This window comes from Juglans microcarpa x Juglans regia, chromosome 1D, assembly GCF_004785595.1.
Source record: "Juglans microcarpa x Juglans regia isolate MS1-56 chromosome 1D, Jm3101_v1.0, whole genome shotgun sequence".
In the NCBI taxonomy this organism is placed as follows: domain Eukaryota; kingdom Viridiplantae; phylum Streptophyta; class Magnoliopsida; order Fagales; family Juglandaceae; genus Juglans; species Juglans microcarpa x Juglans regia.
Window position 1 is genome coordinate 8,982,777 of NC_054594.1, and position 72,089 is coordinate 9,054,865.

Genomic DNA, 72,089 nt, shown 5'->3' on the forward strand with positions numbered 1-72,089 from the left:
TTGTAAAAGAGTACTCATTCTATGATTAACACCTTTTAATACATATATAAATGATTTCCCTTTGCTTTCACTAGTAGTTGCAAAGTTTTTGGCGGATAGCGAAACTAATTTCAATCTGTTTGGTATTTTTATTTGTTATCTTGTAGAATGTGAAATTTAATAAAATAATTATGCTTTAGAACATATTTTTTTTCCTAAAACTTTATAATATACTTTTATTCCTTGTCTTATTGAAGTAGTACATAAATAATTCTTAATTAGAACATAATTTCAATTTGAAAAAAAAAATATTTAATAGATTTGAATTTTTTGAATTTCTATGGCCAATTTTTAAAATCTATATTAAAAATTCTAATATATATATATATATATATATGAAATATAACTTAAATAATTGAGGTGGGGTAAGCGTGACACAAGGCCACGTGTGATATTCACTCTCGTATGATTCGCGTGGAAAAGGATGATGCTTCACTGCTTGATCATGTTCCCAACAAGGTTGAGATGGACTATATACACCCTCTGGTTTCCCTCCTTCAACCTTCATACATTACATACATCCTCTCTCTCTCTCTCTCTCTCTCTCTCTCTAGCTTTACATTCTCTCTCCTATTCTGCAATTCTTGTTTGATTCGGAATTTTCTGGTATCGTGGTACCAGTCTGCCGGCCCAAACCTCTCTCCTTTATCTTTTGATTTCATGGAAGCATTATTACTCGATTTGATCTTGGCTTGATCCTCTCCCCCCCATCTTTTCCATACCTCAGCCATTTGCTGCCTCTCCCATCTGTTTCAAACGTTCTGTTTTTTTTATCTGCATATTACTGAAAAACAGGATATACGAATATATATCATGAAGGTCTGATGATTCCCCAACTAACTTTTTGAATTTTCCTTCATTTTCTGATCCTCCTCCTTCATGACCTGAACAACTTGGCTTTTTCCTTTTTTGGGTTCTCTTTCTTCTTTAGAGAGAATCTAAGGCATGTTTGTTAATTGTTCATGGGTTATATATGCTAATTAACTATTCTCTATTTTTAATGATATTTCCTCCTAGGAACAAGTTCTCAGATGGGTCCTGAGTGCTTTAATTACTTATAGATTGATACTGCATGCTGAGATTTTACAAAAAGATCTTTAATGGTTTCTGAAACATTTTTGTTTGTTCAGATTTAGGATATATGCTATGTCTGATTGATCTTCAGTCTTCCAAAAAAAAAAAAAAAAAACTGGTTTGAATCTAATTATCAAACAAGATCGATCTGCTGGGTTGAGATACTGATTTCATTGTTCTTGCAGAAGGTTGTAATATTGAAGCTGGATTTACACGATGACAAAGCCAAGCAGAAGGCGATGAGGACGGTCTCTACTCTTTCGGGTACCAAATCGTTGTTTACGTTTCGTTTAAAGTTGTCCCTATCTAGCTAGTTCCTTGATCTCAAAGAAAACAAGTAGCTGAAGTATTTTTCAGGAAAAAAATAATTTATTTTTATTATTTAACATATTATATAAATTTATTTTTATAAAATATTTTTACGTTAAAAGAAACATGTCTTCGCGTAAACTTTACGCATATTTTTGTGTTTTCTTTTCCCTGCAGCCTGCACTTTCACGTTTTTTGTGCATCATCATCCAATCGATTGACTGCCGCAACAAACAATTGAATAAATTTTTGCTAGTTTATAAATTGGGATTTTATTAGAAATAAATGACGCTAGATCTGTTTTAAATATCAATAAAGCTAGTCTGCTGTCCAACTATACCGCTTCAATGTAACTGCTTGTAAAAAAAAAAAAATTTATTTAGTAAATAAGAAAAGTATATTGATGTATTTTTTTATTTTTTTAAAATATTTAAAAATAATAAAATAATATGAATAAAAAACACTAATTTTAGACTAACGGTGACTTACAACGATAAACTGCAAACGGAACTAGTGCTATTCTTTGAATATTAAGGTAATTAAGGAACTAACGTCTTTTCCCTTCGGGTACGAGTCCTCATCAGTACGTGACAGATCGTCAGCCAGTACATTTCGTCATATTTATCTTTATGTGCACTCCAAATAATGACTATTCGAACTTGGTAGACTTTAGGGGCTATTTTGAAAATAAGGAAAATCAGTAATTATTTATTCATACATCTTATATATAATATTTTTATAAAATGTGTAAATATTTTTCATAAAATAAGAGAGTATTTTTTATAAAATGTGATGTGTAGAATAATAAATAGTGACTGATAAAAAATATTTTTCTTTATGAATATACAAAGTACAAACGTTGGTTATTAGAAAATTATTTAGATTATTAATTTATTTAAATTTGTTTTTTTAAACTTCTTTGTTTGATTTTTAATATAACATGTAGGGATTGATTCCATCTCAATGGACATGAAGGACAAGAAACTAACGGTGATAGGGACGGTGGATCCGGTAAATGTGGTGAGCAAATTGCGCAAATATTGGCCATTGACAACTATGATCTCAGTAGGGCCTGTAAAAGCACCTGAAAAGAAAGAGGAGCCAAAGAAGGAAGAACCCAAGGCAGCAGAGGAGCCAAAGAAAGAGGAAGCAAAGAAGGAGGAAGCAAAGAAGGAGGAACCAAAGAAAGAAGAGGAGAAGAAAGAAGAACCCAAGAAAGAGGAAGACAAGAAGGAAGAAGAGAAGAAGAAAGAGGCGCCGCCGCCGCCAGACCCTGTCTTGGAGCTGGTTAGGGCTTACAAAGCTTACAATCCGCACCTTACCTCATATTACTATGTGCAAAGCATGGAAGAGAACCCAAATGCCTGTGTTATTTTATAAAATGGGCTACCAAATTTAAACTTAGTGTGAGAGATCATGAATCTTTCCTCAGGTTTTGTTAAATGGGATTGGAGTTTTGTCAAATAGTATAGGAGGAGGCAGGCATTCATATGCAGGCAACTCTGGTCCAAGACTCAAGAAGACAGGAGCTCTTGTATATAAGACGGGGGTAATGCTTCATCGGTCGTTCTAAAGCGCAATGATCTGTAAAATGCAGAGATCAGGGAATAAATAAGTCTTTGAATTCGGTTTGAACACTATAATTTATGTATCTCTATGTAATGCTTTTTTTTATTTTTGGGCACAAGTTCTTATATATAGTTAGCTGATCAAGAACCTTTTTCTTTCTCTTCGTTTTAACATCTCATTTAATATGTTAAAACAAAGAGATAATTCATCTAAAAAAGATCTTATAAAAATAATTTTACAAATTAAAAAATTTTGAGACCTTGATATCGTCGCATATCTAAATTCTATTTTTTTAACTATTAAATAGATTTGACGTCTCATATCGTAATGTCAATTCATAAACTTTTTTTTCGTAAAATTTCTCTTTAAATCCATCGCTCTACAAGGAAAAATAAATCTCTTCCTCTTTTCTCGAGTGGTTTAAATTCATGGTTGTGGGACGAGGAAGGTGCATAGCTAGCTAGAGTACGTACGCTCACGGGTTGGAGAGTTTGTGAAGTGGGTCATCTTGAAGCTGTATTTTTCCTTTCCGTATGAAAAACAAAAAGAAAAGAACACCGAAAGAGAAGAAAAGTGATGGATTTGTGGGTCTCATTGATCTGTCTCTCTCCTACATGAACTCAAAGGTTATGGCCCCCTTGGAGTGATTGGTCGAGATGATCAGTTGTGTTTAAATGTTAAATTAAGTTAAATTAAATTGAATTGAAATAATAAAATATTGTTAAAATATTATTTTTTAATATTATTATTATTTTAAAATTTAAAAAATTTAAATTATTTATTATATTTTACGTTAAAATTTAAAAAAATTATAATAATAAAATAAAATAGTCTACTTTCCAAACCAAATCTTCTTCTCATGGGGCTATTGGGCGTGGCAGAAGATAATTTGCTAGCTAGCTTACGGAGCTTTCTGCCTAAAAGAATCATGTTTTGATTAAAAAAGCTGTACCCTACCCACCATTCTTTTCTACCTTTTTATCACTGGTACACGATTAGAGTTGATGTATATCTCTAAAACCCCATATCCCATATCCCAATACATTTATATTTATATATATATATATTAATGTTTCCTTTAGAAATACAAACCAAACACTACATTATAAAAGTAGTAATTTAATTAGCTGCTCTATTAATTCTTAATTGATGCAATTAGACAAGCTTCCAACCTTAATCTGTACTGATCCACATGGATACATTTGCTGTTTTTTTGTATGCTTTCAGAATAATTAAACTGTAAATTAATGCATGTGGCTAACCGTGGCAAGTGTACTGCATAATTATAATTTACTTATAACATGATAGCTAGATCTGTGCATGCATGATCTTGTCCATACTGTAAAGCCATGTTGTAATTATTCTGTTGACAGATTATATATATATATATATATATATATATATTTAATCCATGCAACCAAACAAACAAGGTTGTATAAGTTAAAACAAGAATAGTAATCTCCTTGATTCTAATCCATGTCATTCCCAATCACTTTTTTTATAATTTATATTTGAGGATGTGACATATTTCAAGTGGATGCCATTTAAGCGGCTGATATAAAGATTACTTAAAATATAACATATCGACATGCGTGATTGAGAATGATAATGTGCCTTTATAAATTATCGAGATTCTAATTATTATTTCAAGTTAGCTAACATTAATGGGAAATTAACCTTGAAAGATAATAAACTTGGAATTGCATTAATGATGGATATATTTTGGCTTTTGACGTTTTTTTTTTCCGAGTATTTTCGGTACAAATGAGAAATGATTTAATTGTATAGTTTTAGGGTATATATTAAGCCCGACATACTCAATTTGAAAAAATGATAAATACGAGATTTACATAAAAAAAAAAAATCTAAACTTTTTATTAATACATGAATTATAAACTTTTAAGATTATATATAGTATTACTTAGATGTGTATGCATGTGTATATATATTTTTGCTAAAATCTGTGAGTTTAAGAAGGAATTAATAGTACTGAAAATAATTTTAACTAAAAAAAAAACAAATTAAGGAATTAACTTAAGAAGTGTCTGAATCAATCAAACCTGGCAGCTAGCCGTCTCTCTTTTCAAGTACTTTCTAGATCAAAGACTTTATGCTAACTTGATAATACTGATATCCAGAAAGTATACTATCCGTCCACGTCATGACATAGTCAGTGGGCACTGAGTACAATATTATGACATGGCAAAAGCCAATGGTGGTTAAACGATGCCTACTCTTCATCAAACTTATGTTATCAAGTCAGTTTCACATAATTAAAGTACCCCTTTAAATTCTTTTAATTAATTGATGTTAGCCACTAGCTAGATAGCTTATATACTTGGAAAACATTTAAACATGAATATGAATAAATACAATTAATATTGGGTATAAGTTTCTAAAACAAAGAATATTATTCTCTTAATTCGTTGTTGAGAAACATTTCCTTTCATCTTATAATTTGTTATTTTTATTCAAATAGATGATAAGATCTCTCTGTTTTGACCAAAGTATATATGGTTGTCTACCTGTTTTTTTATAAAGTTTTTTAGTCGAGATCAATTTAAGTTATTTAACTTAATTTTTAGAACAGAAAATAGTTCAACAATTAGAGCAGAAGTGTCATGTTATGGTGGAAAATTTCAATCACAGATGTCACCATTTGAATATAAGTTATTTCATATTATAGACCATCGATTGCTTGTCCACAAAGGATATATAATCGAAAATAATTATAAAAAAATTGTTTATTTGCTGCTAGTTATTTCTTATCAAAATGATTATTTTTTATTAAAATAAGTCTATTTTTGCTATAAATAAACATTTTCATTATAAATAATTCATCATAAATATTCATATTTTTCAAATACAAGGTTAAATTTTAAAATGTAGAAATCCTTTCCATTGCGAATTTTCTCATTATAAACGGGTGCATGCGTTTGGAGAACTCCAAGAATCAGGAAGTGCTTCCATTTAATTTTTTTATTTTTAAAAGTTGTTTAAATGCATGCTTTTTTGTAAACCTCAACAGGTGTTTAAGTGGTCTGTACGGCATACTAGGAAAGCTTGCAACTCCAGAGCTGATGTTTTAAGTCGTAACGCTCTAAGCATAAGTACGTAATAGCATTGTCTCTATTTGATGATATTCCCACTTGTATCCAGAATAATACAATACAGTTAACTATTTAAAAAAAAAACACAGGTTTTCAATCTTTAAGACGACGTGAATATTGCATGAACTGTGACCCATCTTTACCTACCCTCCGTGGCTATTTTGTGTGTACTCCGCTCAGTGTATGTATCACGGTTCTAGCTTCCAACCAATGTCTCTAACAAGTTTCGACATTTGATTTCGTGCAAGGTAAAAATATAATCGTCAATAAATGATACTTAATGGTATTGAGAAGTGTTATAATTATAAAAATAATTTCATAAAAATAATTTCACAAATTAACGTAATTTTGTGTGATTCGTTAGATTTATTTTATAATAAAATCGATTTTATAATCTAACGTAGCACATCAAATTATGTCAGTTTGATTTAAGTATTTTTACTTGATGTACTAATCAATGTTTTTGTACTTGGTCACTTTAGTTCAGTTCTAACTAGACTTAGTTCTAACTTGTATTTTGTATGTAACCAAATGTAAATATTTTTTATGAGTTGTAAACATTATATATTATATATATATATATATATATATATATATATATATACCCTTGTATTGCTGTTGAGGTAATAATATCAGAAAATATTTTTTCTCCCCATTGTTCTCTTAATATGGTATCAAATTTCTAAAGAGCGGTTCTACTCTGCCGCGAGAATAACACTGCTAGGTGTTACCGCTAGTTGTAAAAGTATTTTTTTTTATTTTTCTATTCACATTTTTTTAATGTATTTAAATATTTTTAAAAAATAAAAAAAGATACATTAATATATTTAAAATCACTTTCTTCATCATTCGGTTAAAAAATAAAAAAAAAATACCGAGCGATCAAACCGAACAGTATGTTTTGGGCGGCATAGTAGACTTCTCCATTTCTAAAACCTTTTACACATTTCTATTCTTTCCCATGGCGTCGATGCACTCTTCTCCTTCGATGGAAGAATTTGTTAGTCTTTTCTTTCTTCATCTAGGCGATAGTCCTGACATTATTCTCGTCACCCAGCCTCTCATTGGTGACAACTACCATACTTGGTCTTGATCTATGACCATGGCTTTGTCTACTAAAAACAAACTAGGGTTTATTGATGGAACTATCCTCAAGCTTTCAAATTCAACCAATCCTCTGCTTACTTTAAGGATGCGCTGCAATAGTATGGTAATTTCTTGGATCCTCAACTTTGTTTCATCAGAAATTTCTGCTAGCATCCTTTACATCAACACAGTCTATGAGATTTGGAACGATTCTCCCAAAAGAATGTCCTCGTATTTTTCAGTTACAGAAGTTGATTTCTGTTCTTTGTTAAGAACAACTCTCTATTAGTGCCTATTTTACACGTTTGAAGGCTCTCTAGTATGAATTGGTTAACTATAAGTCGATTCCACGTTGCTCTTGTGGTGGTGATCATACTCTCAATGCATATCTTCAACACGAACATATTATTCAATTTCTTGTTAGCCTCAATGATTCATTCTCCTCTATTAGGGCTCCAATTCTTTTAATGGATTCTTTATCTCCCCTTAAAGAGGTTTTTAGCCTTGTTTTACAAGAAGAGCAACAACATGAGATCTTGATTCTCCCTATTTCATCATCTGAAAATCATGCTTTTATTGTCAAAGCCGATAATGGTTGTCCTGCCAGATCCATGTCCAAGAAAGAACGTCCAATTTGCAAACATTGTGGAGCCACTGGTCATATTGTAGAGAAGTGCTTTAAGCTCCATGGGTTTCCATCGGGGTATAAATCCAAGCTAAGGCAATAGTCCATGGCAAATCAAGTAGTTTCTGACAACACTTGCTCGACTGTCCTATTTCTTTGACTGAGTCTCAATATCAACAATTATTGGCTATGCTTCAACTATCGACCTCTGTTTCTTCATCTAATGTTCCACAACACACTGTTAATGTAGTTGCATCTAGTATAATCTCATTTCCTCATAAATTGAATCACCATATTCCTTCAGTCATTTCCTCTAATACATTGAATATTTCTAATATTGACTCTCTTTATTAGATTCTTGATTTGAGAGCCACATATCATATGGTCCTCTCTACATCATATTTTTCTTTTTTTCACTTCAGTTATAAACATACAGTCAAACTCCCAAATGGCCACTGAGTTTCTGTCACACACATTGGCACTATCCAGATCTATGACACTCTAATTCTTAGATATGTCCTTTGTGTTCCAACCTTTTCCTTCAACTTAATTTATGTTAGCAAGTTAACTTCATCTCTAACTTGCTGTTTATTTTTTCTTTCTGACATTGTTTTCATCTAGGACCTGATTCACTGGTAGTGAATTGGAGTGAGTAGACAAAAAGGAGGACTCTACATACTGCAACAATCAGGCTCTCTCCTCAATGATTCTCATGCCTCTAAACCTTTATATGTATTTTCTTCAAATTTAACTAAACAATTGACTATTTGTTCGAAGTCATCAAAATGTACACTGTTTGAACTTTAGCATCATAGATTAGGTCATCCCTAAGTTTCAAAGGTGAAATTTCTCAATAAACTTGTTCCTTGCATGTTATTTTCTTGTTTTCCATGTTCTGTTTGTCCTTCGGCCAAACAAAAGAAATTACCCTTTTCTAATAATCCTCATTTTTTTTAAATTTCCTTTTGATCTAATTCACTATGATGTTTGGGGGACATTCTCCACTCTCATTATTGAAGGCCACAAATATTTCTTAACTGTTGTTGATGATTGTACGTGAGCCATATGGGTATATCTTTTAAGATGAACTGGAGTTTCAGATATTATTCCTAACTTCTTCAAATTAATAAAAACCCAACTCAATACCAAAATCAAGAAAATTTGTACTAATCATGGTACTAAATTTTTGTTGTCCTTTTTCTCAATTCTAAAGGCATCTTACGTCAGTTTAGTTGTATTAAAACTCCTCAACAGAATTCTGTTGTAGAGCGCAAACACCAACATTTTCTAAATACAGCTAGAGCTCTAATGCTTCAATCTCATTTACCTCTTTCTTTTTGGAATGATTCTATATTGACAGCCACTCATATCATAAATAGATTTCCAACACCTATGTTGGATCATAAATCTCCTTCTGAGTTGCTTTTCCATTCCCCTCTCAGTTATGATCACCTTAGAATTTTTGGGTGTCTCTGTTTTGCCTCTTCTTTAACTAGAAGTCGGTCCAAATTTGGCCCTAGAGCATGACAATGTGTCCTTCCTAGTTACCCCTTTGGTATAAAGGTTTACAAGCTCCTAGACCTTGCTTTAAAAAAAACTTTTATTTCTAGACATATTGTTTTTCATGAGCATGTCTTTTCTTATAAAGTTTCTATTTCCCTACCCTTTGTTTCTCCTTCTAAATCTACTTTAGTGCAGTCACCTATTATTCCACTACCATTCCCAAGTCAATCATCAACATCTAAATTTTTTACTGTGCCTTCAACATTCACCTTACCCTCTCACCCTATAAATGGAGATATTCCTTATACAATCTCAAATACAGATATAGATCCAAACTCAACCTCAAATACAAATCTAGATTCTTTACCCATAAATTCACATATAGCTTCTTTACCAGTTCGTAAATTATCTCAAATCTAAGGAGCTCCTAGTTATCTGCAGAATTATTATTGTAACTCTTTTACTACACACCCTGTATCAAATTCTAGCACTTCCACAAGTTCTGTTTCTATTTCAACAAGGAGTCAATATGACCTTACTAATTTTCTTTCTCATCATTGTTTATCTCCTAAACATAGATCTTTTGCGTTAGCAATTACTGCTGATAGTTAGTTTGAGTTCTACCATCCAACAATCCAACACTCTCATTGGAGAGATGCCATGGTTGTTGAGATTGTAGCCCTAGAAATCAAATATAGAGTTGATGGTTCTATTGAACGTTATTAAGGTGCGATTGGTTGTTAAGGGTTATGCCCAACGCGAAGGTTTAGAGTATTCTAAAACCTTCTCACCTGTGACTAAAATGGTCATTGTTAGAACATTACTTACCATAGCTGCCGTCCATAACTGCATGGTTTTTGGTACAACTTGATGTGAATAACGCTTTTTTACATGGTGATTTTCTGGAAGAAGTTTACATGAAATTGCCTTTTGGTTTTCATACTAAGGGGGAATCTAAAGTTTACAAGTTAAACAAGTCTCTTTATGGTTTGAAGTAGGCCTCACACCAATGGTTTTTGAAGTTTTCCACCGCTCCTCATGAGCTGAGTTTTATTCAGTCAAGGGTTGATTATTCTCTTTTTACTCGGACTAAAGGTAATTCTTTTATTGCTTTTCTTATGTATGTTGGTAACATTTTGATTGCTAGCAACGATTTATATTTTGTTGATCAATTGAAACTTTTGTTGCAAACAAAATTCACACTAAAGGATCTTGGATAGCTTAAATACTTCCTTGGTTTGGAAGTTGCTCAATCTCATCAAGGCATTTCTTTATGCCAATGAAAATATGCTCTTGAGATGATTCAAGATGTTGGTTTCCTTGGTGCTAAACCAACATCTTTTCCCATGGAGCAGAATATGAAAATTAACTAAGATGATGGTGAATTATTGGAGGATTCTATAGTTTTTTGAAGACTCATTTGTAGACTTCTATATCTCACAATTACAAGACCTGACCTTACTTTTTCTGTACAGTCAATATATGGATAAGCCTCAGCAACCACATTTGCAAACAACTCATGGTTTGTTTTTTGCAGCTAACAATCTTCTTTAGGTTAAAGATTTTACAGATTCTGACTAGAGTTCATGTCCTGACACTCGACGATCCACTAGTGAGTATTGTATTTTTCTAGGAGATTCATTGATTTCTTGAAAATCCAAGAAATTAACAACAAATTATTTTAAGTTCTTCAATGAAGACTGAATACCATTTTATGGTATCCACTACTTGTGAAATTGTTTGGCTTCTAACTTTACTCTCAAATTTTCTTGTTCCTTATATTGATAGTTCTCATTTTTTTGTGTCAATACAATTGTTGTACACTTTGCTGCTAATTATGTACATCATGAGTGCACAAAATACATTGAGCTTGATTGCCTTTTTATAAGAGACAAGCTTCAAGTCGGAGTTATAAAGACATTTTACATTGCTTCTCAACATCTCGCTGATGTTCTTACTAAAGCCCTAGGCAGTCATTAGTTTACTACTTTGAAAAACAAGATGAGAGTTTACTTTATTTATTCTCCATCTTGTGGGGTATTAAATAGCAATTACTTTTGGTAGATAAGACTTTTGAAAGAGGAGTTTATGAGTTTTTTTCACATTTTTTCTTTTCAAATTTTAAATAAACTCTGTTCATATAAAACAATTCTGTTGCCATTCTTAGCTTTAAAACTTGGTCAATTTCAGTTGTTAATAAAGTTAGAAAGAGTTTATGATATTACAAAAAAAAAAAAGTTAGGAAGAGTTTAGTTGAAAATTAGACGAACTAAAAATGCAAAAATAAGGAGTTCGCTAGAAACATGCGAGACCCACATATTTGAGGGAATTCTCTATAGGTCACACCCAGTCAATCACGTTATACATATATTTCGCACGAAATAACTCGCGCCAGATTCTTGCTCTCACAAGAATTGCAGTATTGATTTTGCGAGGAGGAATATTATATATAGTTTTGAAAAATAATAAAATTTATTGTTAAAAAATTTAATTTTTATATAAATTTTATATTAAAAAAATTATACGATGTTTGTACAATTCACACAGAAAATATTCTCTCTCTTTTACGAGACAGTTCCCGAATCGTTAGCCGTTCTGGAGCGTACGCACCATGGAATATTTTGGGAGACCAGAACTAATTAAACCTCTGGCTCGAGCGAATGTGTCTAGGTTCAAGTCCTAAGAGGGTTTTGATCAAAGCCTATAACCTTAGTACTTCGTGTGATGATTGTACTGTCCTTCCAACACAAAAGTTTATCTTTTTATTCATAAGTCACTGTTCTTATCATGTTATTTTAACTTTCCTTTGATTGGGCTTTTGCTGTAGTTCCATGTAATTATATATTAACAGGCGTGCTTGTTCGAGAATCATTATATATATATATATATATATATATATCTAAAGGACGCTGCTATGTCCACTAAGGTTTTTTAACCGATAGTGTATTTTGTACTTTGTTTTTTTATTTGCTTTCTACCAAATATTTTAAAAAATTCTTGTGACTAGTTCATTAAAAAGTACGTTCTTAATTATTAAATAAAAAAACAAACAAATACAGTCCGATAACAATTCTCAGTACATATCTTGATGGCTTTATCATTTTTCATATCTATAGTGGTTTTAATTGAATTATTTTTTAATAGAAAGCACTATATAGCTAGCTAGGTCGCTCCAGGACAAAAAAATAGCACTTGAATTCCCCACAACCTCAAAAACCAGACGAAGCCTGCACAGCCCTGTGACCTAATTGCTTTTTCTGCAATATATATATATATATATATATATATATGAAGATAATCAATTGAATGAAGAGTAATATTATATATATTCGTGTAATATATAAATATTATATATTTATTTTAAAAGAATTAAAATTTATTATTATATAATTAATTTTTTTTTATAAATTTTATATTTATTTATTATTTTAAAATAATTATAAATATTATATATTTATTTTAAAAGAATTAAAATTTATTATTATATAATTAATTTTTTTTTATAAATTTTATATTTATTTATTATTTTAAAATAATTATACAGTACTTATGACTGTAATTATTTAACAGATCACATCATATTAATGACTGCAATTCCGATAGAAGTTAAAACATGTCAATTTCTGCAGAGCAAAGGGACAGGAGGTTTTGATTGTCTTTCTATGCATGCCAACAACAGAAGGATATATAGGTCTTTAAACAACAAACAAAGGTCGGTTTGTTTGCTGAGAAAAATTGGAGGAAATGATATCCATGCATGCAGGTGGGTCAGGTATGATCTGTCATTCCTTGGCTTAGCTGGATTTTAGCGCAGACACGCACGCACGCACGCACGCACGCACATATATAGAACCATCTCATAAAGAAACAACCATGCATGCATCAGTCATCACGCCAAGTATCGCCAACTGCATGCATGATCACGCAGCTGTATACTCGCCTAGCTCCCACATCAATTTGGTGACCACTTTGACAATGATATATATGGCATTTTTCTTGCGCATGACATTCAATTGCAAGACCGAAAACAAAAATAAAATAAGTAATGCAACTATTCACTCTAATTTATACCATTCATTTTACTCTCTTGATGTGTTAAGAGGATTATTAAAAAAATTAAATTTCTTTTAAAACTATATATTAAAAATTAAATGTCGTTTGAAAATATAAAAAAATAAAGACTAAAATAATAGATTTTTTCGACCTTTTATGTTTGTATTTATAATTTTCTTAATAAATCATGTGGCACGTCACATCAAAGAGTAGAATCATGAGTGATATAGATTATAGGACATATATAGTAGCATTACTTAAGGAAAATTAGGGATTTAGCATGAGATGAATAATAATACCGCTAGAACTCATTTACAACCCGTTTCATAATCAACCAATATAAACATGCCACTTCATTAAATAATTACATGATCAGCAACGTAGTCCAAATACATATAGTGCATGAGAAGTGCTAGGTTCAAACAGATTTCATAATATAAAGCTTAAATTGATGTGGTTAGTGTTGACGTTGTATTTCGCGGGCCTGGGCAAATCCACTTAGGTAGTGCCACGATGAGAATTATTTAGAGCCCCCGACAGTGTTTTGATGCGGTTGTACGATGACGTTTTGTACATTCATAACGGTGAATGAAAAATATGTATTTTGAAAATAAAAAGAGATGACACCAAAATTTACGTGGTTTGTCAATATGCCTACGTCAACGGAAGTTTGGAGAGAGAAGTCTTAGATATAATATATCTGTTTACAATCACTTAGGGACCCACATATCTCACTGTATAGAGAATGTTGTAGCTCTTCTTGTGGAGGGCATTGTCTTCCTTGAGAGGTTGCTTGAAGAAGAAGATCTGATTAAGGGAGAGCTCGGTCCCTCCGAGAAGTAGTTTATTAGTCTATATCCTTTCATCTGGCTGTATGCTTTATATATGTACCCATTTGTTGCGTGCGTCAGCTTCCTTCCTTGGCATACTTTCTTTCTGGCATGCTCTGAAGCTCCATGCCATGATATGACTTGCTCCCTTGGCGTGTCTGACTTGCTCTCTTTGATCTATTCTTATCTCTTCCTTATTCCCCTTTGTCTTTAGTGATGGTTTGGTGGGTTGGCCCCAATTTATGGGCTATGGGTATTTTTCACCTTCACAGAACCCCGCTTATATTTAGCACCATTTGGGGACTGGAAATTATAAAGAAAATTTAATGTGTTCCTACTTCCTCAGCTTTTCTTTCTGCTCCTATTTTATTAGTTTCTTTTCGTTCCTATTTTCTCAATTTCTCTTCTCTCATATTTCCTCAATCTCTCTTCGCTCCTATTTCCTCAGTCTTTGTTTCTATTCCTATTTATTGGGTTGGGCCCAATAATGCCTCACAAGCGCGGAGCTCGAATGTGGTGCAGGAGATAGACTCGACTGCGTAAAGCGCGAACACGGAGCTTGAATGGTGAGGGTGGTGGACTCGATAGTGTAAAGCGTGAGCGCGGAGCTTGAATGGTGCGCGAGGTGGACACAATCGTGTAAGCGCGAGTGCTGAGTTCGAATGGTGCGGGAGGTGGACTCGACCGCATAAGTGCGAGCGCTGAGCTCGAATGGTGCGAGAGGTGGACTCGACCTTTTAAACTCGACCTTTTAAAGTGTGAGAGCGGAGCTCGAATGGTGCGGGAGGAGGACTCGACCGTGTAAAGCGCGAGCGGGGAGCTCGAATGGTGTGAGAGGTGGACTCGACCTCGTAAAGCATGAGCGCGGAGCTCCAATGGTGCAGGAGGTGGACTTCTGCTTGAATGGTGCGGAAGGTGGACTCGACCGCATAAGCGCGAGCGCGGAGCTCGAAAGGTGCGGGAGGGGAACTCGATCGCGTAAAGCGCGAGGGTGGAGCTCGAAAGGTGCTGGAGGTGGACTTGATTGCGTAAAGTCCACCTCCAGCAGGTAGTAATGTAACACCCCGTATTTTAGTATATTTTTACTGAAGGAATTATTTTTATGGATTCAAAATTTATTCTCTTATTTTAAAATTGGTTGGATTTTTAGTGAGTTTATTTTTATGATTTTAATTTGGTGAAAATTATTTTTATGTGCTTTCTTAATATTTATTTATTGTTATGCATTTAAATTTCTTTTCATATTTAATTAATTACTGTGAGATTTAATTATTTTAATTTCATTTTACCATTACGTTTAAATTATTTTATTTAACTTGTGATTTTGAAATCGTTTCCATTGGATCATTTTTGTGACCCAAGTTATGAGGATTGGACCTCATTTCTTCCCTACATTTTTTTTCTTTTTTCTTTTTTCTTTTCTCCTTTTTCTTTTTTTTTTCCTTTTTCTTTCTTTTCTTTTTCTTTTTTTTTCTTCCACTCCTGGCCATCTCCCGCGCGCGATACTCTCTCTCTCTCTCTCTCTCTCTCTCGCCGTGCATTCGTCTCTCCCCCAGCCCGCCGCCATGCGCCGGCGGTGGTCGACACCGCCCGGCTCCTCCGCTCTCCCTGCCGCCGGCGATCACCCCCCTCCATTTCCAGCTCCTCCATCGCCGCCGTTAACCACCACGAACCCATTGAAGCCGCGGCGTTCCACGCACCACTACGCCGCCGTCGCGCCACCTCCGGCCGCCATCTTCCTACCACTTCATCCTCGACTTCTTGGCAACCCATTGGACCCAACCCCAGCTTCGATCCGCCACCGGTGAAGCTCCACCATCTACATTTCTGATTTGGGTATTTTGGTCTTCTACCGCCCATTGCGTCGTCACCCACGGCCAACCTTCACTACCACTAGCTTCACCGACCTCCTTAGGCCCTACCCTATCAATCTTGAGTCTTCGTTTGCACCCGTTGAAAATTTGGATATTGTGACCCACGGCCACAGTGTATTTTACACTGTGGTGTTGCTCAGACGTCACCTTTTTCAGCTTCGTGATCCTTCGGAAATTGCTATATAGCGCTGTAAGTATTTTTCAAGGAATTCTTGTGAATTTAATGTATTTTTGCACTAACGCATTCATTGTATTTGAATTGTTAGTTGGTTTTGTCGGACTGAATCCGAGGAGTACGGGGGTCGGATGGATTGGTGATTAGAGTTGTTTGATTGGATTTGATTAGATTGGTAATTGTTGGTTTGGATATTATGTTGGTTCATGTACATTGCATTTGGCATGCATGATCATGTTTGTAAAGGAAAATTGGGTTTTTGTGCATTGCATTCATGTTCATGTGTTTATGAAAACTGGATTTTCATGTGAGTATGAAATTTGGGTGCGTGTGTATCACGACCCCAAGCCGAGATGGGGCATTATCTCAGTGGAGCTCCTCTGGTTACTCGGGAGCGGAATAAACTGAGTAACGTCCCCTGGATTGTCGCCGAGCGATAATGGGATCGGACGAGAGATTCGTGCCGACTCCATGGTCCTTCTGCTGGCGGGGACTAGAGGATGTCTGGCCACGTACGCGCTGGGCGCGGAACTGGGCATCGCTCGTTGCGTAGTGTGGGTGCTTGGCCATGTACGCGCCGGGCGCGGAACTGAGCACCGCTACGAAGCCAGGACGTGCGGATGGTCCCTAGGGGAGGCCATGGTGCATAGGGTAATAACGGATTAATTGGCTATTTTCTGGGAAAATAGTGTGTGCTGGATTTTGTGTAAATCATTTTCTGGGAAAATGTTTTACGGATTATTTTTGGGCCAAATGGGATTTTGGCATGTGTTGGAAAATTATCATTTTCGGGAAAAATGATGTTTTGAGGGAAAATGCATATTTCATCATATGCATGCATGTTGGTTGCATTAAATGCATTTTATTCTTGAGAATTATTTGGGTTATACTTACCTGCGATACCATTTTGTGGTAACGCAGATTTTGATGCAGATGAGGAGGAGGAGGGCGAGCCTGAGGAGACGGCTCCGCCTGAGGAGTGATCTGGGATCACTCGTTTGTTTATTTGAAAACTATTGTATTATATTTTTATGGATGACTGTATAACTGCTATTTAAATTTTTACTGATGTTTGATTGTAAATAAATTCTGGTACTTAGTTGATTATCTGCTGCGTTATTTTATTTGTACACTGTTACATGTACACACACTGTCACTTCGTTGGGATGTGTGACCGTGTTGTCACCATCCTGGCGTCTCGATCCCTGTGTATTTATGTAAGGGAGATTGGGGGCGCCACAAGTAACTTTGCACGAAACTCGTGAGAGTCTAGCGACTATGTTAGGTTTGATGGAGATTCCGTTTGATGGAGATTTTGTTTGATGGAGATTTTGTTTGATGGAGATTCTATCACTGCCAATGCATAGCAGGTAGTAACTTTGTACGAAACTCGACAAGTCATTTAGACTGCGTTGAGAATAGCTGTTAGTAGGTCAGAGTTCATGGCTCTGTTATTGTGTTTTATACTTCGTGGATTGGCCCTTATAAGTTGGTAGAACCCGAGGGCTCTGCTCCCTCACCAACGCATCGTTTCGCATTCTTGCACGAAACTCGACAAGTCATTTTGACTGCATTGATAATAGTTGTTAGTAGGCCAGAGCTTATGGCTCAGTTCTTGTGCTTATATTTCGTTGATTGGCCTTTATAGGTTGGCAGAGCCTGAGGGCTCTGCTCCCTCACCAACACATCGTTTCGCATCCTTGCATGAAACTAGACAAGTCATTTAGACTGCGTTGAGAATAGCTGTTAGCAGGTCAGAGCTCAAGACTCGGTTCCTGTGCTTTATACTTCTTGGCTTGACATTTATAGGTTGGTAGAGTTTGAGGGCCTTGCTCCCTCACCAATGCATCTCATATTGCACGAAACTCGACAAGTCATTTAGACTGCGTTGATAATAGCTGTTAGCAGGTCAGAGCTCATAGCTCTGTTCTTGTGTTTTATACTTCGTGGATTGGCCCTTATAGGTTAGTAGAACCCGAGGGCTCTACTTCCTCACCAACGCATCGTTTCGCATTCTTGCACGAAACTCGGCAAGTCATTTTGACTGCATTAAGAATAGCTGTTAGTAGGTCAGAGCTTATGGCTCGGTTCTTGTGTTTTATATTTCGTTGATTGGCCCTTATAAGTTGGCAGAGCCTGAGGGCCCTGATTCCTCACCAAAGCATCGTTTAGCATCCTTGCACGAAACTAGACAAGTCATTTAGATTGTGTTGAGAATAACTGTTAGCAGGTCAGAGCTCATGACTCAGTTCCTGTGTTTTATACTTCGTGACTTGACACTTATAGGTTGGTAGAGCTTGAGGGCCCTGCTCCCTCACCAACGCATCTCATATTGCACGAAGCTCGGCAAGTCATTTAGATTGCGTTGAGAATAACTATTAGTAGGTCAGAGACTTAGAGCTCATGACTCGGTTCCTGTGCTTTATACTTCGTAAATTGGCACTTATAGGTCGGTAGAGCTCGAGGGCCCTGCTCCCTCAGTAATGCATCTCATATTGCACGAAACTCAACAAGTTATTTAGATTTGAGAATAATTGTTAGCAAGTCAGAGCTCATGGATGGTTCCTGTGCTTTATACTTTGGGGCCGATCTAGAGATCGAGCTTGTTTTTGGTAGGTCGGGCGGTTCTTGACCTTCTGCACCCGGTAGCTCGTTTAAAAAATGGAAATAACTTTGTTAGTAGAAATATAATTTCACATGAATTTTTTGAGTAACGAACATGGAATTGTTGATTAGTCAAGGAGTGTCCGTGCTTGCCTGCGTAGTAGTGCAGAGTAGAATAGCGCAGTAGGGCAGAGTCGAGCCGAGTAGAAAAGCCGAGCTGAGCAGAAATAACTATCCGAGTAGGAAAACCAATCCGAGCAGAACATTTGAGCCGAGCAGGAAAACAAATAAGAGCAGGAAAATCCGAGCCAAGCAGGAAAATTTGAGCCAAGTAGGAAAACCGATTTGAGTCGAGCCGAAAAACTGATCCGTGCAGGAAAATTCGAGCCAAGTAGGAAAACCGATCTGAGTAGAACATTCGAGCTGAGAAGGAAAACCCAAGCCAAGCTGGAAAACCGATCCGAGAAGAACATTCGAGTGAAGCAAAACAAAAGTGTCATGCAAGTTGTGCAATTTTATCAATTTTTGTCTGTACGACTTGTTTGGTCTGTCAGGGGCTTCCTTGTTAGGGACCTCGGTCTTGTCCCTAACACTAAGGTCCACGAGCTTGTCTTGGTGAAGATGATGACCGAGTGATCTTGCTATCTTGCTTGGCTTTCACCAAAGGAATGGTGTTTAAGTAATGGAATGATGAAGATGATACACTTGGGTAGGCTAAATGTTTAGGCTAAGGCAAATCAATGTGGGTGGCTAGAATTGTTCTTGAGTGAGGTGCCAAGATGATGGAGGCTAGCGTTGAATGGAAGAGATGAGGTTAAGGTTTGTTCTTGGAGAGTGGCGCCAAGTTGATGGAGTGAGAGTGTTCTAAGAGTTGATTAGGGTTGTTTGATGCAATGAGAATGGCTTGGAGGGTTGCCCTTGATGTTTGTGCCACTTAGATGGTGATTAGGGTTGGTAAGGTGAAGCGTAGCTAGGATTTTGTGAGGTGGCTAGGGTGGATTTCGAGATTTGGAAGAGTTGGCTTAGTGTTGGAGTTTAAGATGATTCTAGGGTTTGAGAATGAGATAGAAGAGTGAGGCTAGGGTTTGGAAGCTAAGGTGGGCGGATTGGGATTGATTTGGTCTTAGGAAGATTGGCTAGATTTGGTTAGTTTAGGAGTGAATATGGGAAGTTTGTAAGATGGAAGGAATTTTTTAGTGAAGATGAGAATTTGAATTTGAATTAAGATGACAAGTCAATAGTTGATTTAGAGAGATTTTAAGAAGAGTGATTTAAGGAATCGAAGAGGATTTGCAATTGCTTAAATTAAGGGAGTTGAATTTGAATTAGAATTAGAATTAGAATTAGAATTTTAAATTTTGAATTTTGAATTTTGAATTTGAGGAACTTAAGACTCCTAAAAGGAATGAATTACCTTATGGAATCTTGAGGTGGACGACTAGGGCTTATGTGGATGGTGGGCTAATTATGGTAAGTGACCAAGATGGGAAGATGAGAGGCAAGATGGGTTCGGCTAGGTCAATGGTTATTTGAGTGATGAAGGGCAATTATGGGAATGTGAACTATTATGGAAAGTAGGGCAACACTAGGGTTGGTCGAGTATGGTAAGTGGGGAATATAGTTAGGGTTTGATGGAAGATGGTGGCTAGGTATTTTGGCTAGGGCAAGTTGGATGATGGGAAGGCTTTATGGAAATAGTGTCAAATTTATAGAAAGGATGACAAACAAGATGGTAGTCGAGTATGTGGTATGGAATAGATCAAATGAGCAATGGAATGGATGAACACCAAGAACAAATGAAGAACACGATGAACAAGTGATAAATACTCAAGAACAACTCAAGAACAATGCACATAAAATATTAAGATCAAATGATAGAAAATGGAAAACAAGAGATGAGATGGAAAATACTCATAAGATTAATGGATCCTTAGGGATTCACGAATTGCATCCTAAAGATAAAAAGAACAAGATAGATTGAACCACACATATTCACGAATTGCAAGTTGTGATCCTCTCTTAGGGGATTCACGTATTGCACCCCAAAGAGCCCAAGTGTCTTAGCACCGAATGGTGATCTCAAGAACAAAATAGTCTACCCACTAGGGAATTTGCTAAAAGATGTCAATGCAAAGACTAATGGTCCTATTTATAAGGATTACAACTTGAAAACTCCCAATAGATCCATTGAAAAATAAATAATTAAACTAAAATAAACAATAAGTAATAACATAGTTGACATGGGCCAAGTTGACCCATGGCATGCATGAGTCCATAGTGGGCTAGGCTGGCCCATGGCTGACATTGCTGGCCTGGCTAGTGGCTTGGTTATGGGCCACAAAGCATGGGGTCCTATCATTCCCATACATGGCGAATGTCGCGCATGCGACTTTTTGTGCAGGCTTGATATCTTCCAGAACTTGATAGATGTTGCCGTGTGATGGTTTCCGAGTAAGTGATTCATGTGCAATGATTTCCAAGTTGTGGACCTCCAATCCGAGTAGGTACTTACCGAGCTAGGCAGCCTAAGTATGCAGTTTACCGAGGAGTGTTTTCCCATGCTGAGTTTTATGTAAGCTTCGTTGCCTACGTGCATGTATTTCACCGAATTGAGGGAAGTTCGAGTGTGTTGTTTTTGAGCTACTGACTTCCAAGTAGGTGGTGTCGGACCTGGAGTTCGAGCATGTGGACATAGTGCCACCGTAGAACTCCCGTGTACCTAGCGGGGCGCACACAGGGTGGGTAGACAAGGGCCCTCGTCGGCGGTTCACATAGCGACTGAGAAAGTTCCGGTAGACCAAGAGGACCTCCGCCAGTACCTCTTCCATTTGCAACACGGCTGGGCCATGCATTGATTTTTGGTGTTGCGGGACGTGGTTTGTGTGGAATCACATCGGTGGGAGTGGCCGGCCGTTGATCGGCTTAGAGGAGGCAGACGCTGTCGGCGCATCGCATGGTGTGCGCCGACCCCGCTCTACAGCTGCGTAGTAGCTGGGCCACAGCCTGTTCCCCATGCGCACGGGAGCACTGTTCACGACCCCCTTGGGTGGGGGTCGTGGCTCTGGAGTCAAGATTGCCAGCGGGTGCCTGGGCTCTCAGCGTGGCTCAGTGAGCCTTGGGCACACGGGAGGCTGGGCCCCGTGCACTCGCACAGTGCACAATGGTCTTGCCTATGGATGTGCATGCATGCATGTTTTGAACGTGCATGATCATGCACTGTGCACAAAAGTGTACAATGCTTATTTGAGTACTGTGCAGGTGTGAGCAATGTTTGAGTGCCACTGTGCACTTAAGTGCACAGTGTCCACCTTGTAATGTTCGGGCGGCATGACTTTTATGCATTCGGTTTTAACTGGGTGTTTTAATCCTTGTACAGTTCACTAGAATGAACTGAGTGCAAGGAGCTCGATTCTCCGCCTAGGCGTGTAAAGGTTTACTTGCCCCATTTTTTTATAAATGTAAAAAATTCAAAAATACTAAAAATACTTATCTGGAGGAAGTTTTATTCATCATTCGGAATTTATTCAGTGTACCGAAAAATCATCCTTCTTCCGCCTTCATTGCATCCTTCTTCTGTGTTATCGCAGATTGTTCGTCAGCTTTTCTTTCCATCGCTTCAATTTGTTCTTCTTAACATCGCGAGCTCTAAGAGTGTGTTATTGCCTGCCTACGAAGGACACGCTAGTTATGGGATAACATAGATCCCATAGATGGCGCCATTGTTGACGTCGTGTTTCGCGAGCCTGAGAAAATCCACGCAGGCAGTGCCACGTTGTGAATTATTCGGAGCCCCCGGTAGTGTTCCGATGCGGTTGTATGGTGGCGGTTCGTACGTCTATGGCGGTGAATGAAAAATAAGTGTTGTGAAATTAAAAGGAGATGACACCAAGATTTACGTGGTTCGGCAATATGCCTACGTTCACGTGGGTTTGGGAAGGGAAGTTTCTAATATAATATATCTATTTACAATCACTCATGGATCCTCATATTTCAATGTATAGAGAAGGTTGAAGCTTTTCTTGTGGTGGGCGTTGTCTTCCTTGAGAGGCTACTTGAAGAAGAAGATCTAATTAAGGTAGAGCTAGGTCCCTCTGAGAAGTAGAAGTCGTTTATTATTCTATATCCTTTCATCTGGCTATATGCTTTATATATGTACCCATTTGTTGCATGCGTTAGCCCTTCCTTGGCCTACTTTCTTTTTGGCATGCTTTGAAACTCCCCGCCATGATATGACTTGCCCTCTTGGCATGTCTGACTTGCTCTCCTTGATCCATTCTTATCTCATTCTTATTCTCCTTTGTCTTTAGTGATGGCTTGGTGGGCTGGTCCCAATTTATGGGTTATGAGTATTTTTCTCCTTCACAGTTAGATCATATTATAATATGTTAGCTAGATCTATTTCACAATTTTATAATTTGATATACTATAACAAGTCACATAAATTTATACAAACTCATGATACATAAATCTTTCCTGGAGCATTTTGGATTGATATAAGATTTGCCATTAAATAGTGTGCCATGATCAACATCAATATCTCCACGCAATGTTGGGCCGTGGATGATGAGTTGGAGCCTTCTCAAATTGAGTCATACATGATATACATTAAGGAAGCAATATTTAAGCAGATAAATTGGCGTGCCCATTAACTGTATTCATGATATTAATTAATTAATTCATTAATTTCCAAGCTGCTAGCCCAGCTTGCTGTGATAGCAGCCTCGTCATTGGACGTCGTATACTCAAGGATGATGATGATGATCATGTCATGTTTATTATTAATGACATTAATCAATTTAGCATCACTAATATTTCATGTTGATTTTCCGAACAAACCCATTAATTAGTTCAGGTGGGGAGAATTGCCAGTTCTATTCCTACGTCATTTTGATCGATCATGAGCACTACTGGAATTAGTCATACCTCACATCGATCGATCATGTCTAACATTATAATATATACATTTATAGAGTACAGGATCTGAAAGATCATAAATATTTTTTAATGATGAGTGGAATATATTTATAATTTTGAGATATAGTTTTAGATTATTAAAGTTCTGTATACTATTTTTTTTTTAAAAAAAAAAAAGATAAATGTGAGATCCACATATATATTTATTTTTTAATGATGGGCTCCATTATTTTTTAAAGATAGAGTGCGGAACCTTCATATATTAAAACTGTATCTAATATATATTACTTTTTTTTATTTTTGAAGCAATTTATATGTAGAACTTGAGTAATCTTGAACTTTAGAAATTATTTCATAAATTAATATATAATAGCTTCCTTATGTTACATCAAACAACTTTCAGTACATGCCTTAAAAAAAAAAAAAAAAAAAAAAAACAAATTACCCTGGCCTTCATGATAAACGAAACATAATCATGTCCCATGAAAAACTTACAGCAGTACCCACGTACAACATGGCCGGGGAAAAAATAGTTACTCCTAAAATTATCATGCAGGAATTAATCAAGCGTAATAATTACTTATAATAATTACTTATACCTCTTCTCTCATTATTTTGAAAGAACATGACAGTTTGTGATGCATGATATCTGATCTAAGTCCTTGCTCGAACAAGCGGCGAGAGAGGAACATGAGGAGAGTGAGGGGACATGATGTGTGGCGACATGAGTCCCTCATCGTATCTTCGAAAGGAGAAGCTAAGCTGAAGCTTCTTTGGCAAACATTTAGTTCTCTTCCCCTGCGCCTTATTATTTCCATCTTTTTCTTGACGTACAAATGCATTGATTCTCTGGAGTGCGACTTCCACCGTCTCATCGTCCATGTTTGCGAAGCAGACCCTAAACCAACCTGGTTCTGAGCAATGGAACGAAGATCCTGGGGAGACATTGACCTTCACCTCGTTGATGATTACGCGCCACAGCGCCATCTCAGCCTCAAGTGTTTGTTCTTTGAGAAGCCTACGCAAATCCATCCAAACAAAAAGGCCAGCATTGCTTTTCAAGCAAGTAATCCCTGCTTTCGCAAGTCCTTTGGTGAAGGCGTTATGCCTCTTCTCTAGCCTCTTCGAACTCTGCTCCAGATAGTTCCCGACAAACTCCTCGTCAGACAGCATTGCCGCAAGCAGATGTTGAGTTTGGGAGGATACCAATCCGAAGCTCGACATTTTGCGGCCACAGCTCACGACAGTATCATTGTAAGAGTAAACTATGCCAACCCTAAAGCCAGGAAGACCCATGTCCTTAGACAAGCTATAAACGATGTGAATGAGATCAGGGTTGCAGTACTCCATCTCTTGCATGATCTCGGAAATGCTTACGAAGTTTGGAGTGCTGAAGAGAGTGGCTGCATAGATTTCGTCGCAAACTAGGTGGATGTTCTTTTCATTAACGAAGCTTACTAGGCTTTTTAGTGTGTCTCTGTCTAGAACAGTGCCCAAAGGATTTGATGGGTTTGCAATGAGCAAGCCCTTTATGTTGATGTTGTCTTCTTGGGCCTTTTCATATGCTGCTTCTAATGCTGCTTTTGTTATTAGGAAACCATTGGAGCTATCACAGTGAACAGGAACTATCTGCACACCAGTTCTCCACCCCAGGTCGCGATCAAATCTGCAAGCAAGCAAATCCAGAATTTTATGAGTGAAATCGATTTGAGCGATATCATTATGATTTTATCACTTCATTAAAAAATCTATTTTTATTTTTTCGTCAAATTTAAATTCATGAAATTTTGTAAGTTATAAATCCATTCAATTTAAAACATGAACAATTAATGCTACGTATAATTGCGGAGTATACAAATATTACGTAATCGTTTTGAAAAAAATAATCTATTATTAAAAAATTAATTTTCTAATCAAGAGGCTGTAAGCCAGCAATTAAGTGTTTTTGAGCCACCTCGACTTGCCATCGACGGTGGTACTAGTAATTGTGGTCCAAGACTCCAAGTCATGTACTGGCTGACTTGCGGAATTTTCAACTACAACTACAGGCCGTAGGTATAACTTCAAAGTTGAGAATATTATATATGTGTGTGTGTCTGGAAATTGTCCAAACATCCAGCTGTTGTACACGTACACTGAATTATTTGGTTTTGAACTGGTGGGTGGTTGCCAAGTTGGTAAAGAAACATTTTGACCTTGCAGCAACTAACCAAACAATTGACCCTTCTGTAAGCAAATTAGAACTTTTTATTTTTTATTTTTTATTTTTATTTTAATCTTTTATATTTTTAGGGAAGGATGAAGAAAATTTGAAACCAAAAACCAAAATTTATAACCACTTAGACTCGATTGACTTTAGGAATGAATGTCTATGACAAAATCTCAGTTTGTTTATATGTTCAGAACCGCGTGGTCAAGACCATGACCCGGATACTAACTTGGAATTCCTCTCCTGCAATTCTTCTAATTAATTAAAATAATGGGCCATTTTCGAGGTTGAAAATATATATTGCAGAAACACACAAAACAGATAAGAGCTATATGCGCATAAACCAAAATGGTAATATTTATTATATTCATGATCAGAGTGCAGAAAGAGCAGAGAGATATATATCAGTATCCTTACGCTGGATAATAAGGAGAGGGTACAAGAAAAGCATCTCCAGGATCTGCCAAACAGAACATGATTAGCTCGTTTGCTCCTGTTGCTCCACCGCTCATGACTATGCGTTCTGGATCAAACTTGACCCGACCACCTCTTACTCTCCCCATAAAGCTCGCCACAGCCTGAAAAAACAAAAAAAACACATCCGGTTGTCAAAAAATGCCGTGATTATTACGTCTAGATTTCTTATCCATTTCTGTACTTTTTCCATTTATGTCTATGATTCTTGTTTTTTCATAAGCCATTGAAATATGATTGATTGATTCTGTCAAGTGTAAGAATAAGTTTATATATATTTACTTGTCTGAACTCCGGCAAGCCATGGTAATCCTGAAATATGGCAATATTCTTGAACTCATCGACTCCTTCAGCTGTGCAAATGGAAGCCTTGGGATTTTTCCTGATCCAGTCTTCACTCAAATCAAAGCAAAGCTGAAGCAATATTAAAAAAAAGCAATGATCATCAGTTTGTATGTTGACGTGCTGCAGTACTGCTACTATATATATATATATATATATCAAGTGATCGAGATGGTAACATTAATATATAAGCATATATATATATATATAATAAGAAAAATAAAACGGGTTCCCCCTTTTTTTTTTTCCGGATTGTTTTTTTAGTTTTTTTTTACTTAATGATTAAGAGAATATTTTTTTAATAATATTGTGAATTTTTTTTAAATATTTAAATGTGTTAAAAAAATGAAACAAAAAAAATTAAAAAAACAATCGGGAAAAAACAATATTTTCTCATATAATAAATTTCGATCTCCTCCACCAAACCTGATTTTCAGCAAGACCCATCTGAATAACTCCATCGCGGTTTTTGGTAGGGTGATAAGGGTTCATATCATAGGCCTTCCATCCATCGAAGTATGGAGAATTCTCCCCATGGCGGTCATTTGTTGCAATCTTACTCAACACCACCATTTTGCAATGTTGTTGATTCTAAAGCTGATGAAAACAAAATAAAAGAGGCTAGCTAGGGAAAGAAGAATAATGTGGGAATTTATAAGGCGGGTAGATCAGGAGGAGGGGGAGTTGAAATATATATCTGTTTAGCTATCAAGAATGCGTCCAAGTGAGAAACAAAGGGAGGGAATGTTTGAATTTATAGGAAAGCCAGGGAGAACAGAGATCAGAAAAGTCGACCAATAAGTTCAAAACTTCAAATGCTATAGTAAAGGCTCATGAAACGTACGGGCGCTAGTGTCAGTGTTTGGTCAACATATTAATGGAATTGCGTGTTGTTCATGATGTGGAAAACTTGATCTTGGGTACTTTTTGGGTTTTTTTTTTTTTGTAATGAGAAAACCATTTTTCCATCCATGCATGGAAGCCAAGTTCTGTTTGTTTTACTTTATAAGATCAGCGAGAACAATGAAGTTTCCCTGAAACTTACGATCCACGCTAGCTTTGAACGATCGAGAGACCTTGAAGTACTGATACTGCGTGATGCTTTCGGCGATTTCTTGGACTTGAAACTCGCCACCACCCCCAAGCTATTCATGACAAGCCTCCACGATTTATGTATACCATTTCTACTTTTGGCCAAATTTCCATTTCTTTTTTGGGGGATTCTTGAGAGAATTAATGATGTTATCATGAGATCATGAGGTCCCCCACACGCAAATTAATTGGTTGATTCTTTTTTGTGCAGTCATATAATATATATACATATACACACACAAATAAATTATAAAGAAAAATGATATTTACAGTCGTGAAATCTACAAGCGCTGTGCAATTCTTTTGAAAAAATTAAATAAATTTGAGACCCACATGAAGCAAGCAAATGCATGCATATAATTAGCTAGTGAAAATACTGCTTAATCAGCAGAAAAATTCTACTCATCATCCTCACATCACATATAATTTTTTTATTTTTTATTTTTCTCATACCAAATGTGTGATGTATGGATGATGAGTAAAAGAAATCAATTACTTTAGAAAGAGTAAAACTAAAAAAAAAAAAAAAAAAGAATAAGTGTGGTGTGTCATGGGATGATAAGTAGCAAAACTCTTCTATTAATATAATAACAAAAACGGTTAGTATAAGATTAAAAAAAATAAAAAATGACATGAACTTGTTGTAAATCGACATGATCTCTATTTCCTATCTCGATCTCCTAATTAATTAGCACTCAGACTATTCCTTAACTATTTCTCCTTATCTATTCATTCTATGTACTGAGGGACTTACTTCTCCTCTTCAGAAAGCTTATAGGAAAGATGTTGTGGAGGGGATTCAAGTGTGTAAGGGTGCTCCAAAAGTCAACCACCTTATGTTTGCAAATGATAGTGTTTTGTTTTGCAAGGCCACATTACAAACCAATATGAATATTCTTCATCTGTTGGAAGTATATGAAAAAACTTTTTGACAAATGGTGAATAGGGAGACGATTGCCATGGTATTTAGCAAAAATGTTTCTGCTAGTCAACAAGATCATGCAATTTTGGGGAGTCTAGCAGCACCAAAATTATGATAAATATTTGGGACTCCCTCCCATGGTGGATAGAGGAAAATATCAAGCATTTTCTATGCTGAAGAATAAGGTGTGGCAAAAACTATAAGGGTGGAAGGAGAAGCTTTTATCACAAGGGGGTAAAGAGGTGCTTATCAAAGCTGTAGCCCTCTCCATTCTCACTTACAGAATGAGTTGTTTCAAACTGCCAGCTTCTTTGTGTTCTGAGTTGGAGAGTTTAATAGCAAAGTTTTGGTGGGGCCAAAAGAAGGAGGAAACAAGATAAGGTGGGTTAGTTGGAGGAAACTATGTGATTCAAAGGCTCATGGGGGAATGGGATTTAAGGACGTGAGAACTTTTAATATGGCACTCTTAGCTAAGTAGGGATGGCGAATTCTTAAGGAGGAAGACTCATTGCTTCACAAGATTTACAAGGCCCGGTATTTCTCTTCTTCCAGCTTCAAAAAGGCTAAGTTAGGAGCATCACCTTCTTATGTGTGGAGGGGCATATTTGAAGCTAAGAGCTTATTACTGAAAGGGTGTAGGTGGAGAGTCGGAGATGGAAAGACTATTAACATTTGGTCAGACTACTGGTTGCCTAATCATAAACTGGTACCAATATTAGACTCAATTACTCAAACTTAGTTGAACTGGAAGGTTTCTGAACTGATAGATGGCCATACAAACAGGAGGGATATGGTGAAGGTGAGAAGATTCTTACCACCAAGAGAAGCTTATGAGGTGCTGAATATGATGCTTGCTTCTGATCAAAGACCAGATAGTATTGTTTGGGAATATGATAAGAGTGGACAGTTTAGTGTAAAGAGTGCCTACAGATTTTTTATATCTTTTGGTGATGAGAGGCAGTCTGGTGAAGTGTCATATAGAGAGGAACAAAGAAGATTGTGGAGTAAAATTTGGAAGATGCAGGTTCTCAATAGAGTGAAAATATTTGCTTGGAGGGTGTGCAAGAATGGGTTACCATCGTTGAAAAATTTACAGGCCAAGAAGGTGGTGACAGATGCTATGTGCAGATGGTGTCAGGTGGAGGAGGAGGATATAAATCATGCCATTCTCAATTGTCCAAGCTTCAAAGACGCTTTGCAGGCCCAGCTTAGTTTCCTGCAGGACAATCATGTTCATAGAGAATTTGTCTAGGTAGTGGCTCAATTGGTTAGAAGAAACAAGTCAAGAGAGATGGAGAAATTGGTTTTATGTGCTTGGGATTATGGTACAGAAGGAATAAACTAAGGTATGAGAATAAGCAATTATCTCCTGAACAAGCAATAGATCACGCTCTCTCAGTTTACCAAGAACACAAATCTGCAATAGAGGACCATAAGAAGGGATTGGTGCCCCAATGTCAATGGAAGCCTCCACCTGTAGGGGCTTTGAAGTTAAATATTGATGGTGCTATATTCTATGATTAATGTAGATCTAGTGTAGGCATGGTTCTTCGAGATGAAAGTGGGAAGGTGATCTTAACAGCTAGCAAACCAGAACATGAGGTGAGTAATCCTATGGAGATAGAATTCTTGGCAGTATTGAGAGGCCTCCAAATTTGTTTTTATTTGGGAATCTGTGAGTTAGAAGTGGAGAGTGATTCATTGTTGGTGGTCCAAGAGCTTAACAAAGAGTAGGAGTCAATGTCTATTTGGAGAAACTTGGTCCATGATATCAAGAGGATGATACAAAGATTTCCTAAGCTTATAGTCCAGCATAGAGGTCGTATGGCCAATGCTGTTGCCCATTGTTTGGCAAGACATTCATGGCATATTGATGATCTAGTGATTTGATGGGACTTTTTTCATGAAAATGTCTCTCAAGTTATCTGGCATGATGCTTTGATGTAATCTCTGTTTTTCTGATGAATAAAACATTTTGCATTGTTTATAAAAAAAAAAAATAGCACTCATCCAAAAAAAATCCTACTAAAATATGCATATATATATATATATATATGGATGCCGCCTGAATGGTTTATGCTTATTATAATCAGGTTATAATTTGAATTGTTTCACTTGATCATGACACGCTATATTTCCTTAATTATATAGTATATATAAGTATTTTCAAAGATATATGTATGCGCACACGTACATACAGTTATTGAGGTACTTCACTCTTTTTTGTCATGTTTATTACAAAGTTCACGTGGGATATCATGTGTACGTACAAGACAACTTTAACTTTTTACATCATACATACGAGTTTGATATTACTACATTTCTCTGTTGATAATTAATTTCAACGTCTAATTTTCAATTCTTAATTAATATTCAGGCCGCCATGCATCACCCAATATATTCGTACGAAAGTTTCATCTCCAAACATAGTACTCCCATTAACGAGGATTTAATTTGAAATATATATATATATATTATAAATTAAGATTTTTGTTTTTTTATTTTTTAGATTTTAGATCATTTTTGAACTGAAAATAAAATATGAATAAGTAACTTAGGCCCTGTTTGGATACATAAATGGTTTCATTTCATCTCATCATTACAACTTTTCTAAATTCGCATACAAAATATAATAAACAATTCAATTTTTTTAAATCTAAAAATAATAATAATATTAAAAAATAATATTCTAATAATATTTTATTTAACTTTCAATTTTCATCTAAAACCATCTTATCTCATCTCACTATTCAAACGGGATCTTAGTTTTATAGAAATACATATACATACATACATATATATATATATAATAACCTTTTTGTACGTTAATATTTTGCCTAAATTTTTTTATGCACTTTTAAATAAAAGATACTTTTGTTAGGTACTACTTGTAAATTTAGTAAAATGTGTCTTTTCCTTAGTACTGATTTTTTCTTCTACATGTATTATCAAGTTTTTTTTTTAATTTTTTTTTGCCTGTAAATATTTTTAATTATATTATTTTTGGATATTGCCCTTTGTTATTCATGAGATTAATTAATAGAGTTTATTCATTGAACAAATATGTCAAGTAGTATAACTTATTTAATTTACATCTGAATATAAAACTTATTTAAAGTTAACCTTACACACACACACACACCTGCTTTGAGTTGTATATATGATAAATCTCAAAAAATATAATTAAGCATTAATGATATTCGTACAAAGCATGTATATATGACTTTGTACTAGATATAGTTTAAAGATTAAATTATAAATGAATCATTAAAAAAAATATTTTATTTTATAAATCTTATAATTTAATATTATATCCCAGCCCCTAAATTAAATAATTCCTGACTTTGTCCCTATAGTTACTTCAATGTAATTTGATGAATTAAAGGTCATGATTCAAGTCTCATTAGTAGCATGGTGGCTGAAGAGAACATTAAGCTGCCTTATCATGCTTATTATTCATACTCCTCAAATTCTTATCATTGGGTATTAGAAATTACAGAAAGCTAGCTTATTGTCCATTGGTATCCCCAAGTCTCTAAGGGAGTCCCTGTTAAATACACTCACAAGGGTACTCCTTAATTAGGTAGTCATGCCAATGGTGAAATCCCTAATTATTTTCAGATGAATGTATTTAGAGAGAGAGAGAAAGAGAGCTACTTAAGTCAAAAAACTTATGCCTTCTTTGACAATAACCTGATATTTTGAGTTTAAGTACATATTTAAAAGGAAATTCACAATTCTTTAATTAAAAGCAAGCTAGCTAGCTAATCACGGGAGGGATCAGAATTACTTTCCAACTTTACATGAAGAATTCGTTTGACTTTCTGCATTATTTCTAGCTTTCACATGGTTTATATATATATGTGTGTGTGAGGAAACCTAACACAACCTCCTATCCTCCACACACCATATTTTTTTAAAATTTTAAAATTTTTTAATATTTTTTTTAAAATTTTTTTTTGAGTTTATTCTTTTTAAAATAATTTAATTTTTCTATTTATTATTCATATATTAAATATTTGATAAAAGAAAAAAAATAATAAAAATTTAAAAAAGTATGGTGTGTGGAAGTTGTGTGAATAGTAAGAGGTTGTATAGATTTTTTGTTACAATTATATGATATAATCTCTGATTCTCTTGAATTTATTTTTCAACCTTTTTCATTACAAGAAAAATAGACTTTTGTGACTATTTAATTGTGACGAAAAGATCATTTGTGATCAAAACAGACTCATTTTAACTGTAAATAATCATATCGCTAGACTTAACTAGCTACAAATAAGTAATTTTTTTATAGTGTTTAGAGAATTTGCCTCTGATTAATCCAATAATAAATTACAAAATCATGAGATTTATGTCTCGTTTTGGATACTTAAGATATTTTAATATATCTATAAATATATATAAAATAGAAAACCGAATCATACACCATCAGAGCATTAGACTCTTGGCGGAGACCATTAGCATTTATCAATTATTTAAAGAATAATAGTCCATTATCATAAGTTGACTGAAAAAATATTAACGAAAATGGGAATATTTGATTTGACGTTTATGAGATATATATTGGTAGATTTATTAGACTTCAACGAATACGAATTGGACTTCCCTTCAAGGCTTGCTGATCACCTACGTTGATCATTTTTCAAAGGTGGATTAATTGGTCTTTCAACCCTTAATATAAGTCAGTATATATCTTGGTTTACCCCCAAACTTCCTCTAGTCTCCTTTAAAAACTACAAAACAAAAAAGAAATTAAAACACATGTATTTTGTTTTCTATATATTAACAAATCTTATTTAAAAATGAATTTTTCTTTAAACATATAATAGTTTCTTTCCAAAATTTTCTTAAAAGGAAAAAAAAAAAAATGTTGTTTTTAAAAAAGTCTTTAACAGTAATTTATCTCTGATCTTCTCTTTCGAATCTCCTAATTTCCATAAACTTATGATCTTTCATATATATATATATATATATATATAGTAATAAAATATCAAATATTAACAAGGACGGATGGATAATAAATATTAATGTGAATATATATATATATATATATATATATTAGATTAATATAGTCCTAATTTTCCCTCCAAAGAAGAATTTTCGGATCCAGCAGCATAAGCCTCATGCATATCATATTTAAAACAATTGAATTATGGATGTGCCTAATTTGTCAAGAGTTCATATCCATGAAGTAGAAGGTAGCTGCATATGGGGCTGTCATGTTGATGAAGTTTCAATAGTCAAAGAGACAAGGATCAGAAGTAAAAGCAATAATACAGGCTGTAGCTTTGATTCTTATAAAAAACAAATATTCTCTCTTCCTAGGTGTTAACTTGGACCCGCTTGTTCGGCTGTCTTCCATTTTATATTTTTCCTATATTTATATAATAAAAAATAATTTGTACTCTAACGAAATAGATAAGTTTCGGATAAGTCTTTATCAAAAAATGAACTTTACCATAAAAAAATATAAAAAAATTAGTTTTTATTAGTATAACTTATTTTTTTATAAATAATTTTTATAACAATTGTCTATTTAAAATTTATATCTGCATTAGTCTCTCATACATATATATTATATATATATATATATGTATATAAAATGTATATTTTCCCTTTCACCCACTTTTCAGAAAAGGACTTGTTCTTGTTAGATACTAATTCCTTACCTGTAAAGGTCCCTAGCTAGCTAGCATGTGTTGAATTCTCGACACGCGTGCAGCTTAATTAATGAATTGATATCAGATCTCATCATCTCACATCATATATATTTTATTTTATTTTATTTTATTTTATTCTATTCATATTAAATTATTAATTAAGTTATTTTAAAGTACGATTATATTATAAAATCATCTCAATTCATCTCAACTTATTATTATAATTTTTTTAAAATTTTAACACAAAATATAATAAATAATTTAATTTTTTTAAATCTTAAAATAATAATAATATTTAAAAAATAATATTATAATAATATTTTATTATCTCAATTCAACTCAATTCAACATTTAAATATAACCTTCCTCTTCATCTGTACACAATATATTTATTATATAAAAAAAATTAAAAATTAAAATACGTATAGTATATGAGAATGGTAAATATAAGTATTCTTAATTAAAACTCTTCGTGAGCTAATTAGCATGAGCCGTAGCCAACTAACTCAAGGAAAAGATATTGATAAGTTGGAGAAAGTGATAAGCACGAAGAAAAATATAATATTTTTTATAAAATATTTTATAAAAATAATATCATTTTATATAGATATTTATATTTTAAAATATAATTATGAAAAAAATTATGTATCTATTCGTTACTCTAAACATAAATATGGGGCGAGATTTGAATAGCTATCGGCCTTTAAATTCATGCCAAAAACTTTTTAATCAATTTGAGTAATTTTATGTATAGTTATTGAATACGTAAATATTATAAAATTATTTTACAAAAGAATAGAATTTATAATTAAAAATTAATTTCTTTTTATATAAATTTTAATTTTAATTTTTTTAAATTGATTATACGGTGTTTCTATATTTATGATTGTAATTGTCATTTTTCTTGATTATCATAACTTGATATTTTCTTCCAAGCTAATGGGGTTAGGTTAAGTTAGAGAGAGAAAAGATAGAAGGGAAGAGTTGAATTACTATCTTTGGGGATTAAAAAAATTATTGTACGTAGAATTAACTCCCTTTGTTTGTTTATATATATATATATATATATATATATATATATATATATATCAGCTAGCGTCAGGCATTACGTCAAATTATTGAATTAAAGTTACTCATGATGATCAGCTTGCAGGCCACACTCGAACTTGACCATTGATCATGACGGTGGGGGTAAAATTTGCACACTCGATTAAAATTTGACTGTCAAGATTATGGTCGGGATTTGCGGATTTTAACCTAAGGTTCAAATTAAGAAAAAAAATATATATAATGCAAATGTGCAAAATACTATTTTTTTTAAACAAATTATAAGACGTATCACTTTAAACTCTATTTTTTTCCCGTCTCTTTAATTCTCTCTTATCTATTTTTATTATTCTACCTTTGCTCTAATTTCGTCTTTTAGGAAGAGTTTTTATCCCTTTCGTGCTTCCATGACTCCCTTTCTTCCCTTGATCTATTCATCAGATGATCAAGAAATCGCTTCTTTAATTTGTAATTGCAATGCATTCATAATAAAAAGAAAAATGCCTGAAAATTTATATCGAATATATAAGTGGAGCTAGGGAGTGCGTTGACACTCATTATAGCGAATGCAGTACTCGAAGGGAGATAGATTGGGTAATGAACTATGGATGATGCTACAGTTCCTGTTGGGGGCTCCTGCTGGAGCTATAACATGTGTTTTTACATATTTTTATGTGTTTTTTTTTAAATTATTTTTTATGTAAATTTTTTTAATATTTTTTAAAAATAAAATAAATTTAAAACATCATTAAAAACATTTCTTTAATTAGAAAGTAAAAAAAAATCATTAAAAAATACTTCCTTAATTACGAAGTAAAATAAAAATTTTATAATTTTTTATTTTACTTCGTGATTAAGAAAGTATTTTTTAATAATATTATAAACTTTTTTTATTTTTTAAGAATATTTAAAATTATTAAAAAAATTTATATAAAAAATAATTTTTAAAAAAATATATAAAAATATATGTTAGAGCTTCAGCGGGAGCTCTAGCATTATTCATGAACTATAGGTTCGGGCACATGTTGCTTGGTTTAGTCATTAGAGTTTTGATAGAGATCAGCAAGTGTAGCTGCACACCGCTACATGGCAATCCCTCCTCGCTCTCTCTCTTAAATTCCAAACGCACCATCATCTCTCTCACATCGTCTCTCATTCAGATAAAAATTCAGATAAAATTTTAAATGAGTGAAAAGATCGTGTGATATGAAGAGCGTGCAATGGGTGTAACGTAAGATGTGCAAACTGGCTGATGCCACATAGTGACGGATGCGAAGACTTTTCGTAGCATTTGGAAGACACTGCATGGTTTGTTTCGGTACATTTAAAAGGGAACTCTACTTTCACTTTTTCTATATATATTCTCATTTGAAAAAAAGTAAGAAAATAATGGAATATCTAATTAAGATGAAAAAAACTTGATCCTTGGCAGCACCCAAAGAATAATATAAGATTTGAGGTTAAGGATCACGAGCCAACAGAAATGGAGTGGGGGTGGGACGGATTTACAAGATTTGAGGTTAAGGAATCCGTGGGTATCGTACTTGTGGTTGTTGGAGTTGCAAAATCGTGACGGGTTGTGGAGCTAACACGTGGAGTAGGCATCGCGTGAGCCACTCTCGGGCTTATTGAACGGTGACATTTCTTGGCCCATCTTGTAGATCGATATTGGGGAAGTGTGGTATTGGTGTGGCGCGTGGACTTATTGGGCAGCTGGAAAGCATGCAAAAGTTTAAGAATTTTATTATCTATAAATAAGTTTACGTATTAATTTATATATTAATATTATTTATCTTTATATTTTAAATTTAAATTAATATTATTTTTAATAAAATATATTTTCTGATTAATCATATTGAATTGGTGCATGTATTAGTGTACAGAATCGTTTATAATTAAATTTTTTTCAAGATAAAACATTTGCCGACTTTGTAGAGAAAAATAAAGAAAGAAAAACTAATATAAACAAAAAGCTTATAGGAGGTGAAAAAATGTAGAGAAAGAAAAAAGGAGTGAGGTAAATTTTATTGATGAGATAAGACTTATTATATACATACAACATTTTTATACAATCCTATTTTAAATGAGATAATGTATTTTTGTAAAATAACTTACAAAAATAACATCGTTTATAGAAATTATTTTAAATTTTAAATATAATTATATAAATGATTATAAAAAAAAATTATACGTGTATCATTAATTTAGATTAAACTCAGAATGAATCCGACAACAGAGGTTTATAAATGTGCTAGTTCAACACAACACTTAATTGATTGACTTTATCCACATTGTATTTCATCGATCGTACCAAAAATATAAAATCTGTCATCAAACAGAAGCACCAGCCAGAGAGAAGCGATGCAAAATGCAATGAATCAAAGTAAGTATAATTCAACAACGCTGTTGGGTTTTTCTCGTACATGTTTTCTACACCAACCATGAAGATTTTCACATCATATTCAAATCATTATTTTAAAAGGAAGCAGTTGGGAGTTAACTGCTCCTTCAAGTGTGCCAATCGCATATAATATGCAATATATATCTAAAACAACAAATTTGGTTGAAACAAAACATTGTGCAGTCCGCTAGCTGTTTCTTTTCACCTGACATGAAACAAGCAGCAACTCTCATGATCACTTCAACCTTGTAATATTTTATTTATATATTGTTAAAAGTATCTAGGTGCAATGCTACCAAATCTTCTAATATTCCTGACGGTTTGATTAAAAACAGAAGAAAAATCCATTAATACTCTATCGATCGATCTCTGAAGTTTCAACGTCTCTGTCTGGACCCAAATTAAGGACATGGATAGTTAACTAAGAATGTTTGGTTGGAAAATACGATAATTAAACCTAGCTCGCTCGCTCGCTAGCTAAGACAGCCATGCAATATTTCGACGTACAAAGGAAAATCTGCATTTTCTGATCCCTTCGAAGGACACAGGAAATTTCCAGTTCCTCGATCCCGCCATCATGCATGACGATTAATTTAGTCGTACGTGGACTTGTTTGGTCAGTTATTTATTTATTTATTTGTCAACCCACGAGGCAAATCTGTTCCACAATTTTTTGCGTGATTGACAGCAAACAAGTTCATCATGTAAAATGGTGTCCATCGAAATCCAAATAAAAAATCACCGACATAATAGCAATAGATTCACCGTAATAAAAATGGTGAAGATCACGTTTAGGGTCGTGAACGGGTGAGTTTATATATGAACGTAAATTTATTTATAAATATTTTAATTTCATATTTTTGATACAATTTACTTATTAGGATAAATTTGACCTCAATTTTGGTCGTAGCGAGGTTGTGTGAATTGTGAATGAGTTGATGGCTACATTATTTCAAAATAACAAGGGAGGATGCCATGATCACTTCAAGAAGCTCGAGACGTTGGAATAGGCTGTTCAGTCTCCTTTTCAAAAAATGAAGTTAGACGATTGGAAGGTGATCTTTTCGCAAGTCCAGATTATCAGGTATTTTAGATTTATTCTCTATAAGTTATTTACATTTATATTGGTTTCATATATTATATTTAACATTGTTAATTTCTCTTACAACACTTAAGTTCTATCAATGTACAGAATAGAATGGCTTTGACAATCCACCATCGTGTCGGCTCAAGGTCATTCCAATGTCTTGCTGATAAAATAGTAATTGAGAACTTATTAATTCTCACTCATTTTTATCATATTCTTTTATTTAAGTACTAATATTATTTTTTAAATTTACTAATGTGGCTTTGTTAGAAACATGATGATCTTGAAAATTTCTCACTCATTCATGTCTATGCTGTTATTCACATTGATGAGCACAGTGAGTGGGTTGATCTTGTCGCTAAAAATAATTATGTAATTGATGCCATTTTCTGTGACTAAATTATACAACATGTGAATTCATATTATGTTTGATTTCTCGTTTCTTTTAATATGTGAGCTTTATTATCATATTTTTGTTGTACTTGTAGGAAAAAATAATTGAGATCCAATTAGCTTATGAGGAATCCTATCCTAATGACATTGACTTATTTACGCAAGTGCTTGAGACCAAATTTGGTTTGGTAAGAGGTTTGAGACGTTCTTTCAAGCGTGTCGGTTCATCCTCTAAGACCTCGACTTCGGAAGTTAACAATCTTACTAAAGATTTAGATGCTGCACGCTAAGAAACTGAGTAAATGAAGTCGAGACAACAAGAGTTTGAGTCTCTCTTATCGAGACAATCTGATTTAGATATGCATTTGCAGGAACAACAAAGAGATCGTGATGAGAGAATATGCATTGAAGTTCAAGAGCAAGTGCAGAGGGAGACGATGGTCCAGATGGAACGTGTTATGTCAATTCAGCAGAATCATAGTGGGCTAGGAAAGAAAAAGAAATGATCAATATATCATTATCACTATTAGTATTAGAAACTTTTATTATCTATTTTTATAACTTTATAAGACATTATTAGTTGTTACATTTATGGTGTAATATGAAACAATTTGTATACTTTTTAATTTTATGAAATTACTATTTCTAATCATAATGTTCGCACGTAATGAACAAATGTTCGAACATTGATTCACGTTCGAATCAACGTTCGAACAAAATGCCAGCGAATTCAAACAAAACGTTCGAATGTAAGACACTACGTTCGCACGTTTTGACGCATAAGCAATCTAAACGTTCGAATGATGAGAATTGATACGTTTGAACAACAAACTAACATCTGAAAGTTAAAAATGATACGATCGAACTCTTCTCCCTTAACATCTGAATGTTACATTCATACGTCATCGAGTTAACGTTCGAATGTAAATATCATTCGTGCAAAGCATGCAAAAACAACGAACGTCAATTTTTTACGTACGAACGTTAATAATTCGAGTTAATGTTCAAACACTGGTTTATACGTTTGAACGTTACTTTCTGTGATATTTTTAACTGTCACAAAAAATCATAATGTTCGAACGTTACATCTCACGAAAGGCTTCCAACCGTCACAAAAATATTTTTTGTATATTTTTGTGACGGTTGAACTGTAAACCGTCACAAAAAACATTCTATGACTCCTTTTAGGTGACGGTCGTGGTGACGGTCTCAACCCTTCACAAAAAAATTTCGTGACAGTTTACTTATTTTTTGTGACTGTTTTATCTATCACAAAAACGAAATTCTGTTATAGTGACTGTCATGTGTAGCATGTACATACTATAACTGAATTTAGTACTACCACATAGAAATCTGAAATACAAAAGAAAAGGATAACACTGAGATTGAAAAATCTTAATAGCTGCATCTTCATTATTCTTTATTAAGTGAACGCAATGGTCTCTGTTTATAGAAAAATCTGATAAAGTAAATATTTGATAATTATCATGAAGATAAGAATCAAATTCTAATATTGATTTAATATTGAGACGAGTTAGATTTTTAAAAATATATTAAAAATAAATTTATAAAATGATGTGATTACTTGGTGTGATATACAAGATTTATTATATATGCAATTAAACTAATTTTATAATTAACTTTGAGTCATATCAATTTATAAATTTATATTTTTAATATATCTTTGATATTATTCTCCACCAGGCTAGCTGCATGGACTAAAGTAGATCATAGCTTGGTGTCAAAATCGAGGGTCGGTGGTGTCTCATAACCCCTAGCTCGACACTATGCTTATTTTGTTGAAATTGAATGGAAGCTAGCTAGGATGGTTTGAAAGTGTTATGCTTGGCAAGTAGGATGGGTAGTAAAATTTTCATTTCATATTACAATTTTTTCAGTTTTTTACAAAAAATATAATAAATAATTTAACCATATTTTAAGTAAATTGAAAATTACAAGAAAAATTAGTCATACAGTTGAGACCAAGATCGAACTGGAGCTGAACCAGGACCACTGACCAGCAGCAGTGCATTACTTCATTACCGCGTAAACAACATAGAATGGCAAACGTACGTAGAATATGGTTGTAATATTAATGTACCATGCATGCATTTTTACGCGCCATTGGACCACAGGTAGTACTACTACGTACGTGCTTGTTCCTTGAATTAAAAGCAAACAAGAAAAGGTAGCCCCCGGCCTGGCTATATATGGTCTGGCTCATGTGCACCTCGCACACGTTTTTTTCAAGATTTTCACGACTCTTTAAAACAACATTGAAAGCACTATCCCATTTTATTGCAAGTTAAACAAGGGCCGGTAGTACTTCAAAATCGCCCATTTATTTCAACGAATTCAATGAATTCTTCATACAGCCATCAATATGTTATATATATATATAAACACATGTCATATATATATCATGTCATGACTCATGAGGGATTCAGAATGACATGACCAATTATATAAATATAATAAGCATTGACTGAAATTAATGCCCTATTTTTTCATAGATTAAGGTTTCATTTGGTACATAAATCCATTTCAATTCATTTCAACTCATTATTACAATTTTTTCAAATTTTAACATAAAATATAATAAATAATTCAATTTTTTTAAATCTTAAAATAATAATAATATTAAAAAATAATATTCTAACAATATTTTATCATCTCATCAACTCAACTTAACATCCAAACGTAGCCTAAATGTTAAAAATTGTTAAATAATTAGAATTTTCAGTAGATCTCATTCACAAAATCCACAATAAAACCACTTGATTAGAAGAAAAATAACCACTCAATACCATTTGTCTAAGAATTAACTGCTCATTCTGAAACTATGATCACTTACTTCAGGGAATTTTTTTTTTTTTTTTTTTTTTTTTAACAAAACGATGGCCGGGACTAATTAATCATTGAAGTCATGTTCCCGATCCTCTGAAATGTGATGGACTTTACTAACTATTTTCTTGTTTTGTTGGAGGAAATCTAATTCAAAGGTCGGACTCTTATACGGGAAAATACATGCATGCATCTAGCTAAATACTTCTTGTTCCCTTAATCCAATCTAGAAATTGGCAGAGCAGCATGCAGTAATTTGGAGGGAGGAGAAGAGTTCCTCCTGATCTTCTTCTTCTTCTTTTTTTTTTTTTTTGAAAAAAACATAATTTTCATGCCAACAAGATAATTAACTGATCATTATTAATTCACATCAATATTTTATTGAGATATTCTTGAGTTAAACATATCATCCCCAATTATCAATTTCGACAATCACCCTCCCAAACTGTCATGAAATTGCCATATACTCCATTTTCTACTTAAAAAGATAAAATTATCTCTATTAAATTAAAAAAAATGAATATTTTACACAATTAGTTTTAAAAAATTAAACAAATCCGCTTTTTGAAAATAGAAAATAACAAAAGCAGCATGATTAATTATCCTAACTGATGTTTTTTCCCGAATCAGAGTACTTTTATTCATGGCAGATTTATACATGATAATATGTTAGTGGCTTATGAGGCCATGCAATTCATGAACAACAAGATGAGTGGAAGGTCACTATAAAACTCGATATGAGAAAGGCTTACAATAGGATTGGATTGTGTTTTCTGAATTAAGGTTGTTATGCAACAAATGCAGTTTGATTTCATTATATATGAACTATGTAAATTCACCCCAGCATGAGGAATTAAACAAGGTGATTCATTTCCCCTCATCTATTCATCTTGTGTGTAGAAGCTTTAAGTTCCCTTCTTGACAATGCTACAAAAGTACTGAACATCACAGGTCAAGTTCAACAATGGGCAAAACCTCGATCTTACTGGCTTTCAAATAATAAACTAGGATGTTGGAATTGACAAGAAACACCTACGATAGAGTTGGCATTGGTGTGGTGCCTCACGATGACGATCGAGAGACACGTATTAGCCTGCAGGCTGAAGCCAATACTTCTAGAAGGTGATGCGTTACTTGTACAAAGTGGTAATTAAAATGCCATTATAAGTGAAGAAGAACAATTTGTTCTAGAAGGCCGTCATATGGCTAGTCATGCCTGTCTGTTTGATCTTCCCAAAAATGAAATTTATTAAAAAGAAATAGTTTAGTCACAAAAAGATTATACACAAATGATCCCCACAAATTGATGTGTAGAGGGATAACCAGTCTGGTTTTGGAGAAATTTTGAAATCGAACCGGTATATACCGGTTTTAAAATTTAAGAACCGATATGGATCGATTCATCACTAAAACCGAAACTTTCGATTTTTTCGGTTTCGGTCCAGTTTGGTCTGGTTTTCCAGTTTACCATTTACACTTTTGACACTATATAAGTTTAATATTATAATTTTCTTAATACTAAACTTAATTGTTAGAATTTAGTATTTATTATTAACAATTACTAATTCATTAATGTTTAATTATACTAGTGTAGTATAAGTAGTGTCTAACTTATTAGTGAAATTAATAGACTTGAATAATAAGATTAAAATAATATAATTAGTGTCTAATTATACTAGTATATTAATTTTATGTTATAAGATTAATAGAATTGAATAATAAGATTATAATTTGATATTATATTAATTAGAAATTTAGCATATAATGTATATAATAATATAAAAATTATATATAATATAAAAAATTAAAAATATATATACTAGTCTGGTTCGGTTTAAACCGATTTTCAAAATATGAAAATCGGTACGGCACTGGTTTAGGACCAGTCTTGGTTTTTAAGAATCGGTTACAAACCGGACCCAGTTCAGTTCGGTCCAGTCCGGTTCAAGCGATTTTCCAGTTTTTTCTTACACCCCTACTAATGTGGCTTGATATGATTTTTCAGATTGTAAGGTTATTTTTATTGTAAAGTATATTTAATGGATCACATGAAATCACGTTAATTTGTGAGCTTCTTTTATATAATTCATTTGTGACTATAGCACTCATCTTTACTAAAATGGGTATTATTTATTATTAGTGTTCCATGCAATTCAAGGTATTGCTCTCAAGCCACAAACTTCTTTGGAAACTCGCGCGACTGGATATTATTGCACCGGAGGAAACATTATTATTAGGTAGTCCGAAGTATAAATCACAAAATATCATATATCATTAAAGTTGTCATGAAATCACAAACTTTTAATGACATTACATATATAATGTAATATAACAGGAGTGTTAAGTATTCGAATTAATCCGAGACAACGTACGTCACATGAAACTGATCGTGAGTCCTGATCATCTAGAACCGGGCAATTTCTTTTGGGATTTTGCATTTGAACTAATTCCACTAATGTCTCTCACTCTCATCTCCTAATTCATGAGAGCTGCCAATTAGGCTATTTCTCCTGATCTTCTAGCTGGCCCGGACCTCATAATAATTTGCATGCAATGTCCACTGCTGCTCATGATCATTTATATTTCTTCTCGTTGTTTTCCATGAGATCGTCCTTAAGACCTTTGCATGTGAATCAGAGACAAATCTAGTTTTGTAGCATCATGAAAAGCAACTTCCAGATTTTTAAGACCTTTGCAATTCCGGCGAACAGAGCGATGTCCAATTAAAACTTCCTCGACATTAAATAGGTTGAGACCATACGCTTAGTGGGGCCATTGTATGCCCCAGAGCTCAAGTGATGGGCTTGAGCTCTCTCTACAAAGCCCATACAATATTTTCTTTATCAGGAGTCCTTTATGATTAGTAATCACAACGAAGAAAGCGCAATTCTTATAAGAAAATGTGGAGTGTGTTGGAGGTTATGTAGCAAAACTCGAATACGGGTATATATATATGGGTGATGCTACATTGCACCCCCCTCCCCCCCCCCCCCCCAATTTGCCTCCCCAAGTTGCCCCCTAAAACTTAGCATTTTGCTACATACATATGTAGACTGGTAAATTCTCATACGAGAAATGATAGTTGCAGTCCTGAGTGCGCAACCGACGTGCAATCATTTAAAAAAAAAAATAAATATGAGATTCATATTAAAAGAAATTAATTTTTTAATAGTAGACCTACTCTTTTTTTAAAGTGATTGTATGTTGCTTGCGCACTCTACAACTGTATGTAATATTACTCGTGCTCGCACGTGTTGAGGAGTAGCACCAAAAAATAGAAATATTCCCCCTTCGGCCCTTTGTCATTAAATGAAGATTTTCGTAGCAGGTATAATGGGCTTGAGATATTCGTAGCAGATGGAGCAAATGGGCTTGGGAAAGGCTGATCAATGTTCGTCAAGATAAAAAAATAATATGTACAACTGCCTCCACTTGCTTCGAAAGTTATCCAGAATACATAGTCGATTGACCCCTTTAATAACCCTATATAGTATATATGAGAACATTCTTTACTTTTTTTTTTCTTTGATACATTTGTGGAAGGGTTTTCGAACTCCAAACCTCCATTTTGGAGGCTAAGATTATGCCAATCAAGCCACATGCCTTTTGGCGAGAACATATTTGCTTTGCATCAATGGTTTCTTTCCCTTTTGTGAAATGAGATTTTGCATCCTCCAATTTCCCAGCTTTTAGATACTTTATTTTTTGGAAAATGAGAAATTCTATAAATTAAGGATTTGTAAACAAAAGACTTTCAGTGAGTCCCTTACATGTTGGAGTCATCATTTTTCTAATCCTTAAGTACTGGCTCGGTTAGATATATGCAGCATCAAAGAGCAGAGAATTTACTCAGTATTAATGCTGAACTTCTCGGCTTCATTAATTACTAGCTTTCCCTTCCCTCATCCCCACTTGTTCTTCACATTCTTTGTTATTTTCATGTTCAAAATTGATAGCAAGTCAATCAGAATTATATAACGTTCAGTATTTATGGTTTTCAGCTTGTGATAAAATAGTTTTGTTTTGTAGGTTTACGCTATTATTGGCGGTATGTTGCATATGATATATCCCTTTTCTTCAAGGAAAATGATTTATACACAACATTTTCCACAACACATTTCACAACAAGAACTTGAGCATTCAATATCTTAGAATGTTTATGATAATGAGAAGACACAAGAACTTGCTAGAGACCTACACAGCTGTTGGATGTGGTGAATTAGATGTTAAGGGTAATATTTTTAAATTGCTTGTGCCGATGACCTTTCTTCCCACCATGTGTTTCCAGTGGTTAATCAAGTAGCGGGTAGGGGTTTTGGCCAAGTGAAAAGCGCAAGGAGAAGATCGGATTCATGATCATTAGAATGGATTACCATGTCATGTGAGAGCAGTTTTGGCAATGGATCAAACTCGAATTCCTCATGTAAATGATTTTGAGCTGTATTGGAATTGGTTTGCTAGTTAGAGCTTTTTGTGCACCTTGGTTTTTGGAATTGATTGAGCTTTTATTGTAACCCCCAAGGTGGTTGGTTGTAATCACAGCTTTCCCTTCTTGTGCCTTTGTGCATTTTAACTGTGCTTCTTTCTTATAATAACTTTCCCCGTATATTAAATAAGGTTAATTCAATTTACCTCGAGCGGAGTGGAATTCCAACAGATATCGTTTTATAGAGGAACATATATTCTTGCAAGCTTTTCAGGATGGTCATAAGTCAGGATGCCTGCTATGGAACTGAGGAAGTTCCCATGGCTTGTTATGGTGGTTTATGTTGCAATGTTTGCGGGGAAGCTATTAATTAGGTGGTTCTGAAAGTTGGGTATGCAAACCTTATTTATATTATCCTCACAACTTTGCATTACCTTGAAAAAAGCAGTCCAGAAAATCCATTACATTCTGCATAGCTTAACATAGCTTGTTATTTGATTCATGTACAAGTTTCACTTTTTTGTCCTAAAAGCAACTCTCTTTGTTTTCGATTCAGGCTCTAGAAATCTGATCAGTTTCCTCATTTGCAGTAACAAAGTTGACAAGAACATCATGGATTACACAATCAAGTACCTTTCTTATTATAATTTGTGATGTTCTTTGATAAGTGGTGGGTCTTGTTAATTGAATTTTGATTTGTTTAGCCAGCTTAGAGAAGATCACTACAAGAGTGCAAAACTTGCAGCAAGACTCAATTCCTTCCTTGTTGCCCAAAACAAAAATACAATGAAAGACTCACTTCCTTGTGGCAAAGCTAGCTAGCTCTAGTTGATACAGAAGTGATATACATTAACCCGTTTGGATTCAAAGATGAATTGAATAAAATATTGTTAGAATATTATTTTTAATATTATTATTATTTTAGAATTTGAAAAAGTTGAATTGTTTATTATATTTTGTATAGAAATTTGAAAAAGTCGTAATGATGAGATGAGATGAGTTGATGTGAGTTTCGAATCCAAACGGAGAATAGCTCATAAATTCCTTGAGTTGTTCACATCAAGCTGATACAAAGCTGAGGGAGGGAAATGACTACTCAACAGCATTGATTCATTGTGGAGGCGAGACTGAGTTTGAGGACCAGTTGAAGTCAAAACTAAATTAAAGACAGGACAGAAAGTTGGGTACAATAGAATTTTCTTTTCTCCCTTTTGCTTTGGAGGTATGAACAGGAAGACCATTAGCTTTCTAATCTTTGAAGGCTTTGTAAATTATATGCTAAGTTCAATTGCTGCTGTGTTTTGTGTGGCAGTTCGAAAAGGGGGCTTTCATGTACGTAAGGTGTTTCCCTTGTAAATGATCCTTCAAATGAGAACAACGACAGACTGCGATTGACATGTTTTTCCCCAGCCTTTCATTGGATGGCTTGTTTGGAAGACACTTCTGAGGAAGTTCTGTAGCCAATGTTGTTTTTATGGTTAAAGGTGTGAGAGCATATATTTTGAAAGGAGAGGTGCTAGGCTGCCGCCTAGCAGTGATAGCTGGGCGTGCCGCCTAGGCAAAATTTTTATTTTTTATTTTTATTATTTATTATTTTTATATTTTTTTAACATCTTTAAATATTTAAAAAAAAATATCAATATATTAATAATCACTTCTTTAATCAGTAAGTAAAAAATTAAAAAATTAAAAAAAATTAAATACATAAACAGTCAAAATGAGAAGACATACTAGTATTATTCTTTTAAAAGTGCAGTCAATAATTGATATTATATATTGTTAAGGAAAATCATAGTCAGCATGCTATATTGGAAGAAGAGGCAGGCGTGATTAAAGTGATTACAAAATTGATCACGGGATGCTCCTTCTTTTTGATGTTCCACGATCTGCTGCCTCTTGTTAATTATTTTCCTCTCTTTTGATATTTCTTTCATTTCGTACTTTATTCTTTGTTTGTACAGAATATACGATCATTAAGTTGTATTAATCGTATATATAAGTGAATATATATGTTCCGGTCTGGGTACGCTGAACCAATACCACTTTATAAAATTCTTTCATGTATCAGAACTTCTATAGCTCACGCTAAATCAAGCTCCTGACATCCTATCCTGTTATCACCATCAATGACTTCTGCTACTCCTACCGCTCCCTTTGTTTTCTCCCAACCGAACTTTTCTCAGCTAATTTCGGTGAAGATGGACGGTACCAATTATCTTAATTAGATCTTACAGATAATATTTTGAATACCGTTTTAGTGATCATTTTGATTAAGGTATTGAAAAGAAGTATTTCGATATTGGTATCGTTTCGGAATAATCTATATAAAATAAATAAATTATATATGTATATAAAATTATATTTCAAAATAACATCAATGCAAACCTTAAAAAGTTAAAACACATATTTATAAAATTCAATAATATTTCTAAGTTTTCAATCTAACTATTTAAAAAAATAATTACTCATCTTCATTACGAAAAATGAAGTAGGGGTTTGATTTTAAGTCATCGAGAAAAAATGATTAAAAAAATTAATAAAATAGTCTTCAGATGTGAGAATTGGAGTGAAAATTATGAAAAAGTCAGAATTTTTACATTAATTACAAAAAGAAATAATTTTGGTTAGTGCACCAAAAATCGGCTAGTATTGACCAAAATGCACTGGTACGGCCGGTATTTGACCCGGTACGAAACACATATATTTCCTGTACCGGTCACTATCTCAATACGCTAAATACCGTCTATACCGGCCAGTACGGTACAAAATTCAAAGCTCTGCTCACAGTTGTTACCTGTTCTACGTAGCAATGATTTGCTTAGATTTGTGGATGGTTTCGAACCTTGTCATGAGCAATTGCTTTGTGACTCTGAGGGAAAGTCTACTAAGAATATTAATCCCAAATATATAATAAATTAATTATATATGTATGTAAAACTATATTTCAAAATAATATCAATGCAAGCCTTAAAAAGTTAAAACACATATTTATAAAATTCAATAATACTTCTAAGTTCTCAATCCAACTATTTAAAAAAATAATTACTCATTTTCATCACGAAAAAGGAAGTAGAGATTTGATTTTAAGTCATTGAGAAAACATGATTAAAAAAGTTAAGAAAATAATTTTCAGATGTGAGAATTGGAGTGAAAGTTATGAAAAAATAAGAATTTTTACATTAATTACAAAAAGAAATAATTTTGGCTGGTACACCGAAAATCGGCCGGTATTGACCGAAATGCACTGGTATGGTCGGTATTTGACCCGGTATGAAACACATACATTTCCTGTATCAGTCACTATCCCGGACGCTAAATACCGGTCGTACCGGCCAGTACAGTACGAAATTCAAAGCTCTGCTCATAGTTGCTACCTGTTCTATATAGCAATTATTTGCTCAAATTTGTGGATGGTTCCGAACCCTGTCCTGAGCAATTTCTTTGTGACTCTGAGGGAAAATCTACTAAGAATATTAATCTCGAATATGTTATGTGGAACAAGAAGGACCAGTTTGTCGTAGGATGGCTGAATGCTACTCTAACAGATAAAGTCATTCCTTCCGTTTTTGGTTTCACCTCTGCCAAACAAGTGTGGGACTCTTTGGCCAAGCGATATGCTCACACTCGCCTACTCATGTGCAGTGCCTTAAGCACCAATTGCAAATGCTGCAGCAAGGAAACAAGACATGCACTGATTATTTAGCTGTTGCCAAATCCCTTGTTGCTCAGCTTGCAGTTGTTGGTAAGCCGGAAAGTGAGAATGATCTTCTCTCTTACGTGTTGAGTGGATTGAATTCAACCTATAATCCTTTTGTCATGTCTGTTTCATTTGCCTTAAGATATAGTCGAATGAGTTTTGATGACTTCCAATTAGAATTGCTTTCTTATGAGATAATGATTGACAACCAAGCCCATTTATCATCTATGGAGCAACTGGCCTTTGCTATGGTTGCGGTTAAAAATCCACATGAGGCAGGACAATGGCATACCAAACCAAATATCCCTCCTAAAAAGTCTCCAAGAAAAGGTCCATCTAAGCCACAATTTTTCAAGTCCCACCCGCAACCTGCCAAGGCACAAGGAGGGTCTTTGAATCTGGTGTCCAGTGGCAATGGCAACTCTTATCCTCACACTCCCTATCAAATTTGTGGAGAAACAAGTCATGAAGCCTTGGAATGCTACCATCGCATGGATTACAGTTATTAGGGATGCCACCCACCAACTCAACTTGTTGCAATGGTTGCTCAAAGCAACAATGTGTTTGAGTCCAACGTGTGGTATGCTAATTTAGGGGCAAACCAACATATTACTAATGAAGTTACCAATTTTTCTTTGCAAGAAACTTACACTGGTGAGGATTTGGTGGTTGTAGGTAACAGATCTAGCCTCTCCAGTTCAAATATCGGTTCCTTCTCTATCCAAAATCCTCGAAAAAATTTATCCTTTCAAGATGTGTTACATTGTCCCAAGCCATGATTAATTTGCTCTCAATAAATAAATTATGTGTGGATAACAATTGTTATTTTATTCTAGCCAATACTCATTATTGTGTCAAAGACAAGACAACGGGAAAAATGCTTCTGGGGGGAACAAGTGAAGGTGGCCTCTATGCTATCATGTTGAATAAAACTTCGCTCAATAACCTACTGTGCACGTGTAGCTCTCTTTGGGATCAAAGCCTCTCTTGATGTGTGGCATGCTTGACTTGGCCATCCTTCTCCACAAGTGACAAAGCAAATTATCTCCTCCTTCAAGCTTCCAATTGCCGGCTCCCTCTCTCAAGAGTCTATTTGTCCTTCTTGTCAATTAGGGAAAAGTAAACAATTATTGTTTACTCAGTCCAGTAGAGTGTTTGTTAGTCCTTTGGATCTTATTCATTCCGATGTCTAGGTTTCTCCTATTCCTTCTTCAAGTGGTTGTCGGTACTATGTAATTTTTATTGATGACTATTCACTTTTTACTTGGATGTATCCTATTTCCACTAAATCAGAAGCTTTTAGTTGCTTTGTCAAATTTAAACTATTAGTGAAAAATCTTTCCTCTTGCAAAATTAAACAATTTCAGTCAAATAATAGTGGAGAATATACTTCAAATCAATTCATTTCATTTCTCAATTCTAATGGTATTCTCCATAGATGCACTTGTCCATATACATCTCAACAAAATGGAGTTTCTGAACGAAAACATCGCCATATTATGAAAATTGGATTATCCTTATTGGCTAAGTTCAATCTTCTAAAACAATTTTGGGTTAATGCTTTTTCCACTGCCATATTTCTCATTAATCGTCTTCCAACTCCAGTTTTACATTTTGACTCTCCTTACAGTCTCCTCTTCAAAAGATTGCATGATTACTCTCAACTAAAATTCTTTGGATGTGCTTGTTACCCTCTCCTTAGACCCTATAATGCAAACAAGCTCGCCTTCCATAGTAAACAATGCATCTTCATAGGTTACTCATCCAATCATAGAGGTTATCGTTGCCTTAATCCCATCTCAAAGAGAGTGTATTTATCACGACATGTAGTGTTTGACGAGAAATGTTTTCCAACCAAGGATACGTCCATTGTCACTCGTCCACTGAAAGATTATTCACCGGTTGCAAGTCCAATATTTCCTCCACACAACTCATTTGATTTACCTCAAAATCTGGTGACCTTGATACGGAGTTGGAGCTTCTAACTATGACAAATGCGCTAACTATGGATATGATGCCGGAAATAGACCGATTTTATATCACCCTTCAATTCGAATTAGCAAAAGCAATGTCTCCTTGCATAATATGGATTCCAAACATTCATGATCTAGATGTGAATGAGTCGAATTACTTATCCCTCGGTCTATTAGTGAACTATCTCTCTAGGGATTGTGAAAGACGTTCCACTAGAAATATTCTTGTTATTGCTTCGACTCATATTCCCCAAAAAGTAGATCCCGCTCTAATAGCTCCGAATAAATTAAATACATGCATTAAGATACGAAGGCTTCTTATTCCACAACAACGAAAGCACTTTTTCACTCTTTCATATACTAGGGGATTTCAAAATCTGGCCACGCACAGCTTCTCTACTTTGCCTCAAAATCAAGTACCATCCCCCCCTTTATTTTCGGCAATTTCTTCTCCATCCAATCCTATTTCTACCCCTTTATCTCAGGCCTTCTTCATCACAATCCACCGAAGCCATATCTCTTCAAGTTGGAGAATTTGACCAAAATCCTCCCACCGATTCACCTCATTTTTCTCGTGAATATGAGTCATGCTCCAATATTTTAGCCTCTCTACATATCATGCCTATTTTAGAAGACTCTACCCACATTCACTCAGTCACCTTTCCCACTGAATCCTCATTCACGGATTCTTCTCATCCTTCCACCTCACTAACCTTACCTCTCATTAATTCCATTTCTTCCTCCAACCAGATTGTGACAAGATCACAAACTGGTTCTTCATGGCCAAAAAATTCCCAGATTTTGTTACCTACTACTCTACTCACCATCCCATATCCGCCTTGGCCACGATTCTTTTACCTAAAGAACCACTGAATTTTTCACAAGCAATAGTTTCTGTAGAGTGGAAAAAGGCAATGGATGAGGAATATGCTACTTTGCTTGCCAATAAAACCTGGACTCTTTGTCCTTGGCCTATTGATCATGATGTCATTGACACTAAAGTGGGTCTATAAGGCTAAACAAAACAAGGATGGTTCTGTTGATCGTCGCAAGGCACAATTAGTGGCCAAGGGATTTAAAAAAATTAGTGGCATTGATTTTTTTGAGACTTTTACTTCTGTTATCAATCCTACCACTATTCAAATTGTTTTTACTCTTGCCATACATTTTGGATGGGATATCAAGCAATTCGATGTGTTTAATACCTTCCTTGATGGTACTCTTGATGAAGAAGTTTACATTTCTCATCCTCAGCATTATGTTGATCCACAACATCTGGATTATGTAGGTTGACTTAATAAGGCACTTTACAGATTAAAACAGGCTCCTAGAGCTTGGTTTAATCATTTCTCTCAACGCCTTTTGGAGTTTGGATTTTTGGGATCCTCCATTGATCACTCTCTTTTTACTTACCACAAATCTGATATGCATATTTTTATTTTGGTGTACGTGGATGATATTCTTGTCACAGGATCACACAACTCGTTCATTGCCTCCTTGATTCAACAATTAAAGTTAGACTTCGCCTTGAAAGATTTGGGGACTCTCCATTATTTTCTTGGAATTCAGGTCACATGTGACTCTCACGGCTTTCAACTCCATCAATCCAAGTACATCTTGGAAGAGGAGGCAGGCGTGATTGAGCGATTACAGAATTGTTTACGGGATGCTCCTTCTTTTTCGGTGTTCCACGATCTGCTGCCTCTTGTTAATTATTTTCCTCTCTTTTGATATTTCTTTCCTTTAGTTCTTTATTCTCTTTGTACAGAATATACGGTCATTAAGTTGTAATCGTGTATATAAGTGAATATATGTTCTGTTCTTGGTACGTTGAACCAATACCACTTTATACAATTCTTTCACATATCCTGTAAATTAATGAGAAAATGATTTGCTTTTTTGAATGTAAAGAGAATAATATTTGAGCTCCTCGATTACAACTTATCTGAAAGTGTACTTATTCCATTAAAAAAAGCTATTTTAATTGCTTCCATACCAAAAGGTATATGATCCAGTGGTACTATCTGTCGATTTCGCTTACAATTCTTGGAATAGCCTTTTTAATGAACTTAATAATGACTTACGGGAGTTTTTTTTTTAAAAAAAAGGGGTAGGATAGTCTTCTACTCTCTAATGATGGAGGACGCACAAAAGAAGGTCGAAAATGCAGATACATGGCGTCTTCTATGCAAGTTCATGAATCACAAACAGTAAAGCTAGGGCATTGATCAGGAAACACTAAGAAGCAAGTTTTAGCACACATGGCAATGCCTGTAATTGTGGTGGGGGAGTCCTATTTTTTCTTCTTTTTTTCTCTAGTTAGTGTGGCATCTTCTCCCACTAGAAAGTGCTCTCTCTCTCTCTAGAGGTTGATTGATGAAAGTTTAGTGGGTGGTGGGCTGCTTGCTGATTGCTATCTTTTCTGATAGCTAAGGTATCTATCTATCACTTGCATGTCCTTGTGCCAAACCCACGATAATTTCTCTCCAAAAATGGGCCACCTTATCGTCTCTCTCTCTCTCTCTCTCTCTGTGTGTGCATAAAAAGATAGCAAGAAAAAAGTGCATGTTATGTTGCATGAGAAGACCCTACAAACAAATAACCACTACATATATAATCTTTCGTGGGTCGATTATATATCATGACCAATATCCCCGGTCATATATCTTTTGCGCATCTCTATCGATCCACGTCCACACGCCTCTATAACTAGCTAGAGTACCCTAGTAACTTAATTGGTCTTGTTCCATCTCATGAATCCCAAAGTAGAAGACAGGATTCTTAAAGGGATTTTCGATCGCTTTGAGTGTTAAATGTTTGACCCACCAAATGGAAACTGAACTACAAATCTCAAACTTTCAGTCCATGCATCTATATTTCCTAGGATAGGTTTTCTCTGATATATCACCCGGAGTGATCGAGATCTTTCCTTACCAAAAAGTGCTTTACAACTCCCTCATCTATCAATCATAATACGTTACACAAAGTGCAAAGAAAAAGGAACAAAAAGCGTTTGAAGACCGAGCTATAGCAGCAGGATTAACATGGTGCCATAGCTAGCTAGCTAGTCTAACTATATGGTGGCGGTGGTGGAGGTGGTCCAACCGGCCTAGAAATATGCTCATTTCTTCAAAGACTTTAAAATGCTGCATTATATATATATATATATATATATATATAGATATAATCAACAAGAACTACATGACTTGCTTTCACTTCTTTTAATCCTCAGTTGAAAAGTTATATATATACTGATTGATGGGATTTAGCCTTTAGGCCAGCTTGCTATGTATATTGGTTTTGCGCCCAACTCCAGTTAATATATAACACGCGAGTACTATGATAAACATGACACGTATACGTACGTACTAAAACGGCAAAGATGGGCCGATCGAGTAGATTTCATTTTTATATGTTGATGATCATCAGGCGCGCATGCAGAAGTTTAACATATCAAGTGACCATGCATGCATGATTCTGTCGTGCGTACGTACTTGCATTTGCAGATTTGTAATTATTGATAAAAAGAAAGAAAATTATTATAAGAAAATGCATGATATATATATATATATATATATATGTATATATATATATATATATATCATGCATTTTCTTATAATAATTTTCTTTCTTTTTATCAATAATTACAAATCTGCAAATGCAAGTACGTACGCACGACAGAATCATTATATATATATATTGCATGTAGGCTAGCTTTGTTGAACCAGTTAATTAAAATTAAAATCTGTATCCTCCAGGTGGTGCAATATTAATATTGACTCTTATTCCACAAATTAAATTAATATGTATTTGATTTGAATTATGAAAATTGCAGCCAATTTAAGAAAATCAACTCATTACTATTCTGCAATATTGCTCCTCCATATATAAGAAGGCTTTTTTCCCAATTTAGCTTGCAATAAAGAAGATCCTTTATAATACTTTGCTTTTAGTACTTGAGATGCTAGAGAGTGAGGGTTTTGAAGTAATCTCTACCCTTGTTTGGCAAGCATAGAAAGATTGAAACTCTCCAAATCTCTAAACCCCATGCCTCCTTCTGATTTAGCCTTCCCCATTGTGTTCCATGATACGACCAATGAATCTTCTTCTCATTCTCATGTTGACCCCACCAGAAATTCCAAATCACACTATTTATGTTTTTGAGCAATCTACTTGGCAGCTTAAAAACACTCATACTATATGTTGGAAGGCCATGTACCATTGCTTTAATGAATATCTCCTTTCTAGCCTGAGATAGTGTTTTCACCTTATTATTACTAAGCCTAATTCTCACTCTATCCAATATACTTTTAAAGGACTGTTCTCGAGCTCTTCCAACCATAGTTGGCAAACTAAGGTATTTTTCATAAGGTATTGAGGATCTGACCCCAACTATGCTTAACATGTAATCTTGAGTATCTTGGGCAGTATTTTTACTAACTTGGATTGAGGCCTTCTCTAAACTCAATCTTTGTCCAAAGGCTTCTTTATAATGTCTAAGAAGACTAAACATTCTGTTCCATTCAATTGAGTTTGCTTTGCAAAACAAGAGACTATTGTCTGCAAATAACAGATGAGTAATTCATATTTGACCTCTTGCAAAAGGAACCTCAATAATTAATCTTCCTTTTGCTTTCTTGATCAAAGTACCCAAAGTCTCTGCACACATAATAAAGAGGTAAGGTGATAGAGGGCTACCTTGCCTAATTCTCCTTGATGGCTTAAAAGGACTTTGAGGAATCCCATTAACCAAAATAGGATAGGAGACTGACTTTGTGCACTTCATCACTAAATCAACCCAGCTTTGATCAAAATCCATTCTGCTCATCACTAATATGAGGAAACTCCACTCAATCCTGTTGTATGCCTTACTCATATCAAGCTTCATTGTCATATACCCTTCCTTTCTTGCCATATTGCAATTCATAGTATGCATTGCTTCAAAAGCAACTATGATGTTGTCAAGAATTAGTCTACCAAGTACAAAAGTTGACTGATTATGTGAGATAATACTTGGTAAGATTTTCTTCAACCTGTTAGCTAAGATTTTTGACATGACCTTATAAATGACATTACAAAGAGAAATGTGCCTGAAGTTAGACACTTTAGCAGGGGACTTTTTCTTAGGAATAAGTGCTATAAAGGTCTCATTTATACCTTTAATTGAACCTCCAGAATTTAGGACATATAAAACTACTTCACTTACCTCTTTCCCCATTGTGCTCCAATGTTGTTGATAGAAAGCTACTGGGAAGCCATCTGGTCCAGCGGAGCTGAGACCATTCATCTGAAACATAGCCTCTTCAACATCCTGATAGGTATAATGTCTCAGCAGCTCTTTATTCATATTTGTACTAACCCAAGCTTCCATAACAGCCAATCACTCATCAACATGTTTTGGGTCCATATGTGGTAAAAGGTCTAGAAAAAAGGTTTGGAATTGTTCACTGATTTCTTTAAGGGTAGTGACCTCCTTTTCATCGTCCTCTATAAGTCTTCTTATTGTGTTAACTTTTCTTCTTTGAATAGCACATTGACGGAAAAAATTTGTGTTTCTATCCCCTTCCTTTAACCACCTTTGTTTTGCAGGTTGTTTCCATTTTGTGTTATCCTCTTCAAGTAGTTTGTCAACTTCCCTTTGTAGAGCTTTGATTATGTCATTCATGTCCCATTTTTTTATCTGCTGTAAACTGGAAATCTATGCCAGCTTTGTTTTGATTTCTCTCTTTGTGTTGCCATACAGTTGTTTGCTCCATTTCATCAACTGCTCTTGACATTTTCTCAATCCTTCTGTTGAATACCTCAGTTTATTATCAACCAGCCTTGGTTTATTCCACTATTTTTTGATAATCTGATGTCATTCTTCTCTTTGTGCCCAGCAAGCTTCATATCTAAATGGCTTAGTCAAACTACTCATGTTGATAAGATATTTTCCATGGATAGAAGAATTGGGCTATGATCAGAGCTTTGGGCAAGCAGAGTACTCACTGCAATTCTGGGAAACAACTCATTCCATTCATTGTTACTAAAGGATCTATCAAGTTTTTCTTTAGTAAAAACTTCTCTATGTTTGTTATTACAGCAGGTAAATTTGTTCCCAACAAAGCCCAAGTCACTCGTACCACAATCCTCCACTGTAAGCCTAAAAGGCTCCATTTGATTATAAGGTCTCATTGCTCCCTCATACTTCTCACTGTTAGTAAGTTTCTCATTAAAATCCCCTATGCACAACCACCCAACCTCTCCCTCTGGTTTTATTGCTTTGAGAAGAACCCAACTAGCCTATCTTTTTGCTGTCATTGGACTTCCATGGAAACCTGTCAGTATCTAGCACTTCCCTCTATATGCATATTTAACCCTTAGAGAAATATGGTTATGAGTGTAAGACTCCAATTCAGCTTTAGCATCACTATTCCATAGGAAAGCAAGACCCCCACTAAATCCTCTACAATCAACTACAAAGATGTGGTAAAAATTGAATCTTTTCTTAACCATCTCCACCTTATTTCTTCTACACTTTGTTTCAGTGAGAAAAAAAAGTTTGGGATCTTAGTCTTTACTATGAGATGAAGGTCTGTAACTGTCCGAGGGTTTTCAAGCCCTCGACAGCTTCAACTTGAGCAATTCATGGCTGTTGGTGGGCCTGTACACCAGCCACCACCAACTCTTCACAATTTGAGTCCATTTCAACTATAGTCTCAATTTTTTTCTTTTTTAGAACCAATATCAGTATCATGGTCATCAAGCATACTTTCAATGTCCCTTTTCCTATTCTCAATGCCCTCCACCTTCTTACTAGACTCTTTAACAAACTCTTCAAAAAATTTGTCCATTGCTCTCCTTTTCTTTCTAGCATTCTTTTTTTTTTTGTCCAATAAAAGGATTGGATCAGTCAAAAAAGAGTCTAAAGAACTTACTTGGGAAGCCAAGGAGGATTCTGCTTGATAGCTACCAGTTGTACTATCCATTTTAATATGGAGAGAAGTTGTCGTGACTCCTTTAAAAACTTCCTTATTGGTGGCAATGTCACATTCATTAAGTTTGACCTCCCTTTTAGCTTTCGTAGCAGAGTTTTTGGAAACTACTTCCTTGTCAATTCCCTCCATTCTCTTATTTGAAAATTCCATAGATTCCTCTCTCTCCCTAACTTCATGCATACTTCCCATATTAACATCACCTTTCATATGAGTAGAAGATTCCTTCTTAACTTCCTTGATATGTGACTGCTGAGTTGACGTTCCAATTTGAGCTTCATCATTGTTTCTCACTCTTGTCTACTATGTCTATTGCTCTTCATACGATGGCTGGCATGCATCCCCACCATACCTTTTATGACTGTAGCTTCCATTGTTTTTTGTAGGAGGAGCACATAACCATGCACCATATTGAGGTTGGCCAGCATTTGCACTTTTTCCTACTTTCACAATTGGTCTTGGAATGCTTGATCACCCCACACTGAAGATAGAAGTTTGGATGCTTTCATACTTAAATTGAACCCAAGTTTGCTTTCCATCAATGGTAAAAAAAAGTCCATCCCATTAAGAGTTTGCCCCAACCTAACCCTCTGTGATTTGTAGCAACTTCTAGCACTTTCCCTACACTATCACCAATCTGGTTTCCCACTGCTTGATTCATACATGCTAGAGGCATGTTATGAATCAACCAGAAAACTTCTTCATTAAATGGCAACTCACTTTGATGCATCAAACATATAAATCATATAAAAACTTCTATATAGCACATACTTCGAGAAATCTTAATAAATGCTTCTGCACACTCTTTTTTTATTTCAGTATTTTTAATAAAGACTGGTTGTGTTATAAGGAATTTTTGTACCTGACACTTCTTTTAAAATAAAAGAAAATATTTTTATGTCAAATTTGGTAGTAGCACTCCGGCTTCCCTGAGAAGTTTTAAAAGTGATTTTATTCTTAAACATAGGGAGCGAGGTATTATAGTTGGTATCAGAGCCTAGGTCGAAGATTCTCTAGACTTTTATAAAACAAAAAGGAAAATTTTACAAAGAAATATATTTTTAGACAATCAATCTCATTGGTAAGGCTGATATTTGTTTAGAATTGAATTGAATTTGGAGTGTATAATGGTTGACACGTAGCGTGCTAATGTGTACACCTGAAGGATTAGTGAGACATCAGATTAAAATATAAGACGATCAATTTTTTTTGAATATTAGGTTCAACTAAATGATTGAGGAGTAAAGAAACATGAAAAGCATGTGGCGGATAAGTATGCAAGTTATTTGAGGTCTAGCAACTTGAAAATGGAATTTCTATAAGGAGGAGCGTTTGTAATGACCCGGCCCAATAATTTTAAGGTTGGAATACTGATAATTTTCATTGGGCTTAAATTATATTTAATGGGCCTTATTGGATAAGCCTACGAGTGATCAATTATTGAGGTTAATTAGGAGTTTTAATAATTAGGCTCAATAACTAGGTTAAATCTGATTTAGTATTGAACGAGTTAGACTCATTTTAGAATTTAAAGATCGACCATTAGAAATTTATTTCAATTTAAAATTATCACTGATTGAAGTCCCCCACGCAGTTTTAGTTACTTCCAATCCTACATTGAATGAACTACTAGATCATGTTTTTAAATTCAAACTCTCTTCATAGATAATTATGACTGAGTGTTTAGCAGATTAGTGTCACTACATGTATTAACCGAGTCCAACTTAAATTCGTCGGCACCTTCTCCCAAATCTCTCTATAAAGATCTTCATTCCGTGTGTTGTTTAGAAAAGACCATAAGCCTCCATAAGTGCGGCGGCCAAACCCAAGATACCCAGTCCAGCATCGTATGTGTCCCACGTTCACCACGCCAATAGTCGACTGCCTCATTTCTCTTACAAAACCCCTCACGCTTTGTCTATCCTTCTAGTTCATGTGATTGATTTGGTGTTGGAAATATTGGATTAACGCTATAAGGTAAGTAACTTGATCATAAATTATGATTAGCATACGTTACCTAGTTATATATATTTTTTTATTAAAGTGATCAGCTCTTTGAAAGCTAGTGTTTATGTATCACACATGTCATTCATCATGCTTTATTCCACATATTATAATTTATAGTTATGTATGTATTATGCATTTCATGCATCTCATGTTGCATAAGATACGTAACCTTTCATAAGATCAAGTGTAAAATAAGCTTAGAACAGTTAATCAGATGACTATTTAGATGCATTGTACTAATGCAATTTATTGGTGGATGTGCAAGTCACGGAATTAAGTGTGGTCCACCATAATATGCTAGAATACTGTTAGCGGCTCCCCTTGCGGCCATGGGATGTGGGGCCAGTAATCAATCTTGCACCCAAAATTAAGTGTGTGGGTCAGTATGATAAGTAAGATAAGTAAAAAAAGTCAAGATAAGTCATGCATGTCATAGCATACGTAAGAACAACCATGATTTTAAGTTCTCTGCATGAAATATTTTTTTCACTCTCTTTTATGATTTTAGTATTTTTAATAAATAATGATTATATTATAAGGAATCTTTGCACCTAACACTTCCTTTAGATTAAAAGAAAATATTTTTAAATCAAGTTCAGTAATAGCCCTTTGACTTTTTAGAGAATTTCTAAAAGTGATTTTATTCTTAAACTTGGGGAGTGGGGTGTTACAACAAGCCTCCGAACTCCATAACTGCTTTACGTGGGTTGCCTTTAGGAATGAATCAATGGGCTCAGCCACTGCTTGAGATGGACCTAGGGAGTCGACAGGCACCCTAACCACTTGGTGAGGGTTACAACAAACAAACTCTGACTTTAACTCCAAAATGACAATACCAACATGAAAGCGCCCCAAGGGGCAAGAAATATGCTAGCAACAATGAAAGAAAAAAACAATCGCAAGAATGAAATATGTGCTCTTTGCTAACAATAGATATGCAATTATCAGTCATGCACTCGATTATAAGGCAAATGCTTGCACAAACAAACTTCTCAAAGGGTCATCCTCGAATGCCCTTAAATGAATTACACAAGTATCCTTAAGGTATGCTCTCGGAGATTTTCATTCTATTATACAATGGAAAACTAGGGACAAGTTCCTAAAATTTATTTTTCTAAAGCTTTCATAAATTATCTCTATCGTGATTGACTTCAAGATTATCAAGACTTTCTTGTTGGACAAATCAACCTTAAAAATCGTGGGCATATGTCGGATATAAAATGAGATGCGTCTAGCCCATTAGAAACTCATCACTAATAATAAAAGAAATTATAAAGACTAGGAAGATATAAAGCCAAGAGATGAGCTAAGGAAGAGATAAAGACAGAAGCAGTTGACTGAGATACAAAAGTGTGAAAATGGCATAAGGCAAGTAGGATTCAATTACTATAAAGAAGGAAAAAACCTTCTTTAAAGGGAGAAGATCTTTACAAATCTCTAGACTTCTTGTAATACAGAGATGATTCCTCCGAAATTCTACAAGAACGACGTCTTCTTCAATCTCCCTCAAACCTTATTTCTTCTTTCGTATTGAGAGCTATTTAAACTCGTGCGAGACTGTAAAATAATTAGACATAGTGAATTTTACCTCCAAACTGCCTGTGAACATAAATTTTTATGCCGAACCACATAAATTTTTACGTCTCTCTATTAATATTTTATATACTTTATTTATTATTTATTTCATAAATGAGCATGCAAGTATTGCACTAACACCTAAGCCATTATCGTGGGTCATTCAACCATATTATTAGACTTTGGCCATATCTCATGAGAGTTCTTATTTTTATTTTTAGAAGCTATAAAATATAATATAGCTGGTGGGTGTGTAAAATCATCTTCTTTTTTTTTTTTTTTTTATCTTTTTTGAGTGGAATTCTTTGCCCCTGCTTTCATCCAAAAACAAAATCTTGACAAGTCTATTATAAGAATTAATACTTAGAAACTGCTGCCCAACTAACAGCAATATTGTGCCTTAATCCAAGAGCAAGATTTTGATATTAATTAAATATTGTATGGTAAACGGCTATATATATATATATATAACAAACAAGTACAACTTGACCCAAAAAAATGTCATGCAACTTGATGGAAGAAATCCGACGTGATTGAAGGAGAGAGATCAGCTCAACTTGAAAGACCATGTGAGACGGGTCAACACAAACGAAATTGCAGACTTGCAGCCATGTCAATGTCCCCACACGCTTCTTCATGCCTCAAAGGCCTTATGCATGCCACCCACTTCTATATTTGCATGCATTCAACAAATTAACATTATTTATCTACGTTTTTTAAGCAACATTTTCTTGCTTATTGATCGTAATTGATATCTATATATGGGCAAGGAAAAATGAAAAAGTCTTTCGCATATAAAAATGTGATTGGTGAAAAGAAGTATAAAAATATTTAAGTAAAATATTGAAATCCTACATCTAAAAAAATCTTATTAATGTCTCATTTGTTTTTACAGATGAGATGAGATGAGATAAAAGTTAAAAAATTGAATAAAGTATTGTTAGAATATATTTTTTAATATTATTTTTGTTTTGAGATTTGAAAAAGTTGAATTGTTTATTTTATTTTGTATTAGAAGTTAGGAAAGTTGTAATGATTAAATGAGATGAGATGATATATTTTCTGAAAACAAACGAGAAAATAAATTTATAAGCTGATATAATTTAATTTAATACATTATATCTGTTTTTTAATATAAAAAAATTATTTGAAAATCTAAGATATCAAATAAAATCACTTCAATATATAAATTTTATTGTTAAAATATTTTTTTATCCCTCAAAAATCTTTCTAAAATTATAAATAGGGAGGGAATATATAATTTAATAATGCTAAATATAGTCTAGGGTGTGCAAATATCGTACACTCCCTTTAAAAAAAGTAGGATTTACTATTAAAAAATTTATTTTTTCATATGAGTTCCAAATTGAATAAAGATAGATATAGTCATGCATTATACAAAAGCCGCACACTCCTTATGAAAAAGTGAGTAAATATAAGATCAACATGAAAAAATAATTTTTTTAATAGTAGACTTCACTCTTTTTTAAAAAATACTTGCATAACCCATAACTATATCTAGCATTACTTAGCATCGGATGTCACAAGCATCCCCTCCAGATAGGACTGTAATCGAGCTGAGCCGAGCCAGTCTTTACCTTGCCGAGCTCGGCTCGACTCAAAATATTTGAGGGCTCGAGTTTGAGATTTTTATTTATTCTTTGTTCGAGTTCAACTTAGTAAGCTAAATTTTCAACTCGAGCTCGAGCTTAACTCAAATTGTTTATTTTTTTTTATTTTTTGAATAAGATTTAATAATTAATAAATTAGATAGATAAAAAATGAAAAATCTAGTATTGAATTTGTACAACTAACAAGTAGAATTTCTATTGAATTATAAGATTTTAAAAATTTATAGAAAATTAATATCTAAGGTAGTTGATATTTATCTATAATAATAATATATTATATGCCTACAGAAATTATTAATACATACATATAATATGATAGCAAATATTTATTTCATATATGGTTCTCACATACTCGTATATGAAATTATTAAATCTTATCGGCTAATTATTATACAAATTATAAAATATAACTATGAAATATATTCAATATAGACATTTGTAATTAAGTTACATATTATATATTTAATTATAAAAGTGATATACTTATATTATTAACTAATACATACACACATATATATATGTACATACACATAAGTATATTTATATATTTATCAATACATGAATGAACTTTAATCGAGTCGAACTAACGAGTCGATTCGAACATAAACGAGTGGGCTTTAACAAGTTTTAGTTTAGTCAAGTCGAATTTTATCAAATATATATTATTTATTAATCAAGCGAATATTTACTTTTACAAAAATTTTTATTTTTTTTATTTATCAAATTCAATTTGAGTTTAGATCGACGAATATCAAGCAAACTATAGAACAGACTCCATTATTTATAGCCCTACCTCCAGATTATAAATATAATAATGTTAAAGTCACAGGCCACGCGATGCTTTTAACACTATGCGAATCTTTCCAAAAATGGACGAACGGCCAACAAATCTGCAAGCTGTCACCAAACCTCACGTTTAATTCCTACACCGTCGATCCTGGCCCTCCATTGTCTCTCAGTGTGAACTTCCCCCAGCCGTTTGATCACCCCGAAAAATTCTGACCGTAGTTTTTTCGGACCGATTCCTCCTTACTCGAGTAGAGAGAAAAGTGGAACTCGCCGGCTACAGCAACCACATGGCGGCACGTCAAGAGAGAATGAGATTGATTTTTTTTCCCCCGAAATGGGTTTGATCTTTAGTGCAGATTTTTCGTAATGGAGTTGATTGAATTATTCTCATCTAGAAAAATGTTAAATATAATTAAAAAAAATTTATAAAAATTTAATTTCTTCATATGTCAGTTATTAATATGCTAAAAATCATAAAGTTTAAAAAAATAATTAACAAAATAAATTTTGTAAATAAAAGTATAAATAAAACTATAAGTATAATTTTTAAGTTTTTTTTATTTTTCTTTCCGTAAAATGCCTTGCCAAATAAAAGTTTCATGCCAAATTCAAGTTCATTGACAACTATTTTTAGCAAATTTTTAAAGGAAATCTTTGGTGAATGCGATTTCTTAGAATATACTTGTCTTTGTGAATTGAATACTACACAATCAAACATCTAAATGATGGGAGTTTCTTTATTTATGTGAAAAATAAAATTGATAATTGATTATGATAAAAATGGGTTTGATCACGTTATCTTAATTCTAATGAAAAAAATAAAAATAACCCCTTATTCACCTTGAAAATCAAATAATGATGAAAAGAACAAACACTTATATTTATTTATAGCCTTCTTATTCGTTCAAAAGAGTTAAAAATAAAGAGAAATAAATGTATAAAGTAAATTATATAATATTTACTGAATATTTAATACGGTATAAATAATAAATATTTTTTTATATACATTTTATATTGTAATTTTTCTTTTACATTGAAAATAAAAAGTTATTCTATTTCCAAACTGATATCTAGAGTACATAATCAAATTTATTTAAATAGTAAGAGTTGATGATTTAATTTATAATATTTAAATTTTAAAAGTTTTTTTCAAATTAGATTATGTTATATAAATATTTTTTTAGATATGTTATCACACCAATTTATTAATAAAAAATTCAAAAATAATCTATAAAAAAATTCTAATCATTTAATAAATTGGACATGTAATTAATTAAATGGATAGAAAAAAAAGGATTCAAAACGATGGGAAAATCATCTTAAATTCCTTATTACATAATGAAAAGAAAAGAAAAAGATTCCAACACGTTGGAAGAAAGCGCGTGAGGCACGTAGTCGTTACCAACCCACTAAATTCAGCATCTCATGATTTTGACGAGAGCACCCAAAAATAAAAATTTCAGTGGCCTCCCCTCTTTCATCTTCCCTTCTCTCACACACACTCTCTCTCTCTCTTTGTCGGTAAAACTCAGTGACTCACGAGGCAGCATACGCACTTTACGAAGGAAAAGCGCGTGCCTGAGAAAATTTTCTCGTCAGAATTCAGCATCCCAGACATCCCAGCTTTGACATTTTCACAAGTCAACACCCCCCCCCCCCCCCCAAAAAACCAGTTTTTTAATGTTTTAAAGAAAAAAAAGCACAAAAGATAAGCATAGAGATGCCAAACTGCCCTGTGTCTGACACGCCCTCTCTCTTTTTCTCTAGCTCCTGTGGAAACCCACTTTTTCTTCTCTCTCTATATAAACATGTCTTTATATAATACATTCTCCCCCTCATTACACTCTTTATAGCCTTTTCTTCCTTTCCTTCCTATTCTCTCTCTCCTCAAAAAGTCAGCGCCTTGTTTTGTCCCTCTCCCCTCTCTCTCTCTCTCTGTCTTTCCTCAAACAGCGTTAGCAGAGACAAAGGTACAGATTCACAGGCTTTGTCTAGACTATGGAGGAAGATTGGGATCTTCAAGCTGTGGTCAGAGGCTGTGCCTCCACCGGCGCCACCTCTTCCTCCTCTACCGCCGCCGCCACTACTACTGCTTCTTTTCTGGGAAATTTCCGTTCAAATTCCTGGTTTTCTGATTTTGGTGGCGTTGGTGAACAAGCCTGCAGCCAGCTTCTCTCATTCCCAGATCCTTTTGAAGCGAGATATGTTTCTGAGGAATTGCATGAGCTTTACAAGCCTTTCTTCCCCAAACCCCAGCCTCTCTCTCCTCAAACCTCACCCAATATCTCGCCCTTCTCTTCCCTTTCCTCTTTCACTGCATCATCCAAAGCCCAAACACAGCAGCCGCATCCGCAGCATCAGCAACAATTGCCTAAGCAGTCTCAAGCCGGTTCTGGGACCAGCCAGAGGTCCAAAAGAAGGTAGTTATATATTTTAGCCTTAATTTCTATCTTAATCGTAAACCAGAAAACTGAGATTTGTAAAGAAAAAAAATCCCACTTTTCAATATCTACTCTTTGATTGAGACTAATATATAATTTCCCATTTTGTGAAAATATGATCTCTGGTTGATAATTCCTAGATTTTTCTGTTTCAGGAAGAACTTGCTAAAGAAGGTTTGTCAAGTACCAGCAGAGGGTCTCTCTTCAGATATATGGGCTTGGCGTAAATATGGTCAAAAACCCATCAAAGGCTCCCCATATCCCAGGTTGGTCTCTTCAAATCTCACCCTTATTTTTCAAGTAATTCATCTTCCAGAAAACTGTTATTTACATTAATTTAACTTAATTTTTTTGTTTGTTGATATTCTTCTTTGAATAATAGGGGCTATTATAGATGTAGCAGCTCGAAGGGATGCTTGGCCCGGAAACAAGTGGAGCGGAACCGTTCCGACCCGGGAATGTTCATAGTCACGTACACAGCTGAGCACAACCACCCTGCACCCACGCACCGAAACTCACTCGCCGGATCCACAAGACAGAAGCCTTTCCAGAACCAAACGGTCCCAGGCTCCTCCGACGACTCCAAAAAACCCAACTCAACCAAGCCCTCTTCGCCGGCAACTTCCATGGAGGACGAGCTTGGTCTACCCCAGAGTACAACCACTGACAGCAAGGAAGAAAGCAGAGAAGAGAGGGAGGACGTGGTCGAGGACGAGGAAGAAGACGAGTTTGGGATATCGGACGTGGTTCTGAGCGATGATTTCTTTGTGGGTTTGGAGGGGCTCGTCGGTCCGGCCTCCGAAGACTGCTTCTCCGATCACCTGCCGGCAACCTTCGCTCTTCCCAACTGGGTGGCCAACAATGCCGGCTGACTTGGGACATGTCAAAATGCGACATGGATTATGCTTTTTGTGATACACACCGTTTAGAGAGAGAGAGAGAGATCATAGAGAGAAAAGAGTTACTATTATGTAACGTTCTGGTGGAATCTTCAATTTAACAATGTTTTAGTGAGTGAGTCTAGGGGAAAAAGGAGTGATTCTGTGTCTTTGAGAGACTGGGGGAATGCAGAAGAAGTTGGGTAGCTAGATAGATAATTGCTTATCTTTTTGGCCAAAGTAGAATTTAGTGATTAGTTGATTCCCTTTGTTAACTTTGATTAATTTGATTCGCTTTGTTACTTTGATCGATACCACCTTTTTCTTTTTCTTTCTTTGTGTTGTTGATTTTTGCTTGTGTTTGGTTTTGATTGATTGTCAATTTTGTGTCGAGTTTGATTGGCAAACTCCGTCCCCCAAAATCATACGTGAATGATACACAATTATATATGTGTATGTGTGCCCATGATGAAGAGATTTGGTATAAATTGGATTAGGTTTATAACCTATCCATGATTTAGTGCTCCTACATTGTTTAATCGATCCATAAAAACTTCATATAGGATAATGTTGTCTTGATTATCTCAAAAGGGTCGAGTTGATTGTCTTGATAACTCCCAATACCTCTTCTCTTTGTTAAGGACCCGCAAAGAAGAAATCGACGCATAAAATAGATGCTATAATTTTATTAATAGAGAGTGTGCGGTGTAAAAGTCTTATAAATAGAATTATTATTTTATTAATGTCCGTAAATAATTAAATGATTAATAAATATTATAATTTATTCTTTTCATACGTGAGCCTCACCTCTCTCTACTACCATTATTATATACTATAAGAAAAGTATATAAGAAACAAATATTTATAATAAATTATTTACGATGATAATAACTATTTGTAATGAAAATAAATTACTTTTGACAAAAAATAATTATTTTTATAGAAAATAACTGATCACAAATAAACAGTTTTCTTATAACATGATCTTTAATAGTCAATATTAACTATAGAAGTTCATCAAGTGCGAAGATTTTAGGATAACTCTCTCTTGTAACCTCTTAATGACGAAAATAGCTTTCTTTTTTCATTACATTGAATGTGGGTCATAAAATGAAAAAGAAGACAAATTTCGATTGGAGTATAGTACATAAAATTAATTAAACTATCACTGTCCCATTAAATGAAAGGCGGAATTTGAATACACAAGGAAATAATGTTTTTTTTAGAAGATTAATATAATCTTATTAAAGAGCAAAAAAACTATTTGCAATTCAATTTTTTTACACATCCAACAAATAATTGAAGTAGATCTCATAATGATGAGTAATGTTTAACGTTTTTTATAATTATAATAGGTTTAAGTGTGTAAACTTAGCAACACTCCATTAGAAAAAATATATGTTTCTCACGTGTTGAAAGAAGTAACCATATAGATTTACTTCTAACCAATCCATATTTTACTCTCTCCCCATTTGAGACCGTCAAGTTTGGACAAAGAATTTTAGAGGATCTTTTTCCATTATATGACAATCTCATTTTCAAGATCATATAAAATCTATACTGCATCTAAATCCAAGTAACTATGTAATAAACTTGCTCACACTCACTATAGAAAAAAGAAAATTTCTTATAAAATTATGCTTTAGATATTTTTCAAAGATCATGACGAATCTGATGTTTTTATGGTGAATAAAGCTTATTTGGAAAGTGAGATTAATTATCCCATCTCGTATAAAAATTTCTCATAATTTTCTTTCGAAACATTACTTAGGATATGTTTGGGTGTCAAACACATCTCACCTTATCTTAAACCAATTATTAATGAGATTCACTATTTTTTCAATTTCTTATAAATAGTTAAATATATCTCAACATATTTTATACCTTCAAACACATCTCAATGAGATCAATAAAACATTATTATTCACAAATCGATTTAGATCATCTGAGATCATTTCAACACCCAAACGTAGCCTCAAACATAAACACTTTTTAATTTAAATTTTTAACTTTTTTCATCTAATCATTATAATTTTTTTAATTTCTAAACAAAATACAAAAAACAATGATAAATAATTTGTACAAACTCTAAATAGACAAGTCTCGCGTAGCCCATTTGTAAAAAAGTAGAAACTATCATGAAAGTGTTAAAAAACATTATGTTTTAGTTGGATCTACATTTTTACAAAAAGCTTACACAAACTTTGTTTATTTGATGCTTGTACTTACCATTACTAAAAAAAATTACAATTTTTTCAAATTTCAAAACAAAAATAATATTCAAACAATATTTTAACTTGATAATACTTTTATTCAACTTTTTTTATCTCAATTTTTCAAACTCAATAAAACATCTTAACTCAAACCATCTCATAACTATTCACAGAATTATTATCTCATCTCATTAGCCAAACATGCTCTTAAGAGTTTCAAGGCCTAGTTTAGATGTTGAGATTAGATGAGATGAAAAATCTATGAATAATAATGAAATGATTTTTAAATAGTAGTGAAATAGTTTTAATTAATATGTTTTATGAGATTTTGAGAAATGAGAGAGAAAAAGTTGAATAAAAATATTATGAAGTTAAAATATTGTTATAATATAATTTTTGCAATTTGATTTTTTTTTTGTTTAAAAGTTTAAGAAAGTTATAACGATTAAATGAAAAATAAATAAAAAATTTAAAATTGAAAACTATTTATATAAGTGATATTTGTATTTTGAGATGAGATGAGAAATATGTGAATAGTAGAAAGTTAAAAAAGGGTTAGAATATAATTTTTTAATATAATTATTGTTTTGAGATATGAGAAATTTGAATTGTTTTTCGTATTTTGTTTAAAAGTTTGAAAAGTTATAATCATTAGATGAAAAAGTTGAAATATTAAAAATCTAAAATTGAAAAGTATTTATGTTTAAATGATATTTAAATATTAAAATCAAATGAAATGAGATAAGATGTGATGAGATGATTTCAAAGGATATTAGAAATAAACAGGAGTAAAATATTGATTGAATTCAGCTAAGAGTATTCTCGTTGAATCGATCAAATGCAAAATTCAAATTTTAGCTAATATCCCATGAGTTTGCATTTGCCTATTTCATTCAAATTTAATTCCCAAATTGGATTATTCATTTAGTCTCTATATAATAATAAAATATTATTAAATTAATAATTATTAATATATTTAATTTGTTTTTATCACATTTTATAGTTCTACCAATTAAATGTTAATAATAATTATATTCTAGTTAAATTAATATTAAATATTAATAATAATTATATTCTAATTGAATTAATTTATCTTTATCACATTTTATATTTAAAATAATATAAATCGAACCAAATTTGTTAATTACAAAAAACACCTACATATTTATTGAGAGGAGTGATAAATAAATATTGTAGTGTTTGGCTAAATTACTGTATACCCACATATTTGATGAGTTAGTTAATG

The 72,089-nt window shown here is 34.0% G+C and overlaps 3 protein-coding genes across 4 annotated transcripts; 2 read left to right on the forward strand and 1 right to left on the reverse strand.

The window, feature by feature from the left end:
• Positions 1 to 538: 538 nt before the first annotated feature.
• On the forward strand, positions 539 to 3,059 carry LOC121266153 (heavy metal-associated isoprenylated plant protein 39). Of its 2 annotated transcripts, none has more exons than XM_041169893.1 (3): positions 539 to 858; positions 1,299 to 1,377; positions 2,369 to 3,059. In XM_041169893.1, the coding sequence occupies exons 1-3, from the start codon at positions 853 to 855 to the stop codon at positions 2,800 to 2,802; spliced, it is 519 nt and encodes a 172-aa protein (XP_041025827.1). In that variant the 5' UTR covers positions 539 to 852; the 3' UTR covers positions 2,803 to 3,059. The 2 variants fall into 2 exon arrangements, with proteins under 2 accessions (XP_041025827.1, XP_041025834.1); XM_041169900.1 differs by having other exon boundaries at positions 1,302 to 1,377.
• Positions 3,060 to 24,184: 21,125 nt separating this feature from the next.
• Positions 24,185 to 27,577, reverse strand: LOC121266167 (1-aminocyclopropane-1-carboxylate synthase 1). Its single transcript, XM_041169914.1, has 5 exons — positions 27,217 to 27,577; positions 26,731 to 26,862; positions 26,392 to 26,552; positions 24,376 to 25,431; positions 24,185 to 24,343 (listed from the first exon to the last, which is right to left on the reverse strand). The coding sequence occupies exons 1-4, from the start codon at positions 27,361 to 27,363 to the stop codon at positions 24,420 to 24,422; spliced, it is 1,452 nt and encodes a 483-aa protein (XP_041025848.1). The 5' UTR covers positions 27,364 to 27,577; the 3' UTR covers positions 24,185 to 24,343; positions 24,376 to 24,419.
• Positions 27,578 to 67,083: 39,506 nt separating this feature from the next.
• On the forward strand, positions 67,084 to 68,944 carry LOC121243143 (WRKY transcription factor 22). The gene is made up of 3 exons (XM_041141209.1): positions 67,084 to 67,731; positions 67,908 to 68,018; positions 68,135 to 68,944. Exons 1-3 carry the CDS (start codon positions 67,310 to 67,312, stop codon positions 68,622 to 68,624), a joined length of 1,023 nt encoding a protein of 340 aa, XP_040997143.1. The 5' UTR covers positions 67,084 to 67,309; the 3' UTR covers positions 68,625 to 68,944.
• The last annotated feature ends 3,145 nt before the right edge of the window (positions 68,945 to 72,089 follow it).

Excerpts from the sequence above, each read along its gene's own strand:
- LOC121243143 (XM_041141209.1), top strand. The coding sequence starts at position 67,310 with ATGGAGGAAGATTGGGATCTTCAAGCTGTGGTCAGAGGCTGTGCCTCC. Across the intron at positions 67,732-67,907 it reads AGCCAGAGGTCCAAAAGAAG|GAAGAACTTGCTAAAGAAGG; the intron begins GTAGTTATATAT and ends TTTCTGTTTCAG. Across the intron at positions 68,019-68,134 it reads AAAGGCTCCCCATATCCCAG|GGGCTATTATAGATGTAGCA; the intron begins GTTGGTCTCTTC and ends TTTGAATAATAG.
- LOC121266167 (XM_041169914.1), bottom strand. The coding sequence starts at position 27,363 with ATGGTGGTGTTGAGTAAGATTGCAACAAATGACCGCCATGGGGAGAAT. Across the intron at positions 26,863-27,216 it reads TGGGTCTTGCTGAAAATCAG|CTTTGCTTTGATTTGAGTGA; the intron begins GTTTGGTGGAGG and ends ATATTGCTTCAG. Across the intron at positions 25,432-26,391 it reads CCCTCTCCTTATTATCCAGC|ATTTGATCGCGACCTGGGGT; the intron begins GTAAGGATACTG and ends GCTTGCTTGCAG.
- LOC121266153 (XM_041169893.1), top strand. Across the intron at positions 1,378-2,368 it reads GACGGTCTCTACTCTTTCGG|GGATTGATTCCATCTCAATG; the intron begins GTACCAAATCGT and ends TATAACATGTAG.